This window comes from Microchirus variegatus, assembly GCF_963457635.1.
Source record: "Microchirus variegatus genome assembly, chromosome: 10".
Classification (NCBI taxonomy): domain Eukaryota; kingdom Metazoa; phylum Chordata; class Actinopteri; order Pleuronectiformes; family Soleidae; genus Microchirus; species Microchirus variegatus.
In genome coordinates this window covers 26,478,398-26,550,486 of record NC_139811.1, presented here as the reverse complement: position 1 = coordinate 26,550,486, position 72,089 = coordinate 26,478,398, and the positions used below count along the sequence as shown (strand labels likewise).

At 42.2% G+C, this 72,089-nt stretch overlaps 1 protein-coding gene across 1 annotated transcript; it reads right to left on the bottom strand.

Annotated features, from left to right (window-relative positions):
* Window positions 1-37,210: 37,210 nt before the first annotated feature.
* fbxl16 (F-box and leucine-rich repeat protein 16) lies at window positions 37,211-63,347 on the bottom strand (the record flags this gene model as incomplete). The annotated part of the gene is made up of 6 exons (XM_083895960.1): window positions 37,211-37,359; window positions 37,441-37,504; window positions 40,653-40,737; window positions 49,699-49,964; window positions 55,979-56,221; window positions 62,646-63,347. The coding sequence occupies 6 exons, from the start codon at window positions 63,345-63,347 to the stop codon at window positions 37,211-37,213; spliced, it is 1,509 nt and encodes a 502-aa protein (XP_083752086.1).
* Between the last annotated feature and the right edge of the window lie 8,742 nt (window positions 63,348-72,089).

Below are 72,089 nucleotides of genomic sequence, written 5' to 3'. Positions count from 1 at the left end.
TTTGATGACACTGGGTCTTCTGTGGCCAGGGAAGGAGATGAAGACATCACAAAGTACCTTAATAGCCAGACACACACTGCGTATGGTCCGGCATATTGTGGCCTTGCCCAGTCTCTCTACATCCCCCACTGAATACAGAAAGCCTCCACTGGCAAAAAAGCGCAAGGCCACACAAACCATCTGTGGGACACTCAGTGCATGGCTCCTCGCTGTGTGGCATTTGATCCTGGGACCCAGCAGTTTGCACAGATACCTAATCCCATCTGCTGAAAACCTATACCTTTCATAAAGGTAATCGTCAGGAAAGGCCAGTCCAACCGGTCCCTGAATACCTTCTCTCTCCTCAAGGCTCTTCTAAGTACAAGTGCTTCCTCATCCACCACATCTCGCAAGAAGGGGTACACCATTGTTAGAGCAGCACCCCGTTTTGGGCCTTCATATAGGCTATTGCCTCGCTTGACTTAACGAGGAACAGCTTTGCACCTTCACAAGCTGCAAATGGTTATTTAGTTGTACCTTTTTTTAAATAATCATGACACCTACTACTTTGAAAAACAGATAATTAAACTGTTCCCTCACACTTTATATTGGCATAAGGTGTGTTGATACAGTATCTGGGACAGGATTTAGGGTGAACTATGTGCCTTTCCTCTACCCTTAATAATATAGCCATCTTTCCAAGACTTTCAAGTTCCACCCATGCATAGCACTTGATGCAAATCCCACAGTCTGTGTGCCTATTGTCATCTCTATGGTAGCCCTAACGGTGCACACATTAAACAAACCACCAACATTAAGTTTGAATTTGTATTATTATTTTTTAAGGTGAGTCATATTCTTGCAACTGGGGGGAGGGAAAGAGTATACTGATTGATACAGTATTTGTGTTACAGTCAGCATACAGTGCATTAAACGCAAATCTCACCTCCCGCTCCAGTATTTTTATTTCGAGGTCCAATTTCTTCCTCATCCTCCTTTTGATGTCACACTCCAGTGAAAGGTGTTCCATCTTTTTCCTCCTCAGGTCTTTGTCCACCTCTGCCAACTTTATTTGCCGCTGTAGGTGGGTGGCATAGAGTCGCCTGATAGCTTGTGAGGTCTGTAAACACATGACAATTAGCACAGGGGTAATTATGCATGATGGGAATTTCCTTCCATTAATACTCACCATGTAACCAAACTGGCTGTCTTCAGGCACAGCATCTGGATCCTGTTACAAAAATCAAATGTTGTGTGGGCAACAAATTATGACTTTTCACCATTGTAGACTGCACAGTACCTCCACAAGCTTGACATAATACCTCATGCCTTCTGGAATCCAGAGATATTGTCATCTCATCCTCATCCTCATCATCTGGTGGTGGTGGCGGTGCTGCTGCTGACGCACTGGTGCCTTCACCCTATCACATTTAACAGGATTCATATTGAAGCTAATAGAAATAGAGGCATGCCAGGCCTGCAATATGCCTTTGATGGAGAACTCACTGGATCAGCATCCAACCCTGGTGTTGGTGGCTCCAGAAGACTCATGGTACTACCAGAAACGGCAAGGCAAACCAAAAGCTGACATAACAAATGGATTCACTATAAATGTGGTTAGGTCCAGTGTAGAGATGTAGAGATGGAGATGGAGATGTAGAGAGAGTGTAGACAGAATATACCTTGTATGAAGCGGGTGGCATCTTGGGAGGAACAAACATTTGTGTCTGTCCCCCAGGGATCCCCTCCAACACAGGCCTGCCTTTATTCTGGGCCAAGGTGATGTCCTCTGCTGGGGTGAGGTCAGCTTTAGGTGACCCACCACCTGTGCCCTGCATGTGCATGTTTTTTTTTTACTGCTAAAACAGCACAGATAATGTATTAGTAGGCATCCTGTAGGTCAAATGTATGCATGTGCAAATTAGCACATGTGCTACAACACTCAGATGCATCTGCTTAGTGGACTGTAGTTGTGATGTCCACATCAAGTATACTTAAAATAATAATAATAATAAATAAAATCACCATTCTGCAGGATGTTCTTGTATTTGACTTTCACCTGCTGCCATGTCCGCTTTGGCCCTGTCATGTTTAATCTACAGACACACACAGACACAGACACACACACACACACAGACACACACAGACGAACACACACACACACACACACACACACACACACACACACACACACACACACACACACACACACACACACTCACACAGTGTGTAAGTGTATTTTACAATCTGATGAAGTGACATTTACACATTGTCACTCACATCTACAGTCATTGTCACTCACAATTTCAACTCATTATCAGTGTACAACGCCGTTTTCGGAGATGTTAATTCACTTTTTGGATTGTAAATGTGACGGTTTATACTTACGCATTCAGGCGGTCGGCAATGCTTTGCCACGCTTTTTGCCTTTGGCCGATTATGGTGGCCGTGTTTTTTTTTTATTAGGCGTTTCACCTCCTCGTTAGCCTCCATGAGGATTTCTGCCTCCAAGGGGGAAAAGTAAGCTGCTCTCATTGTCATGGTGAATCGGAGAATCTGCGCTCGACAGCGAGGTCTATTTGAGGAAGCCGTGTGCGCGCACTTATCCAGGATTGCTTTCACCTGGCTTGATGAATCTGTGTCCGATCATCCTGGCTCGGTTTTTGTGGAACCAACTGAGCCTGGACAAGCTTGTTTTGGATTCGTTGAACCAGGCTCAATCATTCATCCTGGATATCTGAATCCTACTTTTGTGGAACGGGCCCCAGGTGTCCCTCGTGTAGCCTACAAAGTATCTCTGCTCTCAGGCTGCATGGAATAACAATTCTACAGTCTCTCAATAACAGTCCATTTGCCACACTGAGCTCTGATCTTATGTGGTAATATTTCTGACATGACCCCTTGGGCCAGCCACTGTGAATGTTTTCCATTACTGTTTGTAACTCCTTGTCTTTGACTGTTTCTTCACTAATCTCTCTATTCTCTAAGATATTTAGTCCATAAACTAATCCAAGACATTCCGTCTCAATTTGAGCATATCTTGTTTCAGTTTTAGTCATTGACCTAGAGGCGTAAGCAACTGGCTTCCAGCTATCCTTCTGCCTGTAACAAGACAGCTCCAAGTCCGTCCTTCGAAGCATCTGTTGAAATCTTCAGTCTCTTTGTGGGATCATAATAGGCAAGCACAGCTGCGTTTGTCAGTGTGTATGGAGTTAGATTTGTGTCTTTATTATTCAATCAAAAAAAAGTTTGCTTCAATCAAAAAAAATGTTTTCAATCAAAAAAACCTTCACTTCCATTAAAAAAAAAACTTTTTAATCAAAGAAAAAAAATGTTTGGATGCAAAAATATATTTGAGAATCAAAAAAATGCATTTGAACACTGTTTTTCTTTGATTGAAAATGTTTACTTTGATCGAAGTGAAGGTTTTTTTGGTTTGAAATAAGTTTTTGATTGAAGTAATGCTGTTTTGCGTTTGGGCCATATTATGGGTAGGACATTTGTGTCTTAATTATTCAATCGCAAAAAAAGTTGCTTCAATCAAAAAAAAAACTTTAAATTTTTTATTGAAAATGTTTTTTTTTTCCGATTTGAAGTGAAAAAAGTTTTGAAGTCGTTTTTTTTGATTGAATCATTTTGACACAAACATTCCGCAGTGGGCGGGTGCTTCCCCATTGGTCAGACATGTTTGAGTGACAAGTGTCTACACCAACGACGTCTTTCTGACAAGCAAGTCATGGTCACCAGCAAGTCAGGGAGCAGTACAGTGGCAAAACAGTATTATAATGATTTGTGTCATGTTATTATCCCACTCTGTTTGATATTTCGATTAAATATAAAGCTTGGTGTTAGATATCTCACGGCGTCATATTGTCAGGCAGGCTAGCACGGTGCACGAACGGCTAGCTGATAACATTAGCCCATGGCTCTGCACACTGAATTAATTGTTTTTTTTACTTAAGTACAGAGGCTTGCTATGTGCTAGTGCTATGTTATGTTATAATAAGTAACGTAATTAGTGGTCAAACAACAGTCCACAGGCCAACTGTTGCCCGCAGCCCTGCCTGTTTAGCAGCAACAGGTAATGCAGAGCCTGTGTTCTCACACAGCCCACAGTACAGATGTTTGATGTTCGCTCTCTCTCTCACACTCAGGGGTAGTGGTCTCCCCAATCATCAAACGCTCACAGACATAGAGGCAGATGCTTTTATTTTGAGAGCGGGACATACATATTCCGTTCCGTACGGGAACGACGAACCTCCCCCCAGTGAGGAGGAGGCGGCCAGCGGGGGCGAGAGAAGGCACAGGGAGTACATGTCCGCGGCCCTGGGAAGCGGCGAGGTCCGGACGGGGGGGCGCTGTAAAGCAGACGGCTGGAGCCGCCTGCCACCTTTGCCCCGAGCCTTTCCAAGCTGACCTAGAGCTGGTCACGGTGCACCACTGGCGAAGGAAATGCGCCCGGCAGGGGGCCAGCCGACAGCCGGGGGGCAAAGAAGACACCCCGCGAGGGAGCCCTCTCCGCACACTGGACCCTACCTTACAGGCAGGGCTGCAGGCAACAGTTGGCCTGTGGACATCGTTGGTGTAGACACTTGTCACTCAAACATGTCTGACCAATGGAGAATCACCCGCCCACTGCGGAACGTTTGTGTCAAAATGATTCAATCAAAAAAAAAAAGACTTCAAACTTTTTTCACTTCAATCAAAAAAAACATTTTCAATCAAAGAAAAAAAGTGTTCAAATTAAATTTTTTGAGTCTCAAATATTTTTTGCATTCAAACACTTTTTTTCTTTGATTGAAAATAATTTTGTGAGCTTTCCCACTCACTGGGGTCACGAATTTTCGGGACAATATCAGACCTCGCTGAAAATTTTGTAAAATAGTGGTTCGGTGAATGTGCGTCAAAAAATGGAAGTGGGCGGGGCTTCAGACTGTCGCAAAAAAGTGCTACTAGGTCAACTCCTGTCGGGAATAACGTACATGAACGAAACTTGGTACACACGTTCATTAGGTTGTGCCATGGGCAAAAGTCAATCACAAGTTTTCTGTGAAACCTACAGGAAGGCCGCCATCTTGGATTGAAGGCGAAAACGGAGGCGTTTTTGGCGAATTTACAGCATAACTTGCCGTAGATACCAAAATCTACAGTTTTTGAGCAATCACCTTCAAACTTGGCGAGGTCGATGTGGACCAGTTGAGGTACGATCTAATCTGAAATTTTTTTTGAAATATCGCATAGCGGACGTATTTGGTGGCGCCAAAGTTGGCGAAAATTCCAAATTTTCCCAACACGCAACGAAACGCTTATAACTTTACGATGGAAGGTCAAGTCGGAGCCAAACTTGCCATGATTGATGGTGGGTAGTTGCTGAAGACACCTATGCAAAAATGATCACGTTTGAAACCATCGCCTCCTGGTGGTGGAAGAGAATATACAAAAAAAAAGTTAATTTACGATTTCGGTAATAACTTTTACAGAGATTGTCGTATCCGACTCAAAATGACACTGAAACATTGAAAACACATGGTAGATGATGCGTGTTGAATATGATAGCACAATCTTTAACGGTGTAGCGAGGTGCGAGGTGCAAAGTCGGATTTTTGCGACAAAAAAACAAACTCTTATAACTTTGCGAGTCCTGGTCCAAATTGAACCAAACTTCCTTGGATTGATGTTCCTCCAGCCCTGACAATGTCTATATGAAAATATTCAATTTCGAAAACAGCGCCCCCTGGTGGAAACAGAAAGAATTTTATTTGCTATAAAATCTATCTTGTCCTAGAGCTTTTGTGCTATCACCTTCAAACTTGGCGAGGTTAATGTGGACGAGTTTAGGATCAAAAGTTGGTGAAAGCTTTCTAAAATGTCGCACGGTGTACGAGATAGGGGGCGCTAAAGTTGGCGATCATTCTGATGTTGACCAAATCTCTTATAACTTTGCATTGGAAGGTCAGATATGAACCAAACTTGCCGTGGTTCATGATCGATAGGTCTTAAAGACGAATATGAAAAAACGGTCACGTTCGGAAACAGCGCCTCTAGTGGTGAGAGTATTATTACCCAAAAAAAGTACATTTATGATGATAACTTTGTGGAACATGTTCCGATTTGAACCAAACTTCCTTGGATCGATGACAGTCCGACCCTGAACAAGTCTACATGAAAATATTCAATTTCGAAAACAGCGCCCCCTGGTGGAAACAGAAAGAATTTTATTTGCTATAAAATCTATCTTGTCCTAGAGCTTTTGTGCTATCACCTTCAAACTTGGCGAGGTCAATGTGGACAGGTAGAGGATCAAAAGTTGGTGAAAGCTTTCTAAAATGTCGCACGGCGTACGAGATAGGGGGCGCTAAAGTTGGCGATCATTCTGATGTTGACCAAATCTCTTATAACTTTGCATTGGAAGGTCAGATATGAACCAAACTTGCCGTGGTTCATGATCGATAGGTCTTAAAGACGAATATGAAAAAACGGTCACGTTCAGAAACAGCGCCTCTAGTGGTGAGAGTATTATTACCCAAAAAAAGTACATTTATGATGATAACTTTGTGGAACATTTTCCGATTTGAACCAAACCTCCTTGGATCGATGACAGTATGGCCCTGAAAAAGTCCGTATGAAAATCTTCAATTTAAAAAACAGCGCCCCCTGGTTGCTGGATATAACATTACATATCAAACTTTTTTATGCTGCTATAACAAGGATTGTTGTATCCTCCTCATACCTGATATGTGGGACCACAAAACCGCTCCGACCATGTCAGCAACAGACGACTTCCTGACAGGAAGTGGATCTGCCGCAACAGGAAGTAGAATGTAACTTTGCCATACATTGCCCGATCGCCACGAAACATGATATGTGAGTCAATAGAACGTCCCTGAACATGTTAATGGACACGCCTTTGACCCAACAGGAAGTCAGCCATTTTAAACAGGAAGTGCCCTGTAACTTTACCGTACATTGATCGATCAGCACGGAACTTGACACGTGAGACCAGGGACCTATACTGAACATGCAAACAGTGTCCTCCCAACAGAAAGTGTAACGCACTTAGCATGAAATAATACATGACTTTACTCCACAGCCCAACATCTGCACAGACGGCGCCAATTAGAACTACGACAGCAAGCAGCGAATGAACGAGAGACGAGATCAGGGCGCAAGCGACGAGGTGGGCGCGGGTCGCGACGTAGCGTCAAGCTCGAACCCGTTACCACCGCTTGCGGTGCTAGTTTATTATTAGTTTTCCCTGCTGCTCCGTGTTTTCACTCCCCCTCTCTCTCTGCAGGAGGCGTGGCTGAACTACTTTCTGTGAAGACGCTGGTGATCAGCTCCACCAGCGCGGCTCCGACTCAGCTGATCCTGATCTGCAATCAGGAGCGTCAGATCGTTGTTCTACACTCGTTGGTAAAGCCACAAGTCTTGACTCTCCTAAAAGAAGAAACTTTTGCTACTGGTATACTTACCCAGTCTATCTCCAGGTCATCACGTCTCCTGCTGCTCGAGAGACACGGATCCTTGCCAGCGACTTCCTCCTTCTCCTGAGTTTCCCGTTGCTTGGTTCTGCCGCCGTCGTCTCATCTCCTGCTTCACGAGAGACACGGATCCTCGCCAGCGACTTTCTCCTTCTCCTGAGTTCCCGTCGCTTGGTACCTGCCAAGCGACCTATATATATATATATATATAGTTTTAGTCATGAGCTGAAAAATCTAAGTTAGAAATGTTTAAGCTTTAAAAGCAAATATCAATATTATATTTTAACAGTTCTTCTATTCTTTCAGTCTAGAATACAGTACTGTAGGATCAACATGGGTGTTCCTGTGCTGGAGAGGTTCTTCGGGCAGGAGGACACAGGGCCAGACTTTCGGCTGAGCAGAGAATCCCTGGATGTGCTTCTGGCCCTTCTGGATCAAGAAAGGAGTTGGGGTGGGGGGCCACAATCGAGACCCTGGTGTTTCTTTTCTGGCTGGCAAGTGGTGCATCGTATAGGGTGGTCTCCAGGGTGTTTGACATGCACACCTTTGTACCACATGTAAGTTATCTCTCTATTTAGATTTTAGAATGCCAAAAAGCAAAGTCAATTATGTTTTAACTTTTATTTTTTCGTCAATTTCAAAGGTTATAACAGCATGTGCCATCCTCCACAACATCTGTCTGGGAACCGGTGACATCATGGCCCCAGAAGATGAAGCCGTGGAGGATGTGGCCGAGGATGAGGGGGAGTGTGACATGGAGGCAGCCAGCGGAGCAGCCTGGCGTGACCAGCTGTCTGCAGAGGTGTCTGCCCTGGAGGAGGGTCCTATTGACCATGATTACTTGTAATCCGTAAATCAATAGCAGTGTTATATGGTTATTCAGATTCCAATTTTTTTATTTCAAATACTGTGGTTATTTTTTTCAGAATCAGAATAATAATGTGATATACTCTGCCTCACTCCTTTCTAATACCACAGTGACATGGCAGCCGTCGATTGAGCCAGCCCTGCAAACTCATCAAATGGACGATGCAGTGGACAGTGGAGACAAGTTGGAGACACGTTGGAGACCACCCCAGATCAGAAACACCAGGTTCTTCATTGTGGCAGCTCAGGTCCAGAAGCACATCCAGGGACATTCCTCCCACCAAAAATTTCAGCCCGTGTGTCTTCCGATAGAAGAACCTTTCCAGCACAGAACACCCATGTTGATCCTACAGTTATCAAATGTCAGTTTTTTTTTTTGTTGTATTTTTATGTAAATAGTGGACATTTTAATTAAGTTAATTGTATGTTTTATGTTATGTTATGTTTATATATATATACACAGATAATATTTTTTTGTAATAACTCCTTGAACTGCCACCTTACCGTGGTGGAGGGGTTTGAGTATCTGTATGATCCTAGGAGCTATGTTGTCCGGGGCTTAATGCCCCTGGTAGGGTCTCCCATGGCAAACAGGTCCTAGGTGACGGATCAGACTAAGAGCAGTTCACGAACCCTTATGAAGCAAAAGAAGAGGAAGACGTTTACGTCGCCCGGATTGGCGTCACCGGGGCCCCACCCTTGAGCCAGGCCAGGGAGTGGGGCTCGCAGGCAAGTGCCTGGTGGCCGGGTCTTTGCCGGGCTCAGCCCGAAAGAGTGTCGTGGGCGCCTCTCCAAGTGGGCTCACCACCTGCATGGAGGGCCATAAGGGGTCGGTGCTGTGTGATTTGGGTGGCAGTAGTGGGCGGGGGCCCCGGCGGCCCAATGGCGGGACAACAACTCTAGCTATGGGGACATGGAATGTCACCTCGCTGGGGGGGAAAGAGCCTGAGCTTGTGCGGGAGGTGGAGTGGTACCGACGAGAAATAGTCGGGCTCACCTCCACGCACAGTCTGGGCTCTGGAACCCAACTCCTTGAGAGAGGCTTGACTCTCTATTACTCTGGAGTTGCCCAAGGTGAGAGGCGGCGAGCTGGTGTGGGCTTGCTCATAGCTACCCAGCTCAGCCGCCATGTGTCGTGTCCCTCCGCCTTTGGGTGGGGGGTAGGTATCTCACTGTTGTTTCGGCTTACGGGCCAAACAGCAGTGCAGAGTACCCGGCCTATTTGGAGTTTCTGGAAGGAGTACTGGAAAGTACTCCAACCGGGGACTCCATAGTTCTGTTGGGAGACTTCAACGCCCACGTGGGCAATGACAGTGTGTCCTGGAGAGGCGTGATTGGGAGGAATGGCCTTCCCGATCTGAACCCGAGTGGTGTTTTGCTATTGGACTTCTGTGCTAGTCACAGTTTGTCCATAACAAACACCATGTTCGAGCATAAGGGTGTCCATCAGTGCACGTGGCACCAGGACACCCTAGGCCGGAGGTCAATGATCAACTTTGTGGTCGTGTCATCTGACCTTTGACCGTATGTCTTGGACACTCGGGTGAAGAGAGGGGCTGAGCTGTCAACCGATCACCACCTGGTGGTGAGTTGGATCCGCTGGCAGGGGAGGAAGCTGGACAGACTTGGCAGACCCAAGCGTGTTGTGAGAGTCTGCTGGGAACGCCTGGCGGAATCACCTGTCAGGGGGGTCTTCAACTCCCACCTCCGGGAGAGCTTTGACCCCGAGGGAAGCTGGAGATATTGAGTCAGAGTGGACCATGTTCTCCACTTCCATTGTGGACGCGGCTGTTCGAAGTTGCGGCCGCAAGGTCTCCGGTGCCTGTCGCGGCGGCAATCCCCGAACCCGGTGGTGGACGCCGGAAGTAAGGGATGCTGTCAAGCTGAAGAAGGAGTCCTATCGAGCCTGGCTGGTTCAAGGGACTCCTGAGGAAGCTGACGGGTACCCACAGGCCAAGCGGACGGCGTGTGCTGTGTGCTGTCGCTGTTCGCTGACAGCACACAGCGAACAGCAAATGCGGCGGTCAGTCTTGTGACTAATAATTACATAAATAGCGGTACACATTTTAAAACAGAAGAAACGTTTTTATCTTGTTTTTATAATACTTACATTTCAATACGAAATCGCTGCTCCCAGCCGCCGCAGTCGCTTCCTCCGCCATCTTGTTTTTTATGAAAATTATTTGCCCCTGGCGCACAAAGAATTGTGGGATATGGTCGGCTGCGAAGGATACCCCAGACATATCCTTCAAAAACAAGCTAACGTCGGCCGCATATCTCGTCTGCATACGGAGCAGTCGAGGTGGACCGGTTCATTCGGGACGGCCGACGGCGCTGTGACGCAATTTGACAACATCCGGTCGACGAATCCACCCTTCCTCGGCCGCGGTCTCGCATTTGGGACATAGCTATTGGACTCTCGCCTTGAAGCAGCTGTCCTCACCGTGCACAGCTGCACAGACACTCACTCACTAGCTCACTATTCTCACATTCGTTCCTGTTTAATTATATTAGGTCAATAAGTACTATCTGTTCATTTTACTCTTGTGTCCTGTCTGCATTCGGGTCCAGTCCTTAAACTCTTAGCGTCTTATAGGGAAAGAGGTAACATAACGATCTGACCAAGTATGGACACGGCAGACATAGCGACGCCCTCCGTCTGGCTTTAGTTGCTATTTCCGTTCGTGATCTCACTACTCATCTCGCATAATCCATGCAACAATCTCCTTCACCTCAACTGGTAGCTAACACAAGACCTAGCTTGGCGGCTACTTCCACTCTCGTACCTACATTTTCTCCACGCCTACCTTTTGTTCCTATCCCCGAGCGTTACTCTGGCGACATCGGGAAATGTTCAAGTTTTTTGTTTCAGTGCTCTCTAGTTTTCAGGTTACAACCAAACACCTACCCAACCTATAATTCAAAGATCGCTTTCTTGTTAATTTACTGTCTGGTAGACCCGCGTTATGGGCAACCGCGGTACTTAGCAGCCAACCCTCTTCTCCTGTCACATTCAAATCTTTTACTTGTGACCTACGAAGAGTATTTGATCATTCCAGCCAAAGTAACGACACAGTCAAACTAAAACAAGCTAGCTCATCTGTGGCCTATTCCTCCATTGAGTTCCTTATACGTGCTTCACGGCGTGAAAAGAAACGCCTCTCACCTTCACCTCCCGTCACCTCACACTTATAGGTCACCAACCACCTAATTCTAGTTCTGAACCCATGCAGCTGGGCCGGGCTCGTCTCACTCCTATGGAGAGGCAACGTCGCCTGAAGTCTGGGTCATGCATCTATTGTGGACAACTCGGCCATCTCCTCATCACCTGCCCGACTCGCCCAAAAGACTAAGCTCATCAGCATACGCAGGAGTGCTGGTGAGCAGAGCCATTTCCTCTTCACCCCCAAGGCGCATCACATTGGCTGGTCAAGTCCTGTGGTCTCAGCAGTCATTATCCCTCACCTTCCTGATCGACTCTGGTGCAGACGAAAACTTCATCGACGTGTGTGTCAGTTTGTTTGCGAGATTCACGTCCACAGCCACAGTTCACCAAGGGCCTCATGTACAAAGACTTGCATGGATTTCCTACTAAATCTTGGCGTACGCCAAAACCCAGAAACCGTTGTACGCACAAATAAATTCAGAAGTATCAAAGTGTGCGTACGCATGGATCCAAGCACGTTTCTTTTGTACATCCCAAATCAACGTGGAATTGAGCGCACCTGCAGAGGTGCTAAACTCCTCTCTGTACGCCCACATTTAAATATGCAAATCAATTTAAATAGGCCCCGAGATTCACCTCTCTGATAAAATAATGCAATGAAAGGAAAGAGGAATTTCACGGAGGCTGAGCTAGAGATTCTTGTAAATTAAGTGGAGACGCGCAGGCAAATTTTGTTTGGCACCCTGTCTTCAGGGATTAATATGGCCAAAAAAAGACATGAGTGGGAGCGTGTGTGTCAGGCTGTAAATGCCGTGGGCTCAGAGGGGACTGTATCTATGTTCCCCGGGTCCTATGTTCCCCGCTTTGTATGTGACCAGGGTTCCCCACTGTTCACCCACGGTCCTGTGTTCCCCGGTTTCATCCAAAAGGACCCGGGGACCAAACGTTGCAATCAGTCCACAATCTTTTACAGTTTTCACCAGATCCCACCAGCTCCAGCACTGCCCCCCCACCTCAGCCCAGACCTAGAAACAGCTTGGACACCACCCTCCCCACCATCCCAGAAGATGACATCAACTTTCCTAATCTGCCATCACCACAGGTCCCCCCAGGGACTTGATGCCTCCCAAAAAAATACCACTGCCCCCCCTCCCCCACCTGGAAAACCACCTTCTACCCCAGTCACTTATCACCCATACCCTCGACAGACCACCCCCACATACGTCCCTCAACAGCAATAGCCGACTTCTTTCCCTCCTCCAGTGCTCCAGTCCAGAGGCCGGCGAGACGTACAGGACCAATCAGATCCACACCGTCATTGGAGCACCGAGTCACCCATCAGCCCCTCCCCAACCTCCGATCACCCCCCATCCCCCAGATTAGCAGCATGGGTGGAATTCACCTTCCAATATCTGTAACCTCTCTACACTCTTCACCCCCACACAGGCACAACTTACCCTGCTGGAGAGGGGGGTCTCCTTCATCGCCCGACCATCCACTCATGACTGGGAGGAACTTCAAAGGGACCTTCACAACTACCACAGACGTAAGGCTGGGCGGTATACCGGTTCATAGCGAATACCGTTTTTTTTTCCCGTCACGGTATGGATTTTTAATATACCGCCATACAGGTATAAAATACCGAGCAGAAAATATTTTAGCCAAGTCGCGATCCCCAACTTGTATGAAAAACACAAAGCTAAACTTGAAACAGACCTGGCGACTGTCCACCACTTCGCAGCAACAACAGATATGTGGTCCAGTCGAACTATGGATTCTTACCTTAGCCTTACAGTTCACTTAATAAATGACAAATGGGTGTTGGAAAGTCATTGTTTGCAAACAAGCTACTTCCCCGATGACCATACTGTAGAGTTACTTGCTGCAGGCCTGCAAGAGGCACTTGATTCCTGGGGGCTTTCAGAGCAGAAGCTAGTGGCCATAACTACAGACAGTGGAGCCAACATCAAGAAGGCTGTCGAACTTAACAATTGGACAAGACTCCAGTGCTATGGTCACAGGCTTCACCTAGCCATAGGTAAGCAATAATTATGATATTATTAATAGCAAACTATAATTGATAAATTATATTAAAAGTTTTCTGTTTCTGTCTCTCATCTTCATCACCATTGTTATTGTTATTATTAACTTGATTTATTTCCACTTGCTTTATGTGGGTTTAATGTAATCAGTTGGTTTGTCGCTAAAGTAAAATCAATGTTTTAATTAACATCAGGATAAGTTAACTAATATAATTATTTGTCGTTTTTACAGAGAGAGGTGTGAAAGATGACCGCATACAACGTGCAGTAGGTGTCTGCAAAAAAATCGTACCATGTGTAATGTACCTGGGAACCAATGGAAGTTGCACATCTTTTTGTATTTGTTATGCAAGTTACCTTTGCATGCTGTTCAGTTCACATTGTTTTGCTATTTATTTGAATGTGAATACCTCAAATTTATTTGAATGCGAATATACCTCATATTAATGCAAAAGTATAATTATTGCAAGTTGCACTATTTTTTTGTATTGTATTTCTTATAAAAGATGTTGATTTGCACATTGCACAGTTAAGTTTTATTTTGACTGAAATTGTCTTTGCATTCTGATTCCTCACTTCATTAGAATCATGAGTAGCTCTTCTTTGTAAACAGCATCATTTTCTGGGGCCATGTGAACCTGTACTAGTCTGTGTGTTATTCTACAGTATTTATGACAGTAAAATAGACCATTCTAAGTTAATCTACTGCAGTAATTATGTTCTCAACCAGTAGAAAATGCTGTGAACACCTGATTTTGCATGAAAAAAAAAATACCGTCAGATACTGTGAAACCATTAGAATTTTGAAAAATACCGTGATATATATTTTTGGTCATACCGCCCAGCCCTACCACAGACACATCAAGTTACTGGACTACTTTCACACACAACCAGACACACACTCCAAACACACACACTTAACACACCCATCACACTGCGAACCGGCTTGGACTGCAGTAAACAAACATACTCACACACTCATACATACAGACAAACTTACATTTCAACGGTTCCGGCCCCCGGCAGACATCACAGACAATCTGTCGGAGGACGAACCTACAGCTCTCAAACAACTCACACATAACCCAAACATCATAATAAAACCTGCCGACAAAGGCTCAAAAATTATAATCATGGACAGACAACAATACAAGACCGAGGCATACAGACACTTACACAACACAACTTACTACCGGAAACTGGACTCAACTATTCAACCACAGACTCAGACCACCCTCCGGAATATAATTCAGACTCTGTATAATAAAAAATTCATCTCATCCAAACAGCGATACTACTTCTTTGGACCCAATAACCCGCGACCACGCTACTTCTACCTACTTCCAAAAATACATAAAAACCAACAGACCTGGACCATTCCCTTTGAAGTTCCTCTGGCAGACCCATAGTTTCAGACTGCAACAGCGCCACCTACAATATAAGCCAGTACATCGACCCTCTCTACCCTACACCCCAGTTATAACATATATAACATCATAACAACATAAGGACACATACAACTTCCTCCATAAAATCAGGCCCATGGTTGTCCCAACCCACACTCACTTCTTTACAATAGACATTGACAGCCTGTACACAAACATTAACACCAATCTCGGCATTCAAGTAATAACCAAAATATTCAATAGATACCCGGACAAGGACAGACCCGACCAAGAAATATTACAACTCCTCAAACTCTGCCTCAATAACAACGACTTCATCTTCAATAATGACTTTTTTCTACAGGTTCACAGGACAGCCATGGGACAGAGGTTTGCTCCTTCATATGCAAACCTCTATATGAGCGAGTGGGAGCGGGAAGCACTGGCCAAGTGTCCACTCAAACCATCAGTCTATCTCCGCTTTCTGGATGATATTTTTGGTATTTGGCCCCACGACATCTCACACTTCCCAGCATTCATAGACATTTTTAATAACCATCATCCATCTATAAAAATAAAACACACCCTAGACCCACACACAGTTAATTTTCTCTCAGTCTGGGTTTAGAACCCACCATAGTACAGAGACTGCACTACTTAGAGTAAAAGATGATATTCTTATGGCCTCTGAAAAAGGACTGGCTTCTATACTGGTCCTGCTGGATCTCAGTGCAGCATTTGACACTATAGATCATGAGATCCTGCTACATAGACTAGAACAAGATTTTGGGATTAAAGGATCGGCACTTGTCTGTTTCAAGTCCTATTTATCGGACAGATTTCTTACAGTTCTGCTGACACCAGTGAACGACATGAGGTCAGGACAGGAAAGAGGACTTCGTCATCTTCAAATCTCTGACCACAACAGTCTTCACTACAGGCTGTGACAAACCCAGTGATCCAGATGGATCCTGGCATTTAAAGACTTTACACTTATTATTCTTTGTCATTGTGTATTGTATGTTTTTGGGTAACATCTACTGCACGTCTGTCCGTCCAGGGAGTGGATCCCTCACCTGTGGTTCTCCCTAAGGTTTCTACCCTTTTCCCTGTTATAAGGGTTTTTTCCCTGGTAGTTTTTCCTTACCCTGGTCGAAGGTCTAAGGACAGAGGATGTTACCAACCCTGTGAAGTCCCGTGAGACAAACTATGTTTTGTAAACTGTGGGATATACAAATAAAGATTGATTGATTGATTGATTGATTGATTGATTTCAGTTCGTTAGTGTAAATGAGGAATCCTCCATATTCACTAAGGTTAACTACGGAGTTCCTCAGGGTTCCGTGCTCGGCCCTATTCTTTTTACCGTGTACATGCTGCCATTAGGAAACATTATCAGGAAACACAACATAGATTTTCATTGTTATGCAGACGACACCCAGCTCTATGTATCTGTACGACCGGACGACCCAAACCCATCTATTAAACTCCAGGATTGTCTCATAGACATACAGACGTGGATGACTCGGAACTTTCTGATGCTTAACACAGAAAAAACAGTGGTCATGGTCCTCGGGCCAAAAGATATAAGAGCACCACTTTCAAGTGGAGCTCTAAACCTAGGCAGTAACACTCCAGTCCCTTGCACTACAGTAAGGAGCCTAGGAGTCCTGTTTGACCAGGATTTATCACTGGATGAACACATTAAGCATATATGTAGAACAGCCTTCTGTCTTGTTCAAGTCTTAATGATGAGACTTTGTATTTCCACAACGAGCTTCTGCTCAAACTTTTAATGTGCTTCCAAACACCATCACAACATCCTAGCTTGTCGCTCTTCTTGTCCCCAAGCAACACACCAGAGAATTCACCTGTCAATACAAAATATCATTAGCAAAACTTCAATAGAGTGCCAAAAGGTGGTTATTAATAGAGGTTGCGTGGCTCACCATGTAACAGGCGCTGATAGATTCCAGAGGTGCAAAAGACTCTGGAGTCATGGACCGAGCCAGGCCACTTTGCCACAACATTTGTTATCACACAGTCAGCATTGCAGACCATCTGCAATTTCAAAATGAAGACTATTTAAACCAATACACATCACAAGCAATGTCCAGTGTTCATCAATTACCCAGAATCAAAAGTAATGTTCACCTGAACATTAATGCTGTGAAAGGATTTTCTATTCACAAAATCTGCCTCATGGGCGCATGAGGGGGATTTTATCCTAATGTGGGTGCAGTCCAATGCGCCAATAACGTTGGGGAAACCTGTAACACAAGGCAGTGAGTCAGTGGTGGAACAAGTGAAGCAAGGGCCCAGGGGCAGTCGCCCTGCTAGCCCCCCATATAGTGCCGCTACTGCAATGAGTATACTACTGTGACTATTGCCGGTTGTCCGGTAAATTGCAGTTTCTCTTACCTGCAATCCTATAAAAAATCTTCTTTGATGACACTGGGTCTTCTGTGGCCAGGGAAGGAGATGAAGACATCACAAAGTACCTTAATAGCCAGACACACACTGCGTATGGTCCGGCATATTGTGGCCTTGCCCAGTCTCTCTACATCCCCCACTGAATACAGAAAGCCTCCACTGGCAAAAAAGCGCAAGGCCACACAAACCATCTGTGGGACACTCAGTGCATGGCTCCTCGCTGTGTGGCATTTGATCCTGGGACCCAGCAGTTTGCACAGATACCTAATCCCATCTGCTGAAAACCTATACCTTTCATAAAGGTAATCGTCAGGAAAGGCCAGTCCAACCGGTCCCTGAATACCTTCTCTCTCCTCAAGGCTCTTCTAAGTACAAGTGCTTCCTCATCCACCACATCTCGCAAGAAGGGGTACACCATTGTTAGAGCAGCACCCCGTTTTGGGCCTTCATATAGGCTATTGCCTCGCTTGACTTAACGAGGAACAGCTTTGCACCTTCACAAGCTGCAAATGGTTATTTAGTTGTACCTTTTTTTAAATAATCATGACACCTACTACTTTGAAAAACAGATAATTAAACTGTTCCCTCACACTTTATATTGGCATAAGGTGTGTTGATACAGTATCTGGGACAGGATTTAGGGTGAACTATGTGCCTTTCCTCTACCCTTAATAATATAGCCATCTTTCCAAGACTTTCAAGTTCCACCCATGCATAGCACTTGATGCAAATCCCACAGTCTGTGTGCCTATTGTCATCTCTATGGTAGCCCTAACGGTGCACACATTAAACAAACCACCAACATTAAGTTTGAATTTGTATTATTATTATTTTTAAGGTGAGTCATATTCTTGCAACTGGGGGGAGGGAAAGAGTATACTGATTGATACAGTATTTGTGTTACAGTCAGCATACAGTGCATTAAACGCAAATCTCACCTCCCGCTCCAGTATTTTTATTTCGAGGTCCAATTTCTTCCTCATCCTCCTTTTGATGTCACACTCCAGTGAAAGGTGTTCCATCTTTTTCCTCCTCAGGTCTTTGTCCACCTCTGCCAACTTTATTTGCCGCTGTAGGTGGGTGGCATAGAGTCGCCTGATAGCTTGTGAGGTCTGTAAACACATGACAATTAGCACAGGGGTAATTATGCATGATGGGAATTTCCTTCCATTAATACTCACCATGTAACCAAACTGGCTGTCTTCAGGCACAGCATCTGGATCCTGTTACAAAAATCAAATGTTGTGTGGGCAACAAATTATGACTTTTCACCATTGTAGACTGCACAGTACCTCCACAAGCTTGACATAATACCTCATGCCTTCTGGAATCCAGAGATATTGTCATCTCATCCTCATCCTCATCATCTGGTGGTGGTGGCGGTGCTGCTGCTGACGCACTGGTGCCTTCACCCTATCACATTTAACAGGATTCATATTGAAGCTAATAGAAATAGAGGCATGCCAGGCCTGCAATATGCCTTTGATGGAGAACTCACTGGATCAGCATCCAACCCTGGTGTTGGTGGCTCCAGAAGACTCATGGTACTACCAGAAACTGCAAGGCAAACCAAAAGCTGACATAACAAATGGATTCACTATAAATGTGGTTAGGTCCAGTGTAGAGATGTAGAGATGGAGATGGAGATGTAGAGAGAGTGTAGACAGAATATACCTTGTATGAAGCGGGTGGCATCTTGGGAGGAACAAACATTTGTGTCTGTCCCCCAGGGATCCCCTCCAACACAGGCCTGCCTTTATTCTGGGCCAAGGTGATGTCCTCTGCTGGGGTGAGGTCAGCTTTAGGTGACCCACCACCTGTGCCCTGCATGTGCATGTTTTTTTTTTACTGCTAAAACAGCACAGATAATGTATTAGTAGGCATCCTGTAGGTCAAATGTATGCATGTGCAAATTAGCACATGTGCTACAACACTCAGATGCATCTGCTTAGTGGACTGTAGTTGTGATGTCCACATCAAGTATACTTAAAATAATAATAATAATAAATAAAATCACCATTCTGCAGGATGTTCTTGTATTTGACTTTCACCTGCTGCCATGTCCGCTTTGGCCCTGTCATGTTTAATCTACAGACACACACAGACACAGACACACACACACACACACACACACACAGACACACACAGACGAACACACACACACACACACACACACACACACACACACACACACACACACACACACACACACACACAGTGTGTAAGTGTATTTTACAATCTGATGAAGTGACATTTACACATTGTCACTCACATCTACAGTCATTGTCACTCACAATTTCAACTCATTATCAGTGTACAACGCCGTTTTCGGAGATGTTAATTCACTTTTTGGATTGTAAATGTGACGGTTTATACTTACGCATTCAGGCGGTCGGCAATGCTTTGCCACGCTTTTTGCCTTTGGCCGATTATGGTGGCCGTGTTTTTTTTTTATTAGGCGTTTCACCTCCTCGTTAGCCTCCATGAGGATTTCTGCCTCCAAGGGGGAAAAGTAAGCCGCTCTCATTGTCATGGTGAATCGGAGAATCTGCGCTCGACAGCGAGGTCTATTTGAGGAAGCCGTGTGCGCGCACTTATCCAGGATTGCTTTCACCTGGCTTGATGAATCTGTGTCCGATCATCCTGGCTCGGTTTTTGTGGAACCAACTGAGCCTGGACAAGCTTGTTTTGGATTCGTTGAACCAGGCTCAATCATTCATCCTGGATATCTGAATCCTACTTTTGTGGAACGGGCCCCAGGTGTCCCTCGTGTAGCCTACAAAGTATCTCTGCTCTCAGGCTGCATGGAATAACAATTCTACAGTCTCTCAATAACAGTCCATTTGCCACACTGAGCTCTGATTCTATGTGGTAATATTTCTGACATGACCCCTTGGGCCAGCCACTGTGAATGTTTTCCATTACTGTTTGTAACTCCTTGTCTTTGACTGTTTCTTCACTAATCTCTCTATTCTCTAAGATATTTAGTCCATAAACTAATCCAAGACATTCCGTCTCAATTTGAGCATATCTTGTTTCAGTTTTAGTCATTGACCTAGAGGCGTAAGCAACTGGCTTCCAGCTATCCTTCTGCCTGTAACAAGACAGCTCCAAGTCCGTCCTTCGAAGCATCTGTTGAAATCTTCAGTCTCTTTGTGGGATCATAATAGGCAAGCACAGCTGCGTTTGTCAGTGTGTATGGAGTTAGATTTGTGTCTTTATTATTCAATCAAAAAAAGTTTGCTTCAATCAAAAAAAATGTTTTCAATCAAAAAAACCTTCACTTCCATTAAAAAAAAAACTTTTTAATCAAAGAAAAAAAATGTTTGGATGCAAAAATATATTTGAGAATCAAAAAAATGCATTTGAACACTGTTTTTCTTTGATTGAAAATGTTTACTTTGATCGAAGTGAAGGTTTTTTTGGTTTGAAATAAGTTTTTGATTGAAGTAATGCTGTTTTGCGTTTGGGCCATATTATGGGTAGGACATTTGTGTCTTAATTATTCAATCGCAAAAAAAGTTGCTTCAATCAAAAAAAAAACTTTAAATTTTTTATTGAAAATGTTTTTTTTTTCCGATTTGAAGTGAAAAAAGTTTTGAAGTCGTTTTTTTTTTGATTGAATCATTTTGACACAAACATTCCGCAGTGGGCGGGTGCTTCCCCATTGGTCAGACATGTTTGAGTGACAAGTGTCTACACCAACGACGTCTTTCTGACAAGCAAGTCATGGTCACCAGCAAGTCAGGGAGCAGTACAGTGGCAAAACAGTATTATAATGATTTGTGTCATGTTATTATCCCACTCTGTTTGATATTTCATTTAAATATAAAGCTTGGTGTTAGATATCTCACGGCGTCATATTGTCAGGCAGGCTAGCACGGTGCACGAACGGCTAGCTGATAACATTAGCCCATGGCTCTGCACACTGAATTAATTGTTTTTTTTACTTAAGTACAGAGGCTTGCTATGTGCTAGTGCTATGTTATGTTATAATAAGTAACGTAATTAGTGGTCAAACAACAGTCCACAGGCCAACTGTTGCCCGCAGCCCTGCCTGTTTAGCAGCAACAGGTAATGCAGAGCCTGTGTTCTCACACAGCCCACAGTACAGATGTTTGATGTTCGCTCTCTCTCTCACACTCAGGGGTAGTGGTCTCCCCAATCATCAAACGCTCACAGACATAGAGGCAGATGCTTTTATTTTGAGAGCGGGACATACATATGCCGTTCCGTACGGGAACGACGAACCTCCCCCCAGTGAGGAGGAGGCGGCCAGCGGGGGCGAGAGAAGGCACAGGGAGTACATGTCCGCGGCCCCGGGAAGCGGCGAGGTCCGGACGGGGGGGGCGCTGTAAAGCAGACGGCTGGAGCCGCCTGCCACCTTTGCCCCAAGCCTTTCCAAGCTGACCTAGAGCTGGTCACGGTGCACCACTGGCGAAGGAAATGCGCCCGGCAGGGGGCCAGCCGACAGCCGGGGGGCAAAGAAGACACCCCGCGAGGGAGCCCTCTCCGCACACTGGACCCTACCTTACAGGCAGGGCTGCAGGCAACAGTTGGCCTGTGGACATCGTTGGTGTAGACACTTGTCACTCAAACATGTCTGACCAATGGAGAATCACCCGCCCACTGCGGAACGTTTGTGTCAAAATGATTCAATCAAAAAAAAAAAGACTTCAAACTTTTTTCACTTCAATCAAAAAAAACATTTTCAATCAAAGAAAAAAAGTGTTCAAATTAAATTTTTTGAGTCTCAAATATTTTTTGCATTCAAACACTTTTTTTCTTTGATTGAAAATAATTTTGTGAGCTTTCCCACTCACTGGGGTTCAGGAAGGACGCAGAGATGGATTTTAGTGAGTACAGTCCGGTTTGCTCTTCACCTCCAGCGAGTTTGCTTCACTTTTTATTTACTTCACGTGTGGTGTTCCTGGGATCCCCTTTTGTTTTGGACCCATCTCCCCCCCACTAAGTCTCAGCCCTGATTGGCTCCCCTTTATTGCCCCCCACGTGAGTGACTTCTTAAATATTGAAGTTTTAAGACTTTTAAAAATGGAGTTTAATATGTTTTTTGTAAACGGATATGCTGTCTCTGCCTCTATTACAAAATGAACCCGAGTGCTTTATTGAATTGTTGAGAAGTTAAAAGATAAAAAGGTCCCAGGGTGAAACCCAGAGGGTGGCGTTGTTTGGCATAATAATACATTTCAAGTGCTGCCCAGAGCACGTCCCTCGTGCCGCCACACAAGTTTAGGTAGAATACGACCAGTGAGCGACATTTGGCAATAGTAATTCCGGGTTCCTTGTTTACATGTTGCTATGGCATACCGGATGCTCAAGTTCAATTCAATTTAATCTCGTGATTAGGTTGAAGTAGCGGTTGTAGGTCTGCTGTCCATTCATTTTATTATCCACCCACGGGGAATAGATGGGAATCCTGGCGAGGTGAGTGAGTCAGTGTTGGTCGGTCTGATGGTTTTTAACTGACTGAATGAATGGAGGATTTTCTTTTCTTTAACAGTTGCCAGGTATCTCCTTTCTGGAGTCTGATCGCAGGATGGACATGCAGCATTAAAAGTGATTTTGGTGTTTCACAGCAATTATTGTTTCACTGATTTGTTTGTCGAACTGTCCAGGGTGTACCCCGCCTATCGCCCTATGTCAGCTGAGATAGGCACAGCACCCCCCACGACCCTCCAGTGGAGGATAAAGCGGTAGATGATGGATGGATGGATGGATAATTTGTTTTTTGTGTAAGTCTCCAATAATTGTTCTCGTTCAACTAGTTTAGTCTCCAAAACATAAACGTTAGCCACACACATCCCGTGCTCGGCACATAAACAAGACAGTGCCAACAAATTGAACTTAACAGTTGAATGCTCTCATCTTAACATTAACTTTGTTGTAGATTTAAGTCTTATCTCCCATCTTTTACAGCTTTTACAGTGTGGGTGCTGTCACTACTCTTGTTATGTTCTTTGCTGCCTCTGCATAAGATATTATTTGAGTTAGTTTGATTCGCCGTACTTCCTGCATTCTCTTGCTCACTTCACACACTGTGTCCTGCTCTACAATTTAGTTTTGCACCTCATGTTCTCTGCTGTCTTTGTTTGCCCTTACATTCTGCAGCAATGTGTCCAAACTTCTGACATGCGCCCCGCGGGACGATATTTTGTGACCCCTGACTTGATATCAAAGTTTAATGTAAGTGCGGCCCGCAGTGACGATAAGGAAGAGCGGTGCAAGAGGGAGAGAAAAAAAAGCTGCAGACTGTAGCAGCTGATTCAAAACAACAGTTACACACACACACACACACACACACACACACACACACACACACACACACATCTATGTCACAGCGTCTCAGCTGTTGTCAAGTTACTATAGCAGGCTATATGTGATTCTGTTTTTGCTTATATGTGCGTCCTCGCTGCAGGAGCTGCAGTCGCTCCACCCGCAGGTGCCAGGGAGAATTCTGTTCTCAACCAGAGATTTCTGGTCATACCGCCCAGCACTAACTCCCGGACTGTACTGTATTGAAAATAATAAGAAATTAGATGTTTAGTTTACTTTTAGGCAGGACGGCCTATAGATGCCCTATTTTCTTTTTTTCTTCCCGTTTTCCCCCCCGGTAACCACCGAAATGATGTTGTGATGACGCACGCAAAAACTGCGGCCATCACCTATAAAATGTTGCAAAGTCTCTTTGCGCAAAAGGCCCAGCCTCACCCAGAGGCTAACTCATGCAGCCCCCAGGAAAATTGAATTTGAGACCCTTGATCTAACTAGTGGTGGAATATATAGCTTAACTTAATTTATGCTTTCTTTCACATCGTTCACTAACTCGCTTAATGGAAATTACTCTCCAAACAAGTTTTTTTTCTCTAAACATTTATTCTGTTACCATTTATTTTATTACCTTGCCATCCAGACTTCTCCTTCCTCTCCTGTCTTCCCTTCCTGACTGCCCGACTTTATGTGTTTCATCTGTTTCTTATTGGTTACACCTGTGATGAATTATCCCTGTCTCCGTAGTGTATTTAGTCTCTGTGCTAGTGTTGTGTCGGTCACGAACGATTCGTTCCTTTCTTAGTTCAGTTGAGCTCAGCAGCGAGCGTGGCGGCTGGGAGTGGAACTGCCGCGTTCTATGAATCACTCGTGAAGTCGTTCGCTGTCTCTCACTCGTGAATCTTCAGGTACATAAAGTAATGAGAGGAGAGGAGACACAGAAGAGAGTTTTGTGATTAAAATGTACTTTTATATCAAAACTTGGGAGGGAGGAGGAGTCTGTCAGGGCAGGTGAGTGTAGTCACTCACTCACTGACCCGTGAACGTACTGACACACAGAGAACTGGAGAACGAATCAGTTCATGAAGTGATCCCATTCAGTTTGTTCACTTGTGACTGACACAACACTAACTGACACAGGAGAACTGTGGCTGAGGAGGTGAATCTTGTTCGTGCTGTCACTCACTCACTGACCCACTAACATACTGCACTCAGGGAGGACGTGAGTCACGTAGCAGGGCACTGGGCTCCTGTTAAGCACTGAACGATTCGGTGAACGAATCTATTGAACAAATCATTTTAATTAACGGACTCAAGGGATTCAGTACACTCAAATGAACTGCTGATCCTATCACAACTCTGCTCAGTGTCTGTTGGTTCGTTTTGTTTGTTTCATACCATGTTTCCATCCTGTGCTCCTGGGGCCCGTTTCAGAAAGCAGGTTCAGCTTAACTCTGAGTTAGTTACCCTGGCTACATACTCCGTGAACCTAACCTGCTTGCTGGAAGGTTTTCTTCAACTAACCTTGAGTTTCTCCTGCTCTTAAGTTGAAGCCTGCAGACTGACATACACACATAACTGTCATTATGTGTGGAACGCCACGTTCTTTCTAACTTCCGCGTACTGAGCTTTAACGCTCGAGTTTGGGCGGTGTTCCACGGGGCAGACTTATCCCGGGTGATAACGTTTCTCTTAAGAGGAGCAACAGTGTTTAGAACTGTTTGCAGGGTTAAGTTTGTGTTGTCCACTATTCCATTAAGTTCCGTGGGAGAGATGTTTCTATAGTCTTCCTCTGTGATGAAACATGGCTGGAGGGCAGACGAGAAATGTTCAGTGAATTCTTCAACTGAACTGTCAGATAAACAGCGACTGTAATAATGCTGCTGTTTAGGATCAGTTACATTAGTAAGTACAACTTCAAATGAGATCAGACAGTGGTCCGATATCAAAGTATTCTCATCAAATACTACCAAGTTATGTATGTCAATACCATATGTTAAGATAAGGTCAAGTTTGTGTTTATGACGATGTGTTGGTTTGTTAACCTGCTGCTTGAAGCCAATTCAATTGGCCCAATTGAGTCAAGCAAAGCTTTAAAAGATGAGCCAAGACTATTATTGGCTACATCTACATGAATATTAAAATCACCTACTATGATGATTTTGTCTGAACAGAGAACTAAATCAGATAAAAAATATGCAAATTCACTTAAAAATTCAGAGTAGGGGTTGGGTGGGTGGTATACAATAATTAACTGGAGTCTGTTATTTTGTTGATTGGGTCTAACAGACTTAGTAAGTTCTGTAGTAAGACAGAGTAAGGTGCTCAAATGATTAATAAGTAAATCCGTGGGTCGAGCGGTGAGCGAAAGTGTACAGTTTAATATTGCTGCGACCCCCCCACCTCTGCCATTCCCTCTAGGGGTATGGACATTGGTGTGGGTAGGGGGCGTTGCTTCATTTATAGATATGTAATCGTTTCCTGGTCCGGACTGCTTGTTGTCACTTTTTGGTTCTAGTACACTTTGTCATATTTCTGGAAAGGAGGGAAGCTCCATCCAGAGTGGGATGAACACCATCCCTTCTAATAAGATCAGGTTTTCCCCAAAAACTTTGCCAATTCTGTATGAAGCCCAGACAGTCACCCACTCTCCCTGATTTCCCGGCTGCTCGGGAACTGCTGAGGGGGCTGTAGCGAACTCTTGAGGTAGCAGTGGCTGCAGTTGCTGCTGCGGTTGCTACTGGGCTTGCACTCCTTTTTTTTTCTTTTTTTTTTAAACCCTGTCCTGTCCAGTACCTTGGGCATGGTTGACTGCATGTCTGTTGGTGTTGAGCAGATTTTGCTGTTTGCAGGGCGAGTAATTACAGGACTGTAATGCCCGTCTTGCCATTTATGCATGTTTATTATTTTTTATTGATGTATATATTTACTTATTAGGTGGTGTAGGAGGACCGGGCCGGACAGGGGGTGAGGGTGAGGGTGTGTAGACAGACAAGGGAGGTGTGAGAGAGATGGGGAGAAAGAGGGAGAGAGAGAGAGAGAGGGAGGGCGGGAGAGACACTGAATAGAAGTTAGTTGCATAACACAATAAGGCAATAATGACAACATTGTAACATTAACATCACTGATATGTGTTTGAATAAGTACCATTAGTATTTGTTAACAACCACATATAGAAAAGGTGATCTAGTTTACCATGGCTGGATCAGTTTATATTGGTTCTATCATGAACCAAAATGTGTATCTGTATGTCTGTGTATTCGCGCATCTATGTATATATGCTGGTTGATTTACCTGGGACTGCTTCACTCTTTCCACGATGTCCCAGGTAAAAGCGGCGATGACCATTTTGGGTGGAACGATATCTTCAGATTGAGGAGGGTTGTTGTCGGACTAGAACTGGTGTGAGCCGGAGGGGTTTATCCTTTTTATCCACAAAGAAAAAACCAGCTCCAGCAGGAGACGAGGATGGGCGTATGATACCAGCTGCCAGGGAATTGCTGATATATTCGTGCATGACCTTCGTTTCAGGTGCAGATAAAGAGAAGAGTCTCCCCCTAGGCGGTGATGAGCCAGGAAGCAGGTCAATGGCACAGTCGTACGGCCTGAGGACCTGGAAAACCCAGAGAAGGACCTGACGTCGCTCTCTCCCGTCTCCTCTCCTGCAGACGCCCATCGATGCGAATAGCTGTGGCGATGAGAGCGCCCCCGCCGCCAGCGTGTCTTTAACCACTTCTTCCCTGACCCTCTTTTTGGAGTCCCTGCTCGAAAATGACATGCCCAAACTAAATAGAGTAAACCTTTGCAGTTACAAGCTCTATGTGAATTATCTTGGTATCAAAATAAAGATAACACTTGTGAGATTCCACCAGAGGTGTAAGTTTCACTGTAGATGCCACTGTCAGAGTAAATGTACATGGAACACAGCATAACTGAAGGATTTTTTTCTCTCGCCTAAAAAAATATTGCATTTTAAAGCAAATATCACCTTTAAAATATTCAGTAGGAGCTTAAAAACACATGGAGGTCATGTAACAACATGTGGACATGAGCTGTGCAAATTCTGATGCTGCTGAAATGAAGCAGCGTGAAATTTCAGAGGTTTTATTAAAGAGATGTCTGGGCGTTCTCACTTTTGGCTCAGCTTGGCACCATCTGTGCCATTTGAGATTTCTTAGGTACCAAATTATTAAAAACCCATTTAATTTTATTTATATGCCACTACAGGTCTAAAAAGAACTTGTTTTGAAAAAAAAAAAAAGTATGATAACTCGCTGTAAATCGATGCTCCCTGTGCGGTGCGTAATAACAACTCTGTGACTCTGGCGTCTTCAGTTACGCAGCGCCATAGCTCTGGCTTACCTTCGTCAAGGTTGATTGACAGCTCGTTTTAAACCTCTAAACCGGTAGAATCCAAATGCATGTGAATCACTTCATTAGCGAGTCAAAAGGACATAAATGCATAAGACGCATTTAACGATCTAATGTCGCTCTGTAATGATCAATCAGACCTGGATTTGTTCCCAAAGCATGCTGGGAAGTGTAGTTCTTCATTAGAAGTGGTTTTGTTCCGGTGGAAATAACTGCAAAGGTAAGACGACATTTCTGCTTGTATTTCTTGAAAGTCAGTTGTTGTTTTGCTCTTATTTTGGGGCTGGATCCGTGAATCTTGGTCGTAAAGTGATAAAAATGGTACGTTGTCGGCTGAAGATTCTCTGCTGTCCAGTCGACACGTGTTTTTTTTGTTTACATACTCACGCTGACGCTCTGGTGCCGCTTTTCAATGAGTGCGGTGTGACATTTTTTTCCGCTCCTGCTGTTCGATCCATTGGTGTTTTAACTGTGTTTGGTGAACATAAGAATGGTTTATATGAGCTTTTAGCTGAGTTTCTGACCTTTCTGTGGGTATGCAGCATGTCTGTGTTTGTTAAAGTTAGACATGGTTTTATAACGCTTTTGTCGCTGCGTCTGACGCTGTCCCCGATCCCGGGTCTGGACGAGTTGCTGAAACTGACCGCTCATGGCCTCCAACTGTCAGTTATGACAGTCAGAAGACTGCTGCAGCAGTGGTGGTGACTTGTCGATCCTGGTGGTGGATGGCGGCAGCCTACGCTGCAACCTCCCGCTGCAACTTCTCTGTGTCGGCTGGGTTCATTGTTGGCCAGATTGTACTGTCAGGCACACACAAAATGGCAGACGATAACCCAAAAGCACAACACACAAGACAGAGTAGCTGAAGTGTAACAGGCAGTGTTTAATACGAAGGCAGAGTTCAATAACCAGGAAGTCAGTCCATGTGGCAAACGAATGCAATAAGGGGCAGGCAAAACAGGAAGGTCCACAGGTCAGAAGCAGGTTCAGGCAATATCAGAATCATCAGTCAATCTGGCAGAGAACAAGGGGAAATGGGCTGGTATATAAAGGAGCAGAGTGATTAGCTGATGAGGAACAGGCGTGTGACAGGGGTGGAGCAGATCAGTTTACTGGGAGTGAATTAGTTTGAATGAGCAAAGTATTTTTTTTTTCCAACCATTGGAATGAGAACAAATACATTAAACGAACAACAGCTTTGTTTCACTATTTTAGTGTAGTTATATTTTCTAGTTTTCACAGCTTGGCTGTAGATTTCTTCTCTGCATTTTTGGGGAGTTTTCTGAGCCCGATTGCACCGTCCCTAAGTTTTGTTTGGACCTCTGGTCGCTTTTTTGTATTGCTTATTCAAGCAAATGAACCTTTTGAAACATGCTTCAGTTCTTGTGCATTTGAGTCCATCTTGATCTTGACTCCGGTCCTGACCAGTGGTGGAATGTAACAAAGTACAAATACTTCGTTACTGTAGTTAAGTACATTTTTCACATAATAAAAATCTGTACTTTACTTAAGTAGAATAAATAGTGCATACTTTTTACTTTTACTTTGTGACATTTTGCAGCAATTATCTTTACTTTCTACTCTGCTACATTTCTACAATACGTTTCGTTACATTTTCTGATAAGTTCCGTTGAGTCCGTCAGCCCTGGGAGCAGCAGGTACGACGGGGACACTGAGCTGCAGACGGCCGGAGAGGGGCCTGGGGAAGCACCAGGCCTCCGGGTGCGGACGTAGTGGCACAGACGAGAGTCAGGTGGGGGAGAGAGCGCCGCCAGGGCGATGGGAAGCGGGAGTGTGGAGGAGACCCACGAGGAGCCTCTTCCACCCACCTCCACATTTGTATGACTCTTCTGTCTGAGACAGTCACATAGCTTTATATTCATGGAGGACAATGTTACCACGTTTGTTACCACGTTACAAAAAGACGATGGTTTTTGCCATAGGACGTGAAAAAAAAGAGGGATCACTTTGTGAAGGGAAAAAGACGAGCCCATGTAAAGAGTGGTGACCCAGGGGGGAAAAGCCATCCCGGTGATTCTGGTGGATTATGGGATGTTTGTCCAAATACTGTTTCTAGGCAGCAGACGTTTATCTGGCAGCACAAGTTGAATATTTTGGTTGTACGCCCCCTGCCGTTGTGGTGAATACTGCTACGAACAACATGGTGAGTATAAAACACCTCTGTGCGTGCGCGTAGGGCGCTCGGCGTCTGCAGAGCCCCGCGCCACATCACACGCTCAAGTATAAACAAGGCTTTCATCAACACGAGCTTATGACCCGCGTCCGTTCCTGTCAAATTAAAACTCATCCACTGAATCAAAAATGTTCAGTCTTAAACATATGGTAATTAACAGTGTTGTTGTTACAATGTTAAAATGGTTAATGTGCAATTGACATTAAAGGTCACATAGAGTGGTCCTGTTGCACATATATGTGAGTTATGGAGGTCTACTTACATATATTAAGTTGTTTTTATGGTCAAAATCCTCCTAGTTGATGTAAACGAGCCGATTGAAATCTGTCCTTTTCGAAGCGCTTGTCAGTCGCGCTATTTCAGCCATAAATCTCGCCCGAGAAGACAGAGTCTGTTGTGATTGGCCAGCCAGCGTAGAGCCTTCCCACCTGTGTTGTGATTGGCCAGGTATCTGGAAGCATGCATTGGTGGATGCATTGCTACTCATTATCAAAACATTGTTTTAACAGTGTTTAAAAATAGCTTCTTCACGACTCCCCGCCGCAGTCCATTTATGACTTTAAACCGGAGTCAGACCCAGAGTCAGAAGACACTGTCGCTCGTGAAACACCTCCACAACGGATGTTATTCTTCTTCTGCGGTTCAATGTACGCAACTGGATGTGCCCGGACTACCGCCCGGAGCAGGACGATCGGTTGTTCAGGAGAACCGCTGCTTACGTAACTATAACGGGATTTTCAGTGATCTCGTTGAGCCCCGAGATTACAATAAAACACAACGTTCTCAGCAATGGCTGAACTGTTTGTTTCGAACCGTCAGGCTTCATAAACAAGGTAATGACGCAGATACACACCAAAAAAAACAGCGATAATAGGAACTTCCGGTCTAGTTCCGCTTTAAATACTTGTGTTGCAGTTAAATCAATCTTTTAAAGATGTATAACCAGACTTCTTTGTTGGTTTTGCTATTGATATTTAACTCTGAAGATTACCCTGACAGATGACCAGAATTGTAAGTCAGAATGAAAACTGGGCCATAGATGGTAAGCACCTTACATTAACCTAAAACTTCATTAAAATGCCTCAGCCTGTTTTTTTGAATATAGACATTAAGAGAATTAATTATTATGCAAGTACTTTTACTTTTAATACTTAAAGTACATTTAAAATCAGGTTCTTCTTACTTTTACTTAAGTGGGTTTGTCATTTTGGTACTTCTACTTTTACTAAAGTAAATATTTATCAGGTTATTTGTACTTTTACTTAAGTACTGAGATTCAGTACTTCCTCCACCTCTGGTCCTGACATATTGTAGTGTTCTCATGAGAAAATGCTTGAGGAGCAGTTCAAACATTCTTCCACTGTGCCATCCTCTGTTATCTCCTGATACCTCCCTACAACTCCCTTCACCTCTCCTTTTATCTTTTATTAAAGCTGCCTCTGTTCTCTGCTCACCAGAGAACCTCACAGACTGTGCTATTTTGCAACTGTTTAACTCCTCTCTTTCTGGAAAGAAATAAAATCACACAAAGACCACTCTTGCTGTTTTCAGACAATTATTTAGCAAAAATGTCCATAACAGACATGCACTAAATTCCTTTTAAGATACCAACTGCATTGTTTCCTTCCAGTTTAATCCACATTTTATGGCTCACTGAGGACTTGAAAAATAAGTCCTACAGACATTTTGTGAACATGGACAAAATTTGGCACAATGATGACAATGATGCTGACATGGTTGCTACATTAAGGGATGACAATCCAGCTTCATCGACTGTTCAATATTGGGCAGGTAAATTCAAGAGGCACAGGGAGAGCCTTAAAAATTACCCAAGGTCTGGGCAATCTGCAACAGCCACCACCCAAGAGAACATTGGTGTTATCAGATAGCCAATATCCTGTGAAGGAGGAAAGGACATTCTGCACAACCAACTTGGCATGTCCAAGGTTTCTACTTGTTGAGTGCCACACCAGGCACAGGAGAACTTAGCATGTTCTGAAGCAGATCCAGCCGGTTAGGTGTTGGGTCTATCACAGTCCATGGAGTGGAAATAATCAGCTGTTGATGACTTTTTTGAGAGCTTCTATATCAAGGGCAGAATAAAATACATTTGACATCATAGAAAAAAAGTATGTAGACAGCAGGAGATACAGTGTTGAAAAATAAATTTGACCATTGCATCATGGTGCAAGCAGCTAAAGTATTCAGCCCACCCTCCCGATTGTTCCATTTTCTCATAAAACACTTCAAAAACTGACTCACTTTAACCTGTACTTGCTCTTGGCTGTGTGAATGGGTAAATGACAAAACTGTAGTGTGAAGTGCTTTGTGTAATCATCAAGACTAAAATAAACATTATATTTAAATACAATGAACCACTTTTGAATAGTTCCATAACGTGGTCAAGTGATGCATTACTGTCAAATGACACGTGTTGCCAGTAGATTTGTAACTGTGTTTTGCAACACAAAATGATATTTTCCCAATAGAAACCTAATAATGCCTATTTTCTTTGCTATATTCAAGCATCCATTATAAACAGGGACATTTGCACTGTTTAGAATATCTCTTCATTTAGGTTCTTACCATGAATTCAAACAACTTCCTTTTACAGAAATATTCTTCCTGTAGCACATCACAGACACCAGCAGGATAAATACACTGAAAATGAAAGAGCACACAGATTCTGACCATTTCAACATTATCAGTAAACTATCAGTATTTATTTTACTGCTCACTTAAAGTTGTGCTGTACAATGGTTGTAACAAAATAGTGACAGATGTAGAACATAGACTGTAGACAGATATAGAAATAACAACAGTTGTGAACCTTAGAACATGTCTCTTAGATAAAGCCTTAGACAGGTTCACTGTTAGTTAGTTTGGAGTTGAGAACTGTGTGACTGAGTATGTCATGGTTGTTTGCACAAACTAGGTTTTCCTCTGAAGCTTTTTCAAAGCTAAAACACTGAAAAGAGCACAAGTGAGCCAGGAGTTGAATGAGATTGTGTTAAATTAGTGACTGATCAACTTGTTATAAACAACTCTGTGATATCGATTTTTAATGGAATCCATTTTTTTGAGCACAGAAAATGTTTGCATGTTGATGTGACACAAGAAATGAAGATAAACAATTGGAGAGTTTGCGAAATGACAACATTTCAGTATTATTTTATAAACAACAACAATAATTTTAGATAAATACAAATCATTTTTCTTTTCTAATTACATAGTTACCAGTTCCAACAAAACAGCATGTTGGTGTAATCAGCTGCAGCCAAATGAATGATGAGTCCATGAGCTGGCTAAGCTAAAAACAGGAAACTCTTGGCTCCAGGTGTAGTAGAATTACTTCCTCCCATCTGTGTGGGTGATTACAGTAATTAGAAAGGGCTGTCAATGAGAACAGTTTGATAACCTAACTAGTTCTTTATTACTCATGAAAAAGTACCAATGCATGTCAGCACACTTGCCAGCCTCAGGTTGTCTTGTATGCATCATTCCACCATACATTTTCAATACATTTGTGGGCTTACCCAAACCAGAGCTGTAAGCCCAACTCCTCTTCCACATCACTGTAAACATTGCTTCAGGCTCCTGAAATGATGCACACACTCTCTGTTGCCCCATTCACATCTAAAGGTTTCCCCTTATTCTGAGTGGTGAACAGGAATTAAGAATTTGACAAACACTTGCACAGATGATGAAAAAAAAAATACTGCACACAACAAGACTTAAAAGCCGTAAAGGGAGAGTTCAAGGGTTTTTGTGTGGTTGACTGAGGTACTGACTGCACTGTGCACACCCAGCACTGCTAATTGAAAACATGGCTGCCAGCATTAGGCCTGTTTAAGTCTACACAATTCCGAGAATAATTATAAATAATAATAAAACATATTATGTTTGACACTTTATGTCACTGTTAGGCAGTCTTTTCTCACTGGAAACTGAAGTTTGTGAACCCTCAGTCAAAGATATATATTTTTTTGTTTGTGGGAACACAGGAGCTGCTGCCTCATTTTGTAAGTTTGTGTCATTTAGATAAATCCACCAAAGTAGATTATCTGATATTTGATTTGGCAAAGTTTTCTTTTTTGAAATGACCCTTAGTGTCACCACCCTCCCATTCATCCAACCTTAGGACCGATACTCGTAGTGCAGTGGATGTGGCCCCTTCCATAGCTGGGGTCAACTTAGATTGTCCAATGAACAATCAGCAAAAGGAATTGGGTACCTCAGCCTGGTGGGGACTCCAATTGGCAAGCCCCCATTCCCTTCTATATAATAATATCCCTATAATAAGCGCCAACACCAAAGTTACACAAAATAACACATTTGAACTTACTGATGGAAGCAGCAGTAGATCACTCCTATGTGCTGTGCTATCATTTAATTTCTCAGCGAACCTTGGTGAGGAGTGTGCTGCGTCAAAAGTGACACAAAATTCAGTTTACCGATGGAAAAGGTTGTCTGACATGACAGTAAGATAAAGCAGCAACATTGTTATAATAGTGTATATTTTTATTAGGTAAGCCATTGTGTGACCCATGTTTTCAGTGATTGTGCCAGTCGGCATGTGTCAGTACCTCATATAGCCATACTTCAAAAAAGGCCTAAATGATAACTTTAAATGATGTTAACGGTCACTGGTGTCTAAAATAGCACAAGTTAAAAGCATAAATGTGTACAATACTTCAGCCAATGCTCTGAAAAATGTTACAGAAATTAGCTAAAATTAAATAAAAATAAAAAACTAAACCAACCAAGAACCAGATTCAAACAGGAAGCAAGTTCCCTAAAATAAAACCCTTTACAAAAACCACTCTCTGATAAACAAATCATGTAAATAAGACACAAATGTGTGAAATAAATACATAGATAAATAAATAAATAAATAAATAAATAAATTAATTAATAAATCTATGTACACTGAAGAACAACTTCTGAATTGCGCCTTCTCAGGAAAAATAACTGAGATGCAGACCAACTAAAACATGCATGGTCTGCCGTGTCCGTGTGTTACAGTCTGTGTTAGTGCAGTCAGCATCGGTTAACAGGACGTACTCGCAGCCACTGCTGTGGACACTTTTGGCACAACCTAATACTGGCTGACACTGATCCAGTCCTTCAGTTGCATGGCAGTTAGGCAGCACAGTGGCTCATACTGCTGGGCTTATCCACTTCCTTTGTTGTATCAATATCAGGGGACGATGAGAAACATGATGACTATTTGTTTTTCCTTTGTAGCTTTGCAAAGTTATTTCTCTCCTGAATGCATTATTTGGTTGTTCTTCCTTCTCACCCAGAATCAGATGCCCTATTCTCTTAGTTTAGTTGACCTTAGATCAGTTGATGGGTGTCCATGTTAAGCTATCATTTAAAATTTGAGTGCAACATTAACCTACAACTTAAACATGGCTTACAATGTTGTGTTGTTTACAGTGTGAATGATCATCTGATGTTTATTCTTGAAACATTGTAGTGGCAGCATTGCCTGTATTTCTCAAAGTTTGTCTGACTCTATGTTTGTAGGAAAAACACAAATTAAATAATATATATATATATATATTCTTTTTTTTAAATGATACATCACAGTGGCCCTTGGCTCCTGTTAATTTCACAATATTAAATAAATGTCACCTTTGAGGTCACCTGAATGTCACCAGGTGTCACATGATGCATCACCAGCAGCTTCAGATGCACACACTGAGCCTCATGTGTTTTTATCTGCATTTAAAAGCCATTTAATGCCACATCAACCAAATGAACCCGAAAAGTACATCACCCCAAATAAATAATGATAAAATAAATTATTGATATAAATTATAAAATCCCTGGTTACATTGTAGTTTAGGTTTCAAAATATGATGTTATCATGTTACATTTTAGTCAAATGTTCACCTTCTTCACTATTTATGGTACATTTCTCACCATCATTTGAGAAAAAAGCATTTGAACCTCAGCAGAAAATCAAACACTGCTTCATGTTTCACTGCCTCAGCAAAAGATTTCCCTTTAAACAACATAACATTTTTAATATACCACATCTGTTCCTTCAGATTTAATAAATTAAATAATATATGTAGAATGAAAGATGACGACAGGAGAGAAAAAATATGCCTGCAATAAAGCATGCAATTCAAAAACAAAAAGAATGTAAACTGATGTCCCCCCTAACATGTGTCCGTGTTATCTCTGTTGGAACATAAAATACATATGGAAAATTTGGTGGCATCCCAAAAAACCGTGAGTCCATGACACAAGCACACAAAGGAAAAGGAGAAGAAGTAATGTCCTCTTTCTGTCGTTCATGTCCTGATCTGCATCTTATGTTCCTCCTGCTTACATGTGGTGTCTCTCTCTACGCAAAGAATACCCAGCCTTTGATACCCTCTGAGAAATAGAAAACCAGAAGTTTATCATACGAAGTGATGGAGATAGAAATATCAGAATTTATGGTCTTGGAGAGACATACATTTGTTCACTTATCATATACACAATATGTATGAGCATGTGTGTGTGAGTTCCACCAAATCAGCTCAAACACAAAGGTCTATTCGCCTTCTCCCAATTTCTATAAGCTGCATATTTATCTGCAAATGTAACTCCCTTTATAATATCCATTTAGCTGAAACAAAATCAGTATTCTCTGCAAACAAAAGCCTTTCATTGATGCCCACAAAAAAGTGCTGCTGGACAAGACGTCACATCAAGCGCTTCATTCCAGCATCTCCTTAAATGAAGCTTTAATGCCATCCTATCATTCTCTGAGTCTGTACCACCCTCTGCCCTCCTGCCTCTCTGTCCGCCTGTGGGTCAGTCTTCTCAATTGGTGTGGAGGAAGACACGGGGTGAGGGACAGGTGATGAGGAAAGGTGTGGTACTGTAGGATCAATTCAGTCTCCTGGTTAGCATTGAGGGGGTGTGAGGAAGAGTAAAGAAGGGAGGAAGGTTGAAGCATGACAGTTGTCAGTCAGCCTGTTGGTCAATGGGGCGGCTCGGTCTTACTCAATGACCATGCAGTGGGGAAGGTGCTGGGAGAAATATTTGAAGAGCTCAGCGGTGGCTCCCGGGCAGTTGGTCAACTCTAGCTCCTCGAGGTCCTGCAGCTGGATGAGGCCGGACAGACCAGTGGTGGTCAGCAGGGGGCAGCCTGCGAGGGACACAGTTAATAAGAGTGACTGACTTTAACAACACCTGTAAAACTTGTGTGAACCAAAAGCCACAATCAAACCTGCAAGTGACAGAAGACGAAGACTCCTCATTCCAAACAAATGCTGCAGTCCAAAGTCTTGCACCTGCAAACGCACACGCACACACACACACACACGGAAAATGAGGGGTTCTGTTGAAACCAAACAAAAGTCAGGTAGACCAACTAAAATTTCAGATTTTAAAAAGAATAAACACAGTCGTTTGACAATAAATGGCTTCAGCCAACCACTAACCATGAGTGAAAGAAAAGCTTTTGTGTTATCATTCATGAAAAATGGTTTCTGCCAGGGTATGTAAACTTACAATATATACCTATGTATAACTCAGTGCAGGACCATAAATGGCTGGTTGAGATACAACCATTTCTATTGCATTTAAATACTCCAGACATTTTCTACTCATTTTTTAATGGAAAAAAATAGAATTTTAGTTCAACATCTACTACATCTATTTACAGTGGTATGCAAAAGTCTGGGCATTTTCCTTTATAAATCATTGTTTGTTTGGATAATACATTTCAGTTAAATATATCATATAGGAGACAAACACAGTGATATTTGAGAAGTGGCTGGCTTGACTATGTAAAAACGAGAGACGGCTGGTTTGACGGCAGTATTGTGTAGCATATTATGACAAGCAAGTAGTTTCCAAATCCAATGGCCTGGGAAGTGTATGAGGAAACTCAGAGAGCAAGATCCAGAAACTACTTGCTCTCTGAGTTTGACTCCAGCTTTTCCAGTTTTCTGCTCATGTGTAATGGAGGCGTGGACCCAGAGCGGATGACGTGATAGATAATAAATAAAAAAAGTAGGGCTGTCAAAATTAACGCGTTAACGCAGGATGATTAATTTGTGGAATTAACGCGCTATTTTTTTTAACACATTAATGCACTTTCTCACTTTCATTGCGCTACGGGTAGACGTGCAGATTATGAACAGGCAAGGCAGGCAACTAGCCGATACGGGGGCACCCGACACTCGGAGCCTGAGGGCTGTTGCCTAAATGCATCAGTGAGCAGCCGCATCCCCGTCCCCCTTAAAAAACAATGACATCTCAGTAGGAAACCTCCCTAAAGGGGCCCCACGTCACCTAACGTTAACCTGTGTGAAGCTGAAGGAAAATGATGAGGAGTTATCAATAAGGCAGTTAGAAGAGGAAGAAAATAAAAGAGGATGAAGAAAAAAGAAAGAAAGAAAGAAGTAAGTGGAGCTACTGGTGCAGATAATGATATAATCATAACATTAACAGTAAATGACTGCTACTGAACAGTTACTTTGTCTAACTAACGGGGACACAGACTTGAGCAGCAGCTAACATTAGCGTCAGAATTAGGGTTGCCACCCGTCCCGTAAAATACGGAATCGTCCTTTATTTGGCAATTAAATGTTGCGTCCCGTATTGAACCAATACGGGACGCGGTTTGTTCCGTATTTCCTTAAATATCCAATCCACATGTTTGTCACACACACATCAACACTAAAGATAAAGATGAAAATAAAACACAGGGAATAATAAGGCCAGCAAACTTGTCGTGGCGGGATCTACGCAGGATCCCGGCCGCCCCGGCTCCGGTCCTCTGTGCGCGTGCTGCTGTCACGGTTGCCTAGCAACAGACGCCACACATCGGTGCTGCTCACAGTTAACTTAAGACATCAGCTCATCTGATTAATCGGTTATTCCCTTAATTACAACTAAACTAAAGCTATTCTACAAAAAGATTGAGACCACGGTGTGAAAACAATGAAAAGTGCGCTGTTAAGAGTTGTCGTCATCGCACGTCATCGCGACTGTACCGATCCTCGTCATTATTATTGGATGTAAAGATAAAACTGCGTGTAGAGAAATAATCCAGTCTGTGCTGATACGGAAAGATCGCTTGGAGGAGAAGCGCAGAGCGCAGCATCGACGCACAACACAGCAGAGAGAGAGAGAAGCCACAGTGCAGGTGCGGTGCGCAGAAAAAAAGGCCCGCTGTACCAGATGAGGGGGCGCACTCTATAATATAATATACTATAATTGCAATGCCTTGACTTTAGTGAGGTGAGCACACACAGTCACTTCCATAACAACATTAGAAAAAAAAAAAACAATGGTACAGAATTAGCACAATAACTTATTTCGGTTTTTCCGTTTCGGCCAACTGTTTCCTGATTTTCGGTGCATCCCTAGTTATATTGCTCTTGCCAATAAAGACATTTCTTGTTCATGTGTTCCCCCAGCTGCTTCTCAAAGTAGATGTTTTCTGTAATACAGAGTTCTGTAATGTTTTGAGTTACTTGCCCTCACTTCATAAGTCACCATAATGGTCCTTCAAAAAGCCTCAGAATCCCCCATTTTTACCTCAAATTTTCAAATGCTCCACACCAACCCGCCTCCGCTCGGTCGCTCCGCTCCCTCGCCATGTACTCACCATAGTGAAATTTTACTAGAAAAACCCCCGACACCCTTACAACACACGTGTCTAGATGTCCTAGATTAGTCGGCTCCGTGGTGGTCATGGCCCAGAGGAGCCGTGGTGGGGCGTCCCTTATTTTCATTTCTGAAAGGTGGCAACCCTAGTCAGAATGCTAGCTGACGCTAACGCTAGTAGAAGCAGTGCTTCAAAGGTGCTGATGAGGAATTTCCTGCTGTGGGTTTAGTAATAAAACTATTTCTGTGATTAATCTGATTAAAAATGTTAATGTTAATTTTTTTTTTTCGATTCCTTGCTTATTCAATTTTACCTTTCAAAAAAAGGTGGAAAAAAAACTACATTTTCTCTCCGTTTTTTAGTTTGCCAGGCTGAAATAAATAATTGAATGAACGGATACACAGACCATATACACATGTATGTATAGTATACTGTATATAAGTGTTGAACAAACTTATTAAACCACCTGTCATAAAAACGAGAAATCGTAAATATTTTTCGAAATCTTTCAAAAACCTGTTTCAAACTAAAATTATTATTATTATTTATTTGGCAAATAACAAACTGAATGAATCTTTATACAACCACATGTTATCCTTGTATTGTAGCAATGTAGCATTAAAAAAGTAAAATACAATTAGGTCTAATCATCATCATCTAATCATGTGTTATATGAAGTGTTTTTGGCTTTTCATTTTCTTATATGCGATCCAGCTATTTCGACCCATCCGGATGGAGGATAGATAGATAGATGGATGGATGGATGGAGGATGGGTACTTAGGTAGGTAGGTTAGGGATATGGAGTGTCCTTGCTTCTTACCTGACAGCACCAGCGCAAATAAAGGCTCCTTAATGATGACATGGTGGACAAGTAGCCTAAGCCAGTGTCTGTAATCCGTACACACCTACAAAGAGACAAAATAACAACAAAAGAAAAGAGTGAATTAAGATATTTCCAAGACTGCTGCACTTCCTTACAATCAGTGTTGGAAAGAAAACAATTTCAAATACACCACCTCACTGAGGGTAACCACAGAGACATGAGGGCCAATGTACTGATGTTATATTTGAACATCCATCCTATATTTGAAGTGCGTGTGATGTGTCTAGTGCAGTAGTAGCATAGAGATGCCGTATGTAGATAGTGCATGCTGTATGCTGCTTTCTGCTTGCTACTCTCTGCTTGCAGCTACTGCCGCCAGCTAGCCCTCTTTGCACTGCAAGAAAAGTGTGATTTGCGGCAGTTATCGTCCCTGAGAATTGCTGTGAAACTCCCAGCCAACTGGATGTTTCAGTCAGTTGCCGATAACTGCCAGGAATTGCCGTAAACTTGCAGTCTAGGTGAGAAAGTCACCCCCCCCAGCTCCTAGAAGCGGGTAAGGTTTTCACATGTAAATGACCATGCTGTGATCTGTTCAAATGCAAATCAGGAGTGTGTGTCTCCATGGAAAAGATACACAAGTCTCGGGAGCCATTGAGTTTTTCTCAATAGATGTAAGTTTTGTACTTAGTTTGTTTCCCTGTAGAAGGAATTTCAGTTTACATTTACATTAAATTATTTCTTTGAACAATTGGAGTATTATTTAATTATAGTATGTGGTTAAAATGGATTATGGATGGATTATACCACCACACTTAGTCATGCCATGTATCAACATTGTGTGTAGATTCCCAGCTGTTCATGGTAACTTTACTATGAATGATGAGAAAACATAAGAAAATAACTTTAAAAAAATCTATAATGATGCCTGACAGTTTAAAACAGTTTACATGTTTTATATTGTATAACAATATCTATATAAACAGCCCCCCAAAAAAGAGAAGGTTCTACACGTGAAAAAAATTTTTTTACACTTCAGCGGTTTCCAGAGAAAGTGCCACAAGACTTGAACTGAATTGTTCTAAATTTCAAGAAACTTTAGCAAGGACATGTTTGAATGCAGTGGAGATGACATTAACAACTAAAAACTGCTTTATAACAGCTGGTCTTGGTTCAGATAGAGGGTCAAATGGTCTGTCATAGGGGCGGTAGTGCACCTAGGGGGCGGTAGTGCACCTATACCACCTAAACTAAAACGAAGAAGAGAAGAGCGTCAGTCTACTCAGGTTATCGATTAAGAAAATGGATCATAATAAATCAGCGAGTGTTTGCGCTGTATTAGGTTGTAATAACCAACACCAGACACTCCACCTTCTTCCTGTCGATGAGGACAGAAAGCGGAGTGGATATATTTTATTTTTGATGGGAATGCCGCTGCTACATTTCCAAAAAACTCTGTGTGTGTGCTAACCGCTTCACAGAGAAGTGTTATTCAAACTTTGGGCAGTACCATGCTGGACTTAGCAGATATCTTCACCTAAAGGAGCAGTGTCCTGCAGCTAGTGATGGTGAGATGAAGCCTCATGAGGCATTGAACCACTTGAACCAATTGGTTCGAGAAAGGGTTCATTTCTCGAAGCTTCATGTGGACACGAAAACACCTACTGGCCAAGTGTATAATCACAGGCAGCTGTATCTGAACCACGTAATGTGTGATGCATTGAATTTTTGTCTGTTATGTCTGTTGGGAATGATTGAATTACAAAAAATGTATGAACAAATTATTTCTGTACATAAATTATCACATATGTGTATAATAAATTTTTTGAATGTATTCTGTGTGTGAGTGAGACATTGTGGCATGAGGGGCAAATGTATGGCTGGCCCAGTCAAAGTTACCACCACACACACCCTTTCTCACCTAGACTGCAAGTTTACGGCAAAAATGTTATGCATCCCAAGCTTATTAATTCTTTGTACAAAATGATTTACGTATTCATAATGCTTTATACAATAATAAGGTATACATATATTTAAAAACAAACAAACAAAAAATAAACCCTGGATTTGATCCTACAACCTTCCTGACAATAATCCACCTACTTAACCACTGGACTACCACTACTGTTTCTAACAGTGATGTACTTCAGCCTGAGAAATCTGAGGTGTGGCATGAGAGCGCGAGACGTCAGTCAAATGCGTGTATCTCACAGCCAATGCTTGAGAGTTGGCAGCTATGATCATAATATGGCAGGTTGTGCAATGTTTTTCTGAAAATGGCAGGGGCGTAATCAGGTAGAGGACAGTGAAAGTGCTTGTGGAACTAGGAAAAGGGCACAGATTATGAATGTGTAACTTGGATGTACAGGACCGGAGAAATCCTCCTCTTCCTCACTGGCTCCATCCTATCACCTATCCTACTCTCCTCACTCTCATAAATCTCTCTTTCTCCCTAAACTCTCCGACTATATAAACGCTATCCAAACTCTCCAAACTCTATCCACACGTTCAACTGATCACAACTCTCCTACATTTTGAATGGAGCCTGAGGCGTCTATATCGCTGTAAAACCTCGGCAAAATCTGAACCACTTCCCGAAGCAATCACGTGGTACAGCCGGGCAGCGAGGCTCATGGATGTATAATATGAACTGGATAGAGCTCCGCCCCCTCTGCCTTGAAGACAATTTTTGCATGGTGGCCACTGTGGGTACTGCAACAAAAAATCCCATGGAGCCCAAAAAGCAATTTTCCCATTGACCGCAATAGTAAAAGAGACCCGTGTAAAAGTGTCCACAGGACACCTCGAGACATGGACACGGGCTTTTATAAATCTTTATATTATGTATTTTTAGTTCATGGAGTTTCATGTTTAAAAAACATTCCTAAAGGCCATATAAAGCCCAGACAAATCTTATTTCTCAGAGTGACATCACAGCTGTGTACGAGCACAGCCAAGCGCGGTCATGTGGCGTCTCGGGAACAGCGCTGCTGTCAGTGAACCGTACGACATGAAACTTCATGAGAAATGTGAATAAATGAAGACAATGAGGCGGTTTCGTTTACATTTTTAAAATATTATGACAAAGCAGGTTTTAGTTGTTTATTCGGCGCTCATTAACATTTATTTTCAAACGTATTATCGATGTATTAACGAGCTGTTGTGTGGATTCATTGAGGAGAGGAGACTGACATGCTGCACTTTATCACTGTGTTCAGTCCTGGACATCGGGACACTGATGACGGTGTGGACTGTGGAGCTGTGACCGTGTGATGCACTGAGACCTGCGGTCACTTCACCACTGATTCCCGGGGAGGATGTTTGTGTTATCGTCACTATCGGTTCATAAAGTTACTGTTAAATGTGATGAACAAGTGAATTATAGTTGAATATAAAAGTGTTGAGTGAAATAATCGGGAGTTATAAACCTACTTTAACACGTTGTTATTGTTCCTAATAATAATTATACAATTATATAAGGGAAATCAGACAAAAACAACATGATTCCTGTAACACATATAAAGTAATAGTCATGGTCCTAACCCAAGTAAACCATTTTTATTGATCGTTTTAATCTTTAACTCCGTCATTGTACATTTCAGCTTACTATATTCACTTCGATATCGTTGGTTTTGCATTTATTTACAAATCCATGGTTTAAAGCCGAAGTTAACGTGACGGCGGTATTCAGGAAATCCGCTAACTGCAGCTCAAGTTGTAAGTATTTCCAACAATGAAACTGTCTTTGTGTATATGTTTTGTCGTGTAGCATTAGCGATAGGCGGCTAAGACCTAAGCTACACGTGTTTGCCCGTGTTTCATTTACCTGTGTGTGTTACGCCAGTAAACATAACTTCTCCAGGCTAATGGCTGATTGCAGGCCATGCAGGAAACGAGTGTTTATTATCCTACATATGTTGAAACACTTGAGATATGCAGCTAAAGCTAAAGACGTGTATTATTTTCGAGTAGAGAACAACTTATTGTAAATATGACGAAGATTCAAATAAAGTAATGCCAGTCTTTTTTGTATGATCCGTAATATTATTATAATCTTTACTATTTTCCATTCCAGGGTCATTTTATCCACACAGCCACTCAAACAGACGTTAAAACTGTGCCACTCAGCTGTCACTTGGGACCTTGAAAGAACACATGAACAGCAAAAGTAAGTAGAATTGTAATTTTGTAGAATCCAAATACTGAAGAGCATAAACTGTTCACACATCTACTTTAAAGGGAAACAGACACCAAAATGGCGTCCATGGAGGTCAGACTGGCGTTTCTGGAGGAAGCAGCTGTGGATCCAGAGCAACAAACTGGCTGGTCTGATTTGAAGAGAAAGTTTTTAATTGCAGTAAATACGTTTCTCTAGTCTTCAAAACTCAGAGGGAAACGACAGGCGTTATGACTCCATACAAGGGTAAGATTTTAAAGAAAAAAAACTTGACAGTTTACGTAGGAGTATAAGTCAATGTATCTGACCTGACTGTATTTTTTATTTGCTGACAGACTCAGCTTGACTCGCCCCACAATTCCTCTGTGACTTTACATTTGTTGGAAACTCTCTCTACAAGCCCGGATATGTGTGGAGTAGACTCTGGAGTCTTTATATGTAAGTAACTTTAATCTAAAAAAATGTCTTGTTTGTGGTGTTTTTGTTTTTTTAAATATTAATGCCACTTGTCTCTCTTTTTGTCAGCGGCATGTAAGACATTCTACGAGACACTCCAGAAGAACTTACATATGAACAGATAAAGTCAGCCAGACCTTGAGGCCCAATCAGGAGCAGTGAGAGGTGCAGCCCGGAGCAGACAGAGAAGAAAGAGGGTATGATTGAAATCAGTGCATGATTTAAAAATGTTTTTTCTTGACCTTAATATGAAGTACTAAGTGTGACATTTTACTAAACTAACTTGTTAATTAGACAAACACATACATACATACTTGTGTGTATATATACACACAAGGAGCAGCACTAATTGTAATACTTGTGTTTCCAGCTGCTGGAAGCGAGGAGGGCTGTTTTAGCCAAGGACGAGATGGACTTTTGCAGGGGCATCACAATTGACCTGATGTCTGATGAGGAGGATGGAGGACAAACTGTGTTTTGTAATTGTGGGCTTTATAAATAAAATCTGATTTGATTTGATGGCTCAGCTGATGGAGAAGCTGGGTGGATAGTTCAGCCTCCATCCTCCAGGAGCTGTCAGAACTGTGTTCTGTACAACAAGAGAGGCTGGAGAGGGACCCAGAGTACTATTAACCCACCACAGAAGGCTGCATAATGGACCATTCTCTGCAAGACCTGCTCCAACTTATGACCCTGAAGCAGCCAGGAGAGATTTTTAATAAAGCATGTTTGTTATTTGTGGTTTCTTTTGTAAATAAAGCTTCAATTTCTGTATGTACTTTACTGTCTCTTATTCTCTATTGTGAGATGGAGTTATCACTAAATAATATTAGCAATAAGAATAATAATAATGTTATTATTAATATCTGTATTATTATAATCATTATCAAAAATGTGTGGGGCAAATGGCCATGTGTTCCAAAGGTGACCAATGAGTGAGGGGTTTGCTGTCCAATCACAGAGGATTTTACTTTGGAACTGTCTGTGGTTTCATCCAATGGTTGTTTGGGTCAAGGCCACATTATACTTCTCCCACTGCGTAATGCGTTATCCGTCTGCGTCACCACGGAGACGCCTCGAGCCTTTATACTTCTGCGTCGTGGTGACAGACACGCGCTGCAATTTCCCGCCCGATCAGTAGGGGTCGCTGTGCAAGGTTGTTCTGCTTCAGGCTACAGTGAGCAATGGCGTCCGAGAGAGAAAGAGAGAGAAAGACTGTTGTTGTTGAAACAGTGGCCGTTTCTCACTTTTCTGTGTCGCGGAACGCAGTTTTAAGATAATTTGGCAGCGGCGTTATCGGCGGGGATCAGCTCCGCGTCTGTGGACGCTCGGGTGCGCACTGTGAGCCGGCACAAAGCAGCTTCGCTCAGCCTGTCCCTTGACGGAGTGGCGGACACTTAAAAAATATTTTGTGCAGTCGGAGACGACGCAGAGCCTCTTCGACAGGCTCTACATCGACGCAGAGGACTCTGCGTAACCTACGCAGAGCACTTTACGCAGAAGTATAAATTGGGCTTTAGTCAGCGCAGGTCTGACGATCGCGACATTGATATGCTAATTTGAGCCGTTCGCACCTAGCAGGGGTTCGCGAACGGGCTGATTAACAACATGACTTAAACAATACTGCCTGAATCGTAGTGTGGTTTCAGGAAGAGCAGGAGTGCGGTGAACATGATTTTTACTGTTAGACAGCTGCAGGAAAAGTGCAGGGAACAACATAAGGACCTGTTCATGGCCTTTGTCGACCTCTCTAAAGCCTTTGACATGGTTCAGAGAGAACTATAGGAAGTCCTTGCCAGATTTGGCTGTACCAAGAAGTTTGTCTTCATCAGTTTCATGATGGTATGACTACTCAGGTGACCATCGGAGGACAAGAGTCTGCCCCCTTCCCTGTACATACATGGGTAAGGCAGGGGTGTGTACTAGCACCAGTGCCTTTAAACATCTTCCTCCTATGTGTCACCCAGCTTATCCACAAGGAAATTGAGGACAGCAGCAGAGTGAAAGTGGACTTCCGTCTAGATGGCAATCTCTTCAATATCAGGAGGCTTCAGGCTACCACCAAACTGCAGAGTGAGAGAGTAACTGAGCTACAGTATGCAGACGACTGTGCTCTTGTATCTCACAGTCCACAAGACCTCCAAGTCTGTTCTTGCTGTTGCGGTAAGAGCTTACAGCAGGATGGGACTGACCGTCAACACCAGCAAGACGGAAGTAGTTTGCCAGTGGAGTTCCAATAAGCCATCTACACCACCTACCTTCAACGTTTCTGGGGAACAACTAGCAGCTGTTCCATCCTTCAGATACTTGGGGAGCATTCTCTCTGAAGACAACTCCATCGATGATGAGGTCCAGAACAGGATAAAGCAGGCAGCGGCTGCTTTTGGGAGACTCAGGCGTCGGACCTCCATCTCTGCACAAAGGTTTCCATCTATCAAGCCATCTGCATCACTACACTGCTCTACAGCTGTGAAGCCGTGGTAACTGACAGGCACCACACCAAGGTCCTAGAACAGTTCCCCATACGCTGCCTTCAGCGTATCCTAGGAATTACATGCGTGATCGTGTGCCTCATTCCGAAATACAAAACAAACTGCAGGAGTATTGAGGCTACGATCACCCAGCACCAGCTACGATGGCTGGGCCATGTAGTAAGGATGCCCTCAGACCGCCTGCCTCGCAGAGTGCCAAAGCAGACATGGCAGTAAGTCAAAATTAAATACAAGGACATCCTGCAGAATGGTGATTTTTTTCTTCTTCTTTTTTAATTGTACTTGATGTCGACATCACAACTACACTGGACAAAGCAGATGCATCGTTGGAGTGTTGCAGCACATGTGCAGCAGGGGTTGTAGCCAATTCACAAGTGCCCTGACTAATACTTAACAAAGCACAAGCATACATGATTGTACCTACAGGATGCCTACAAACACATTATCTGTGCTGTCCTTCAGTGTGTCCTGAAGAAGGAGAGGGCTTCAGAGTGCCATCACACATGGACTGGGACAATCCTGCCATCTATTTCTATTTAATATGCAATACGCATTAATATTTGGCCTCTTATGATGTTTGTATTGTATACTGTATGCATTCAAGCTTGCTGGGAGGCATCCATTCATTTGTCATTTCATTTGTGTATGGATTTGTGCTGCATTCATTTCGATGTGCAGACATGTGGGGTGTATTATATACAGACCTTTGAATGTGCATTTATTCTTATGTTCTATAATACGGTTTGAATTTGTGCTTTCGGTCTTTGTAGAGACAGAGTTCAGTTTTGAAAGGAGCTGATTTACTTGCTTTGATTTATCCTTATTCAATAAAGCAATAGAGCATCATGTTACTCTTTGATGTGTTTTTATATTTCTATTGTGTGTATAAATATAAAATTATTATTAATACATTTTAATTAATTAATGTAATCAATGATCACAAATGTTTAGATAATGGCTGTGGGTATAGTTGAATGTGAAAACATAGTGTAGTGGGCAGTGGAATAACTATTAGTTTCAATTTGTGGTGACTGCTGGCTGAGATGAGGGAATATATTTAATAAATCCTGGAACTTAGCCTGCTCCAGACCAGGCTAACGCCACAGGATAAATCTCCATGGTAACTTATGTCATAACATATCCTGCTTTTGAGAAACCGGATCACGGATGAATTAAGCCAGGATTAGCAACATAGCCCGGCTAAATCTGAACTGTTGAGCCACCAAAACAAAGCACCCTACGTGGATGGTTGCTCCTGCTTGCACCCAAACCTCCGCTTGGGCATATGGTGGTTCGGCCCATGTCCGTGGTTCTGTCGCCCTTTTGCCCTAACCCTGACCCTGTGTGTTTGAGTGAGTGAGTGTGGCCCTCTGCAGGTGGATGTGTGGCTATCCCTGGGATCCGTGGCTGCAGGTCTCTCCTGCCCTGTGCCACTGATGGACGCTCTGCACATGTGGATTTTTACCAGCCTACTGCTGAGAGCTGACCAGACAGTCATTTGTCCCCCACTTAGATTTCCAACCACTAATCTAATGACTAATGACCCCTGCACACATATACAGATATGCACATTCACTCTCTCTCACACACACGCACGCACGCACGCACACACACACACGTTCTGTTACATAATGAAATTAACTCAAAGTGATACAGTTGCTGTAGGCTCAGTTACCCTTTCTTCATGTTAACAATTACTGTAGTTGTTGCACATGTAATTCAAATGAATGTTAGTACCATTACTGTTATTGTTATATGTTGTCAAACTGTACCTATACTCTCTACTCCCTTTGTCTGTCCACCCCCCCATTCCCCTGGCCGCTCCGGTTACCCCACATCAAATAAATAAATAAGAATAAAAATAATAATAATTACAGGGCGAGTATCACAGACTCTGAAGATGAAACCATGAGACACTGACCTGTCTAACACCAGTTCCTCCAGTTTATGCAGGTCACATGCAATGTACTCCAGGGCCATGTCAGTGATCCGAGGACACCAGGATAAATCCAGACTGCGCAGCTTACGCAGGTTCTCAGCAACCAGCTCCACACCATCGTCTGTGATCTTGGAGCATCCAGAGAGGCTGAGGGCAGTAAGGTTGGGGAGGCTGTGCACCATGTTGACCACACCGTGGTTGGTGATCTCCCAGCAGGAGTGTAACCGCAGAGTGTGGGTGGTGTAGCCCTGCGAGTGGGAAGTCACTGAAGTTAGTTTCATGATGAGTGAATATGCTTTCAAACAAATCTGCTGGCTTTCACTATCTTCACATGTATGACCCTGTCATAGCTACACATGTGCTAAAAAGTTTTTGAGAGCCTGCATGAAAAAATTAAAGCATCTTTTCATCACATATTTTACATTAAGCAGATGAAGAATCAAGTCCATATGTTGAGGACAAAGTTGATGATTCAATTTCAAGACAAATCAAGACAAAGACATTCACATGTATAGATAGAGACAGGAAGTGACATAATAGTCATGACAAACATGAGTTAAAAAATGACATAATCAAACGACAACATAATGGCAATGATACAAATAAAAGTTTTTTGTAAATGATTTGTTGAAAAAAGGTGAAAAATAAAATCAATTTGTTGGACTTAAGGGGCTAATTCCACTCCCAAAAACAAAACAAAACACAGAGGAACATTGTGCTTAAGATTTGTTCACTCAGTATCAAACAGCAGTGTTCCTTTTTATTTTCAAGAACAAAATAACAAATAAACAAAAGCCTCATTTGATGCAGAGTAAGGTAAACAAAAAGCCACAGTGTCATTTTTATCCATATTATTTATCATCTGAGATGGAGAAACAAAGCTCTACCATAAAGTCCAATCAGCGAGTCTCTTCTGCTTCGACTGACCTCCGGTAGCTGATGTCACACAGCTAAGGTAAAGCCATTGTGGAGGGCAACAACGCAATATGTCCCTTCACCTGCTGTTTTCTTAAAAAGCAGTGTGTGTGTGGGACTGAGTGATGTTATTGATTAGGGCAGTGAAGTAAAGTGTACCATTGAGGATGACACCTGGACTCTTTACCTGAGAGGACGTAGGGACAGTGCAGTTAGCGATGGTCAAAGAAATGTTGTCAGTGTGAGAATGGGGATTTTGTACCAATGAGTAGGACCTCAGTTTTATTGTTGTTAAGTTTAAAGAACAGGAGAGCCAAGATTGGACTTCCTCAGCAGTGGGAGAGGGTGGGAGGATGAAAGCGGGCCTGGTGGAGACATAGAGCTGGGTATCATCCGCATAGCAGTGGAATGAAATGTTACATTTTCTGAAAATATGGCTCAGGGGAAAATTAATAAGGACAGAGCCCTGGGGAACACCACATGTGACTCTTGGGCCTGATTTACTAAAGCTTTGCGCGTGCAAAAACGTGTGCAAACTGGATTGCACACGCAGATTTGCTTTGATGCTGATCTACTAACAGGGCGCAACGGGGAGTGCGTCTGTCAGACGGGCAAAATAGCACTCGCAACCCATCAATCGTTCTTACCTTAATGCATATGCAATATGGGGCGTTTACACGCTATTTTGCGTGTGATGGGAGGAGAAAATGTAAATATGTTATTTTAGCACACGCAAAGTGATTTATCAAACCTGAAACTGATTGCTGTGTTTATTTCTGCGTCTATATTTAGCACGTTTGAAAGGCAGGTCTTAACTGGCACAGCGGTGCGCGGCGCACATGGCTGCGGTTATTTATAGTTATATTATATTTGTAAATCAGGAAATTACGCTTTTCCAGAGCATTAAATAGTGATAAATATAGATATCCAGAGGAGAAATGTGTGTTTGTACTGGTATGGGCTTACCTTGGTCTGCAATTTGAGGTTCAAGGAGGGTTCGTATCTATGTTACCCGGTTAAGACCGGAGGAACAGGGAACCCCCCTTTACCTTAACGGGTCCAGTTCTAACCTGGTCTACTCTCGGTGCACGGTGAAGCGCAGGTGGCACAGTGCGCACACGTCACCAAAACCTCACAGGCAGGTTACCCTAACCCTTCCAGTTCCAGGCACATTTAAATGCAATAAATAATCACAACAATAACTATTTAATGTAACTATCTGAATCAGCTATAGATATATTATCTATATTGATTGTTCCGTCGCCTCTGACGTCAGATCAAAGGCTGTTGGCACGCGTATTTTTTACGGCAACATCCATAGTCCATAGTTTTTTTTGTTTGATACGTCAGGTAATAATGGAGCTGTCCAAAATACTGACGCAGGATTAAAATAATAATAATATAAAAAGGTCCTATGGACCCGGGGAACAAGGACTTCATATCATCGCAGAACGTCAGCTGTACTTTCTGTGTGGCTTCAAATTTCATTCTGTGCTTCCGTTGAGTCTGCTCTTTCTCCATGTGGACAACTCTTGACTCGCGCAAAATCCTCATTTAAATAGGGCGGTCTTAACCACTTCTGCGCCTTTAGTCAATTGCGGCCGCAATCTTAGTAGTTCACCCGCAAAACGTGATCCAGTAACAGGCGCAGTCTTTCTGCTCGCGCAAGCAATTTAGCGCTCTCTATTTGGAATCTTAGTAAATCAGGCCCTTGGAGATTTGGGATCTGTCGTGCTTGATATAAACACTGTAGAAGTGTTCCAAAAGAAAGGAGGTGAACCAGGTGAGACAGGTGCCATAGAAACCGAGTGAAGTGAGTCTGTCCAGGAAGATGAGGATTGTGAGGAGTCCAAAGTCAGCTGCCAGAAGGAGGTTGTTGGTGATTTTAACAAGAGCTGTTTCTGTGCTGTGGGAGGATCTGAAACCAGATTGGAACTGTTCGTAGAGATATTATTGGTAAGATTGAGGTGGACCTGGGTTGCAACTGTTTTTTCTAGGATTCTAGATATGAAAGGTAGGTTGAAGATGGGGCAGAAGTTGTTTAGGTTGGTGGGGTCAGAACCCGGTTTCTTCAATACTGGAGTTATTGCAGCAGTTTTGAAGGAAGATGGGACAAGTGAATAATGCTAGTGATAAGAGGAGACAGGGAAGGTATACAATATTTAATAGACCAATAGTGGAGGATGTGGTCGTAGTGCATGTCCTTGTGAATTGTGAGTCCCGTTCTGGTGTGTTGGTGTTCCAGGTGGCGACCTTTGGTTTTGAATTGTCGTAATTCGGGAGTGAACCAGGGGGCAGAGTGGGTGAATGAGACAGTCCAGGTTTTTAGGGGAGCATGAGTGTTCAGAAGGGAATGGAGTTCATAGTTGTAATGGGAGACCAGTTCATTGGTGGAGCAGATATTGTCGGTGGTGGGGAGTGTAAGTGAAAAATATTATTCGGCCTTCTCTAAAGTTATCAGCTCCCATTCCTAAGCACAAGCCTAAAGATGATATTCTTATGGCCTCTGAAAAAGGACTGGCTTCTATACTGGTTCTGTTGGATCTCAGTGCAGCATTTGATACTATAGATCATGAGATCCTGCTACATAGACTAGAACAAGACGTTGGGATTAGAGGATCGGCACTTGTCTGGTTCAAGTCCTATTTATCGGATAGATTTCAGTTTGTTAGTGTAAACGAGGAATCCTCCATATTCACTAAGGTTAACTACGGAGTTCCTCAGGGTTCTGTGCTTGGACCTATTCTTTTTACCCTGTACATGCTGCCATTAGGCAACATTATCAGGAAACACAACATAGATTTTCATTGTTATGCAGATGACACTCAGCTATATGTATCTGCACGACCGGACGACCCAAACCCATCTATTAAACTCCAGGATTGTCTCATAGACATACAGACGTGGATGACTCGTAATTTTCTGATGCTTAACACAGAAAAAACTGAGGTCATGGTCCTTGGGCCAAAAGATATAAGAGCAGCACTTGGAGCTCTAAACCTAGGCAGTAACACTCCAGTCCCTTGCACTACAGTAAGGAACCTAAGAGTCCTGTTTGACCAGGATTTATCGCTGGATGAACATATTAAGCATATATGTAGAACAGCCTTCTTCCACCTTCGCAACATCAAGACAATTAGAAATATTATATCAAGACAAGACTCTGAGAAACTTATCCACACCTTTATAACCTCTAGGCTGGATTACTGTAACTCCTTACTGTCTGGATGTCCTAGTAAGTCCCTGAGAAGCCTTCAACTGGTCCAGAACGCAGCAGCACGGATACTGACTCGAACCAGACGACGTGACCATATAACTCCTGTCCTGGCTTCTCTTCACTGGCTCCCAGTGAAAAGTAGAATCGATTTTAAAATACTTCTACTTACATACAAGGCCCTGAACAATCAGGCACCTTCTTACATTTGTGACTTAATCACTTTATATCAGCCGAATAGACCGCTGCGCTCCTTGAACTCAGGTCTACTGGTTATTCCTAAAATAACTAGAAGTAGAATCGGTGGTAGAACATTTATCTACCAGGCTCCTCTCCTGTGGAACCAACTTCCGCTTTCAGTCAGACAGTCTGACTCGGTCTCCGCCTTTAAGGTGAGACTGAAAACCTACCTTTTTAACATAGCCTATAGTCGAAGCTAGATCAGGTAGTCCTGATTAGAATAGTCTATCTTATGCTGCCATAGGCTTAGACTGCTGGGGGAATTTCCCATCATGCACTTAGAATGAGCACACAGACTTTGCACGAGCCGCACTTTCTCTACCCCGTCCTCGATTTTTCATCCCTCACCACTTACCTGATGTACCCCCATGAGATGTAGCACATAAATCCACATGTAGCACATTTCTAACTGATTTTAATCTCTTACAGTTCTGCTGACACCAGTGAACGACATGAGGTCAGGACAGGAAAGAAGACTCCGTCATCCTCAAGTCTCTGACCACAACAGTCTTCACTACAGGCTGTGATAAACCCAGTGATCCAGATGATCCTGGCATTTAAAGACTTTTTTCTTTTTTTTCACTTTTTATTCTTGTCATTGTGTATTGTATGTTTTGGGTAACATCTACTGCACGTCTGTCCGTCCAGGGAGTGGATCCCTCACCTGTGGTTCTCCCTAAGGTTTCTACCCTTTTTCCCTTTTACAAGGGTTTTTATTTTTCCCTGGTAGTTTTTCCTTACCCTGGTCGAAGGTCTAAGGACAGAGGATGTTACCAACCCTGTGAAGTCCCGTGAGACAAACTATGTTTTGTAAACTGTGGGCTATATAAATAAAGATTGATTGATTGATTGATTGATAAACAATTCAGGACAGCGCCTGCTGAAACTGTTGTTGTCACATTGACCTCGGTACAGCACTGTTGTCTACAGAATTCGTCTCTTCATGTTTTTCGCTGAGCCTGACCGGATTGGGGCAGTGGACTGACGCTACTGCGCAGTCCTCCCCAAGGTCAGCTCCATGTATCAGCAGAAGAAGCACCTTTAAGTATCCTAACTCTGGGACTCACAGGCAGACTGACAGAGGATGCCCAACTGTTAACATACTTGTTTTATGTTCGGCATTGTCTCAGTTCTCCTCAGATCTGAGCTGCTTCCAATAAAGCTTTTCAACTTAACTCATCTCTGACTCCAGGAAACTCCATCTTTGGTCGACTTACTTAATAATCAAATCTCCGCAACAGGGAGGTTGTTAATTCCAGAAATAAGAGCAGATGTATTGACGTTCTTATTATGGAAAGAAATGGAGCATGACAGAACTGGTTTGGATATTGACAGGCTTATGTTGAAGGAAAACAAAAAAGAAAAAGTCACAGCAGAGAAACAAGTCTCAGAGGTTGTCGAAAAGACGAGCTATTGTTCTTCTGGCTGAAAGAACAATGTTTGTTTGATTGAGCAGTAGCGGCAGAGACAGAACGAGAAAATAAATTCAGGAGGAGAGCAGCGGCAGCCAGTTGCGCCAGCGTTCACTCAACTGACTTCTCTAGTTTTGATGACCACTGCTTTACACTACAGTTTTGACATTCACCCATTCACTCACACTTTCATACAGCACATCCATGTCTATAAAGATGACTATCAACATGGACTATATGACAGCAAAATTACAACTGAATGCAAGATGGACTCCAGTTACGGTGAAATATGATGCCCTATGTCAAGTAATGTTCAGCTCTGTTCACTGCTACATATTTTAAACAAAGGAAAAGTTCAAAAAATGGAAATATGACATTTTCTGAAAACATTCTCCTCTTAACAGCATTATCAGATTTGACCAGAGGAGTTGTTGCTACACAGTTGTTGTTGTTGTAGTTTGTCAGTGTAAAACTGTTTTACCTGTTTGGCTGTGAAGTAGGCCATGGCTGTGTCAGTGACATGGTAAGCCTGCAGGCTCAGCTCTGATAGGTTGGGTAGGAGCTGTGAGATAGCAGCAATGGCGTCGTCCGCCACGTTGATACAGTCACTGACGCTGAGGGATGTTAGCCGTGCGTTCAGACTGGACCACAGACCGGCCTCTGTGAAATCGTTGCAGCCCGACAATTCCAGGTGCATCAAGCCCTGCATCTGCTCCAACATGACCTGAAATAAAAGGTTCACCTGTTAAAAAAATCAAACCAAAACAAAACAAAAACAAACCTCTGTAGCTGATGTAAAATGAATGATGTAAAAATTGTGATATGTTAAATGAGATACAGTTTCAGTGTGCCCTAGCTAAAATGTATTTAGGCATTGTCAAATGACGTAGGCGTAGTGGCTAGCACTATTGCCTTGCAGCAAAAACACCAAAGGCCTTTCTGCATGTTTTGCGTGTTCTAAATTGACCGTAGATGTGAATGTGAGAATGAATGGTTGTTTATCTCTGTATGTTGGCCCTAGGTGTATGTTGCACTGGGTGTCAGCTGAGATTGGCTCCATCAGCCCCTGTGACCCTCTTATGGAGGATAAAGCCATAGATTGACAGTAGAATTATTTCTCAATCCTTTTTTTGGAACACATACAAAAAATATGGGAAACATGTATGCAGTATATGCAAAATAACACATTCAGAAAAAAATGCTTCTACAGATTAAATCATGTATTTAGTGTGTCCTACTTCTTAGTGAGTAGTAAAGTCACTAGAGTAGACCACACTACACTATATTTTTGCTCCAAATTAAGAAAGTTTGTTCTTGATTTCAATAATTCAATCCAAGTCCAATCCACTTTATTTATATAGCTTAAAGTTAGCTAAGTTTAAACAAACACAAGGTTTCCAAAGTGCCACACTAGAGGGTAAAACAGAGATAAAAAATAAAATATAGAGATAAAAAATAAAATATAGAGATAAAAATAAAATATAGAGATAAAAATAAAATATGGAGATAAAAAATAAAATATAGAGATAAAATATAAAATATATACGGAGCCCCCAAAGTGACATGCGAAAAAAAAAAAGATGAAAAAAATAACTATTGAAATCTCGAGTTTCAAAGTCGAGATCTCGAGTCTCCAAAGAAATATGAAGAAAAAAAAAATTGAAAAAAAACCCACTTGTTTTCATAATTTTTTGGTAACTCGAGATCTCCTGCCTGAGATGTGAATCGCTGTCAGAGCAGACGTCTGACGATCCCACGGACAACTGCTGAAGCTGCATCTCCGTCAGACTCATTCGTGCTCTGAAGTAGAGCTAATGCCTCTTGGACAGTCATGTTCTTCTTAAATTCATCATTAGTTGTTTTATTTATGCTAGTTTACAACCAAGCTAGCAGTAGTCGTGGTGACGTTTACAGTTTAACAGGATACAACATTCCTTTTCAGTTCACAAAATTATTTTGTGTTTAAACATAAACAGATGCATTTCTTTGCAGAAGCAAAATGCTTCTTGCTTATGAAGAGCAGCTCTCTCTCTCTCTCTCACTCCACTGTCCACGGTACTGAACCAAAGAAGCCCTGATCATGGTGCAATTGAAAATGTTGAGCGGCTGGCAGTCAAAAGAAACTGTGTGAAAATGTGTACACATTAAATAAAAACAATCACATAAAAACACATAAAATCAACACTCTATATGGTGCTAAAAGCCAAAGAAAAAGGTGGGTTTTAAGTAGAGTTTTACAATGAGTCAGAGAAGAATCCTCTCTAATGTGCAGCAGCAGCCCATTCCAAAGCCTTTGAGCTGCAATGGCAAATGCTTGGTCCCTTCTGAGCTTGAGCCTAGCTTTAGGCACTGACAGGAGCAGCTGGTCAGCTGACCTGAGGGATCGGCTGGGCATGTAGGGCTGCAGTAGCTCAGACAGGTAAGGTGGGGCAAGTCCATTCAAGGCTTTAAAAGCGATAAAAAAAATGTTTTTATTAAATGAATCCTAAAATGACAGGCAGCCAGTGAAGTGAAGCTAAAATTGGTGAGATGTGCTCGTACTTGCTTGTGCCAGTTAAAAGACGTGCAGCAGCATTTTGCACCAGTTGAAGACGCGCAATGGAGGACTCACTAACCCCCATATAAAGTGTGTTACAGTAATCCAGCCTAGTGGTCACAAAGGTGTGGATTACTGTCTCAAATTGCCGTCTCTGAAGAAATTGTTTAATTTTTCCAGCTGCCTTAACTGGAAAAAGCTGGACTTCACCACAGCTTTAATCTGGCTGTCTGTCTGTCTGAGTCCATTTTTACACCCAGATAGTTCACAATTGGCTTGTGATACTGTGCCAGAGAAAGCAAATCAACTTGGGGGAGGGTCGTAGATGTGCCACCAAACACCATGACTTCTGTCTTTTCTTCATTAAAATTAAGACAATTTAAAGACAACCAGGCAAGTATCCCTTTGCATGTCGGGAGAAAGATTGATTGATTGATTGATGTCATTTAGCAGACGCTTTTATCCAAAGTGACTTACAATTGAGTACAACCAGCCAGGGTGGAGTTGAACTTGAGACCACAATGTCTCTGCACACAGGAGTACTGTTCTTAACCAGTGAGCTTAGTCTGGAGCCAATCCAAATGAATTTGACAGACATAAAAACACTCAATCTGGTTGTGCCCTGAGACTTTTGCACTGTATTGTATGTGTTGCATGGACATAGTGTAATGCTGGCGTCTTGTTTCTGTACTTTTGGAAAATCTGGAAACTGAGCCCCTGCAATGATTTCAACGGGGATTGCAGTAACTGTTTTAAATGCTAAAGATATTTTACGCACTGTATATCACATTAAGGTGAACAGTTACATTTTTTTTTTTTTTTCAACAGTGGCTGTTTCAGGTGCTAACAAACAATCAATTTAAATATAGTTTATTCAAACAATACAGCACAACAGAGGCAACTGTTGTGCCTTGGAAGTTTTTGCACTCAACACACAAATATCAGAAAGCAAAAGTCCTGAATCCAAAATTATTCTTTGTTGTATTTTTAATTGTGAAATATAAATAATACAAAAATATGGAACTTAAAATCTTGACTTTTCTATAAAAAGCTAACTGAATATTGTATAGGTAAAAAGACTGTGTTGCTCCAAAGTCCAGTGCATTCTGATCTATTTTGTTATATTATTTATTAGTTATTTTAAATGTCATCAGTCACTGGTCAATATTGCATTTTCTACATCACATTTGCAACACAGTAGTATGAGCTTAGAAAATATCTCTCACATAACAATTATGTTCATAATAGTTATATTATAGTAGCAACAGTAAAGTATGGTGGAGGGAACACCATGATTTGAGCCTGCTTTGTTGTGTCAGGGCCTGGACAGCTTGCCATCATTGAGGGGAAAATGAATTCCCAAGTTTATCAGTAAATTCTCCAGGACAATGTGAGGGTGTCTGTCCGTCAACTGGAGCTCAGAAGAGGCAGAGTGCTGACACAACAGGACAATAACCCCTAACATCACAGTAAATCCACAACACATAAGTTTCAGAAGAACAAAATTTGCCTTTTGAAGTGGTCCAGTCACGGCCCAGATCTCAATCCTAATGAGATTTGGGCATGTCATTTTCGAGCAGGGACCTCAAAAAAAAGGGTCAGGGAAGAAGAGGTTAAATCCAAAGGTTCACTTACTTTTTTCACTACCACTGTGAATGTTGTATGCGTTTGTATAATAAAGATGTGAAAGAGTTTGTATGTTATTGAAAGAAGCTGCTTGTGTGTATCAGTACCTGTGACTTAGATAGTGATCAGATCACTTTTTATAACTAATTCATACAGAAAACCAGATAATTTCAAAGGGTTTTTAATACCTTTTACATTGACTGTATATAACACTCAAAATATTTAAATGATATTAGACCAACTGTGCACATGTGATGTCCGTGGGGATCCAGGTGATCAATCACAATAATCAATCAATTGTCATGAATGCTACTTACAAGGGTCATGTCCACACAATGTTATTGCAATACATAGTCTCACTTTGCTTTGTAATTGTAATATTAAAATATTTTATATATTTATATCCTACTTGTATTTCAGAGATATATTACAGAGTAATGCATTACTACCAAACACTGCATTAAGTATGTTATATATTTGCATGAGAGAATGACTCAAAGCAAATGTCTTTGTATGTTTAGATCATTATTATGATTACTTTTCTTCTCCAGTGCACTGGTGATGCACAAATCAGCAACAGCATTTCAGTCCACATATAGCTCCTGTAGCCACCAACTGCAGCGGTCTCTATGGCAACTGAGTCCACTCATTCCAGAATAGAGGAGCATCACTGAAAAACTTTGGATTAAGATTATTATAAGATCTTATTATTAAGATTTTAAGACTAAGATTATTGTGGTAAAGTTTAAGGTAACGGTTAGGCGTGAAGCTGGTTGTGTTAAGGTTAGGGATAATGCTTTGCTTAGGCTGTCTAAATGAATACAAGTCAATGCAGAGTCCTGAGAATAGCTGAGTGTGTGTGTGTGTGTCTGTTTGTGCGTGCATGCATGCGTGTGTGTGTGTGTATGTGTGTGTGCATGCGCAAGGTCTCATTTTTCCAAACTGTTTTACAGTGAATTGAGTGGATGTGATGACACTGTGATGTCTCTAATTCAAACAGTCTCTCTCTAACTGATGAAATGTGGACTGCAAACTGATTACTGCAATGTGTTTCCAACAGTAAACCACATTAGATAAACTAATGATGGCCATTTTCAGGCATTGCTACAATTGTTCAGCACATTGAGGCCAGACATTCTACAGTTTGACCTTTACATGCCCTTTACATGTAAATAATAGATTATCTTATCTAATCATATGTTATATGAAGCATCCAGCAGGAGATTGCCTGAACTAGTACTAGACATGTTCACAACAGCAGGAGAAGGTCCTAACCATCCAGATGAGGGGGTGGAGCCTGTCACAGAGATTTTTCTGCTGCTTTCTCACGTGAGTTCACGCTGACAAATAAGCCTTTGGGCTAAAGATGTTCCCAGAAAACTTGGGGTATATTTGCTTTCTCACATACAGACCTTCCAGACACACACTCAATCATTGTCTATTGTTTTATCCTCCACATGAACCACTCTCACATTCACACCTATGATCAATTTACAGTAGTGTCCAGTTAACCTCTGCATGTTTTGGACTGTGGGAGATAACCGAGAATCCAGAAGAAAGGCCTTCGGTCAAACCTGGATTCGAACCAGTGTTGGAGCCATTATTCTGCCATGTGGCCACCCATCCCTACAATTTCACTCAAACTGTCTGAACTTCAGTGCATATGAAAAAGACAGAGCACAGATGATGAAGATGCTTGAATGTGGCTCACAGGTCACCACTGGACCACTTCTGTGAGGAATAACAGTTATGTCAAGGCACAGTCACTGTTCAAGACTGGGAACTGTATCGTTTAAAATAACGATGAGTAAAACAACACAAACATGCATGCTGATCATGTTGATGCAATCACTGAGGACTGGAATATTGATTGAAGCATTGAGGAAAAGTTGTCCTGACAGTGTTCGTAATACTACAAGTCATTGAAAATGGTGAGCTTCAGTATTAAAGACATGATTTAGGATTTTTTGAAGTGTGGTTGTATGAGATACTGAACAACCAGGAAAACAGGTGTGAACACATAGATTTTCCTTACCAACTGGGTCTGGCTGGCCAGTGGAAATTGATATGATGTCATGTGACATCAGTTGTAGAATCTCACCGCTGATTGGTTTTCACCAACATTTCATTTTTTCAACTCAAGTAAAAATGTAAAAACTTTCAACGCTATTCTCTCCATTCCTGCCAACTGGCCCAGTCAATGCAAAATGCAGGAGTTTGTATGTAAACTTGCTGTTTTCACCTTGCCGTGTGACCACATTATGAGACACAGATGCTCACCCTCTCTGAAAGCCAGAGCACAGGGAAAACATTTCAGCCACGTAGCAAAAGGGCTCACCGTATAAAACCTATACCCACTTAAAGCTATACATTTTTACACTTTTCCTTTGTAATCTTAAATTGCTCCTAATAAGCGTATGGCACTCTAAAACGTAAGATGAACCCACCAGGTTTTGAAACTCATCATCATACTTAATTCTCATATAATGATAAAAGTATGACCAATTAAAAAATTCGGACCAAATAAAATAATTCGCCGGGCTTTCTATCATCTATCGCACGCCTTGCAGATCGCAGTCACAGCTTACGAGTTGTGCACATTTCTTTTAGCGACTTTGTCGCTAAATCTGCCATCTACCTTTTGTTCAGATTGACCATTGTGTTAAATTCTTACCAAATGAGGCAGCAGTACACCAGCAGCTCCCATGTCCCTTCAATGAGTGGGAGCATCCATAACTCAGGCTGGTTAGCGTGGCAGAGTTAAACAACTGTGTCGTGTCATTCACTGTGGTAAAGGTAAATCTTATCTTATTTTACAAATCTCCAGCTTCAACACTGCATTATTTCAACTATATGACTTTTTCTGTTGTAGTTGACTTGAATGTGAACATCATATCTGATCTGTAATGTATCAGACAATGGAGCTGGCAATCTGAATGTAGCCAAAGAGCAATCATCTCTGTATATTTCAAACATCCTGACTCACCTCCAAACCAGCGTCCGTGATGGTGGACCTCTTGAGGCTGACTGCGCGGACACCCTTCTTGGACAATGGGTAGTTGTCGATGAACTCACAAATGTCCAGGTCTGAAACACCCACTAAGCAGAAAGACTGAAAGCCACGCAGGGCGAAAGCCTGCAGACTGACAAACTCCTTCTCACCATTAGGAAGCAGGGTGTACAGCTCCTTGGCATGTAAGATGGGTGTCACGCCCTCCCAGAACTTGGGCTGGTACAGCACTTTGCGCCACGTCTTGCACACCTGTGCGAGCACACATTTTTCACTGGTGTTAAAGTACCAAAGCAATCGATTTAGCAGCTTCTCATCCAGGACCAGCTGGCGCTCCAGTAGCATGGGTTTGGGCAGATTGAGAGGGGGGAGCTGGCGAAGGGATGGCTTCAGACCCATCAGAGTCTTTCCAGACTCCAGGTCAGAGCTGAGGAGAGAGGCTGCTGAGCGGGGCATGCCGGATCCGTCCAGGTGGTGGTGGTAGGAAAGGGAGGATGTTGGAGGAGGCAGGATGGAGGGCACCGAGGACGACTGGCACAGGCGGTTCTTGGCAGCAGGTGTCCCCTTAGTGATACTCGCACTGCCCAGACCATTGGGCTGGCTGGGGGGCAACTTCACCATACCGTTGCGAGTCACGCAGGCAGACTTCAGGTCGTTGGAGGTGGACATGTTCAACATCGGGAACCTTAAGGAAACAGCAAAAATAAACCGTCAGAGCCAATAACAGATGAAGACGTCCATCTAGCAAAGTAAACAGATTTTTAAGAGTTGAGCGTGAAAGTGAAACTGAACTGTATAAGAACAAATTAGGGAGTTGAATCTTTCAACCGAATGTTTGAAATGTAACACTTTGAAACCAATACAATAAATTCCAAATAATATTGTTCACATTAAAATTTTAAAAGCAATTATTTCAGTTGATCAATTCAGGTTCAAACTGAGTGATTCACATTTGGATTTATTTATTTTCGTATTCTTTTTCTCTCAGGGGCACCACAGCGGATGATCCAGAGACTTTTATGCCAAAAGTCCTTCCTAATGCAACCCTCCCAATTGTTAAAGATGTTAAAGGCTCAGTTATAGCCAGTCAACATGCTGTTGTGTCCTTGAGCAAGAAACTTGATCCCCCCCATTGCTTCTGATGGATGTGCTGGCAGCGTTTGAATGGTATGGAAAACGTGTGTTAAAAAACTGTGCTAAAGAATGTGCTGTATGAATGTGTGAGTGAATGGGTGTGAATGGGTGAATGGCAAAACTAGTGTAAAGTAGCTTAGTGGTCATCAAGAATAGAAAAGTGCTATACAAATACACACCATTTACCATTTTAAGAAGGCTCCAACAATATGGAATGTATTTATAAGCTCTAAAGTATCCAGGAGACTGAAATAAGATTTTCATCACTGAGTTTGTAGAAAAGAAATATTGTGGCACAACTTTCACAGATCCATGATGTCAAAAGATATCATGGTTTCATCACAGGTATCAGTGTACATCTCAAGTGCTACTCCTACTTATGAAGGGAACAGAAAACACCTAATCCCATTAGCGTATTACATTTTGAACAATTCTTATTCAAAATCTTCAGTAATAATACTGTATTCTAACAGAACTCTAATCACCCCATATTCTGGTATACTGTACTTACATCATATCTGCAATAACCACAAGGTTTTCTGCTGTAATTATACTGTATTCAGATGAATATTCTGCTGTATTAATACTGTATTCTGATATAATCATATTTAATCTGGATTTGTACTACAGTATATTCTGCTGAAATTATACTGTATTCTGATGGATATTCCGCTATAATTATACTGTACTCTGGTGTATTTGTGTTGCCCAGGATTTAGAAAATGATTTGTAAGTGAAAAACAGTTTGCAGTGTATATATACTGTACATATACATATATATATACATATGTATATATATATATATCAGTATCAGTTTGTCCGTGTGTTGAGATAAGGCTGTGATCCATGGCCTCATCCACATCCTCATCCTCATCCAGCCCTGCTGTGTGCAGTGTGATCTGACTTCATCATAATCGTCATCATCATCATCAGCAGCAGCAGCAGCAGCAGCAGGACAGACTCAGAGCACTCACATTTGTAACATGCTGACTTAAGCACTTCACACACACAACAGCAACATCTCTTTGTCCCACGATACTGACTCACTCACACACATACACACTCAACGCTTGCATCTACTTCTATGTATGCACAATAGATGGCGGAGGAAAGGCTTGTGGCCCGAGTGTTAATAAAAAAAATCCCAGGACGGGTCAAGGACTGGGGTGTCCCTGAGCAAAGCACCCAATCCCCATTGCTCACTATGACAAATTGGTGTGTGTGCAGATGTTTCAGTATGGCAGCATGTACATCTCATCAACACTGTGATGTAATATGTTAGTCGCTCTCAGCAAATGGAGACATCGTTGCAGTGTCTCCTTTCTGTGACATCATCCATTACACAATAACCACTGTGTTGAACAGCAAACACTCTGTTTTAACATCTGACACAAGTCACACAACACAGCAATTACACATCAAACATGTGTCACAGGCAAATATGTCATTATCATAAGGCAATGAATGCACAGCTACTGTGCAGTGACATCTTTTTTTACTATTCCTCCGACCCCAATGTTTTAATTGGTAAACAGATCATTTCCAAGAGGTGTTTGGTAAATGCATTCAAAATTGATTGTATGTATGTTATTTAAAACATATACACATAAATCTGAAAATCATGTCAAATGTGTTGCATTCTCCCATAAGACTGAAGAGGGAGCCATCTGTGTGAATCACAGTTCTTAGGTGATGTAAAAATGTGAGTGAAATGAAATCACAGTGATTATCAGCAGACAGCACTTGTATCAGAGGAAAGCATTTGGCCTTTCAACTGGCGAGTTGCTGGTTAAAATCCCAGGATGGATCAATGGCAAGCCATCTGCTCCACATTGCTCCCTGGGCACAATTAAGGATCGTTTCTTCCTCTTTTTTTTTATTTTTACTTAATATTTATTGTTTTCTCAGATGAACTAAGGTTGTTCTAGGGCCACACATCAGTGCAAAACATTATTCTTTCAACTGCTTACAAACACACACAGTCTGGTTTCCATGACTTCAGAGGACATTACTGTCCTAACCCTAACCCCGATGCTGGGGTTATTCAAGGTGGCTTGAATAGCACGTCATTTGGTCCAAAAATTACAACTTTGGCCAAACTTTGCCTCATCCAATGACACAAAAACAAATCAGCTTTGAGATTCTCGACTGTTAGCCAGTGACCACAGCTCATCATCACTATACATCAATGTCTTCACCTTAAAATGTCATTCTTTACATGATGGGGACTTCCCTTTTCTCCCCATTTTAGGTCCCCACAACATGAGATAACCTGAACACACCTCTCCCCCATACTATGGGCCACAACTACACTGAGAATTCTCTTCTCACCACTGATCACATGACCTCTCACTAGCCTTCTCTCTGGTTAGCCGTGTGTGGTTATGTTAAGAGGGAGAAAACATGGAGAGACCAGCCCAGCTGTAACTATGGCTTTGAAATAGTTTTATTTGCTCTTGCTTGTTTGCTGCTCAGTTGAACTTAGAACCCAGCATGTGAATATTTACCCAGCGTTCAGTGTTTCTATACTGTCTTTGACTGATGAAATCCAGTCTTTGTGTTACAAGTTAAAGAAAATATTGTATCCATTAATATAATATGTAAGCAACAATTAATGACTTAAACAATTAAAATCAATTTATAGGATATTGATAATTATCATTCTTCTCAAAATCCAACATCCCTTCAAAACAAAAAAGGCAACACATGCTGTGAAACAGAGCAAGATGGATAAGTCCATTGATTTCCATTTGATCTCAGTTTAGTGACTTCTTTCCTACAAAATGTAGTGTTTTTTTCTTTTTTTAATTCAGCTAAATAAAGCGACTAAATAAGGTGATTAACACCATTCCCGCCCTGTAGTGGGGATGGTGTTAATCACATCCATGCATGATTGACATCATAGATGTGTATCATAGATCTTTAAATCAATCCTATTGCAGTAAGTAAGGGTCACTCCAATAATTAATCCTAATGACCAGAAGATGTATGTGTGCCATAATGTTGCGCCAGAAATTGTTAATCTCTGGAAAAAAATAGAGAAGATACAGAAGTAATAGGCATGTTCACCTGAGTTGTAAGTTCCCACCAATGCCAATTGGAGCCAGACCCAATAATTGCCTGTATGTATTACAGAGTTATTTGACCAGGGATTGAATTATTAAATACATTCCCAGTGGTGAAATAACAGCTTATATCTGGGATTCAATAGGTTTTTGATCAGTGGGAATGGGGCATTACACAACTGCTGCTACAACACATCAACACAACTGTCAATGTTTGAGTCCTACCTTAACCTATTTATCAGGGGCAGTCAATTAAATCCTGACAGAGGTCTACATATAGAGGATTATTCAAGCCGAGTTTCCAGAATAGCATAATGTCTATCAACTGTAGTTGGTAAACTGGTACGCCAATCTAATGTACTGCTAATTAGTGTGCTTGCTCAAAAGGCAGCACACTATTGTCCTTAAGTTTTATTATTCCTGTCAGCCAGGTTTTTGGTCAGCTCCTGCTCCTAGACCTTTTGAGATATCCCCACCGGTCCAACTGTGGAACGTCCGGCCGGAAACGGTGTAGGGTGGAAATTGAAGATAGTGTTACTGACCCCTGTCGTTCTTCCGCCATATTGGATTGACTAGAAAGCGAAACTAAACTTTCACAGGTCACAGATTTTGTCCGATCTTCACGAAACTTGACGTACATGATCCTTGGACCAAGCCTCACAAAAATTACCAGAAGGACTTTTGATTTTCGGAAGCATTTGCCCTTCACAGCCAGACGAAAATTGGCAGCCAAACAGGAAGTTAGCTCATATATCAGGAAAGCTTTCATGTATCGAAACCAAACTTTGTACATGAACTCTGGACTCCAATATGAGGAAGCACAAAATCTGAAAAAAAAAATCATTAAAATGTAATATTTTACAGACTTATTTACATGACCACACCAAGGCAACTGTACACCTTCGTTTACTGACACAAGTGCAACTTTGCTTTGCCACAAATCTTCAGGATCATGCCATGGGGTTGTATGGGCTTACAGATACAGATACCCAGCAAATTCAATACATTCCACAGTCACGGTGTTCAAATCTCACTTGTTTCATTGTGATGATAGTACAAAAGTTGATAGGAGAGCAATATTCCAATGTTTACATCTATAAAAGCATACAAATTAATATAGTTACAGAATATCATGTATTATTGTGTTGCTTTGCAGTGTTTAAAGACTAGAAGTGCATTCTGGGTAGGCAGCGGCCATTTCACTGAAGCTGTAACTTCTTATTACCTGTACAAACATTATTAAGTTGCTTTGCATCCACTGGGTAAAACAGGCAAATTTATATATCCATAGACATCCTTTCCTGTTGGGCAACATTTGAGATTACATGTTGAACCTGTCAGTAGCGAAAAAAGAGGTTCATCTCACACTTTTAATGTTAATGCATTTATACACTAGGTGGCACTGTTGTGTTACATTTCACATCTAAATACGGTTAAATCATTGCATTACTGTAGATATTATGGTATACAAATATGTTCTGTGTGTCTGTAAATCGAGAGCAGCTGTTATATTATGATAAGCTGCTCATATAAGTGAAATGCACCCGAGCAAGCACATTCTGCAGTTCCCCCAGAAATGCATTCTAGATTAAATATGTGCACCAGCATTTGTGTGTAGTAATAAATACAAACCAATTAAGTATAATTAAATAGTATTGAGGGTTTTTTTGTGTGCCATTTTTAAGTGGATGGAATATAATAATGTGCTTTTCTAATGACAGGTGGAAAGTAAAGTAGACCCACAAAAAATAAAAAAATAAAGCACTTCATGTGCACTTATAAACTGATCAGTTGTTAGCTGACCCGCATGTCCGGTGCAAATGGGGCAGTGATGAAGGTCTGGTAGTGATGACGGCTGGTTCACATAGCCAAGAGGCATTATGGGAGTAACACTACTGCACATGCTCTGTGGGCTGCACAACACATGAATACACCCGGAAGCCAGCAGCTTTATAGGAATGAACAGCGCCAAAGGGGCAGTGCTCTGTCCAGTTCTTCTCATCCATCCATGCGCTCTGTGCATATACCGAAGTCACTGATATGATTGGCTGAGTGTTGTCACATGGTCATTTACAGCACAACCAAATGTCTGTATTTCCTGTATCTCAAGGGTCATAAACTAGAGCTGGGACGACTAGTTGAATATTTTGCGTTGACGCGTTGCATTGATTTTTGGTATGTTTCTCCTGGGTGACTTACTTATTTTAGCTTATTTGTTAGATGCTACATCTGCCATCAGAATGCATTATTTTTATTAGTTTGCACAATTTAAGTGTCGTGTTTGCGCAATGTAATTGCACTAAAACAAATGTTTTGATATCCATATTGTGTTAAAAGTATCAATGATGAAGTAATGTGGAATCGGTAAGTGAAAAAAATAATCATTAATCTTAATATGAGTCATTAGATTAGTCGACTAATCGAAAAAATAAACGCTAGATTAATCGTTTGAAAAAATAATCGTTTGGGATAGCTCTATTGCAAACCATGGATCATCAACTGGCAGCCTAGAAGCTTTAGCTAAATCATTATACACCATGGGTTGATGATCCATGGTGTATAATGACACTGAGTCAGTGCTGATTGTTCAATGGATGCCCACAATGTGTTGGCAACCAGCGCGAGGCTCACTCTTCATGAAAATGGCTGCCTGAGGGGACACAATAAAAACAGATTTTTGCAATGTTTAGCCAAAACTGCTTAAATATATAATGGTCTAATGGTCAGACTTCATGGACCCCTGTGCTCACCTCTCCCTTTCTAAAGTGCATTACAGTAACCTTTGCACACCAAAAAGGATGTTTTCCTTCTTCCGATTCAAAATCCAAAATGTGAAACCCATATCATTATGGTTTCATAGCCCAGCCATGGTTGGGGTGGGAAGCAGTATTAAGGGCCAATTCCAATTCCTATCTTAACCCTCAAGCTCAACCCTTAATCTTAACTGACCCTCAAAACCAAGTGTTGAGGGTTATTTTGTCACTTAGAAATGGGACACCCCTTAAATGCCGATACTTCTTCAGACTGTGGGGGGCAGAATAACGCGAAAGCTGCGTCCATTCTGTCAACTCCAAAAAAGAAGAAGAAGAACACATTTAGGTCACAATTATTTATTTATTATTTTATTTCAGTCAAGTTATTAGGTTGTCAGTTGGTAATAAGATGATACTCATACAAATACCACGGACATATTCAGCTGACAGTTACCACACACCACGACTTATTGAAAAGTAAACGATAGCAAACGATCGCTTGTCCGCACCGGCCGGCTATTGACAAAAGATCGTAAAATAAAAATAAATGTTACGCAACAATGACGTCAGTAATCCATAATATGGGCCTAAACTAAGATAATACAATGGTTTTCATCATTTTTATATCTCTATTAACAAAGAAAATACTTAATTTGTATCGCACTCACTTCGCTGTTTTCGACGCCATCTTTCTTATGTGAAAACACGCAATGCATTCTGGGTAGCCCTTGCTCCCAAGGGTGGTCTTGGAAAATCTCAATATTGAGGGCGATACAGCCCTTAAACTTGCCCCTCAACTTAATTTTTCTGAGAATCGGGACAGCACTTGCACTAGAGGGAGCGCATTTTTGAGATTGAGAGTTAAGATTGAGGATTAAGCAAGGAATTGGAATTCACCCAAATTAAATCTCCTGGCATTTGCATGCAAAGTTAATTAAATCTGGAGTTGTAGCTCAACTTATTTTTGCATGGACTAGACTGATGTCATGTGGTGCATTACCACCGGCTATCTATCTATAGCTATATATAGATAGATATATATATCTATCTATATATCTATCTACTCGCCTCTGCACGGTTAAGATGTGTTTCACTAGCATAGTACCTGGTACTAGGTACTTTTTTTATTACCAGCTCTGGTGAGGATCCCAGAGTGACTAGGTACTATGCGTCACGCGTTTGTGTGAAACTGAGTGAAGACACATTTACATTTACACCCCGCTCTGTAAGCTAGGGCGGTAATGGCAGTGGAGGCTACTATGAGAATGACCGGATGTGAGTGTTTTGGGAGGGGGAGGGGATCCCGGCAGCACCTGCTGCTTGTTGAGCACAGTAACTGCAGAGTGATACGTGCTTTCACGTGACAGTCTCCAAACACTTTTGACAACAAAAGTCGCGAGTAGGAGTTAATGAAACATCTTAAGTTGAGCCAGACTCAAGTAGATTTTTTTTTTTTTTAATGATAATACAAGGAAAACAACAATCCTCTCTACATAAATAAATAAAACAGATATTGAGTGTTGTTGTTACTCGACAGCAAGAACACAACTTAACCTCTTCTTCGCAGTTGCCCCCGGTACCGGACAAAGCGTCATAAAACCATACCTAACTTAAACCAACACAGACATGCTGCATACCCACAGAAAGCTCAGAAACTCAACTAAAAGCTCATATAAACAATTCTTATGTTCACGAAACACAGTTAAAACACCGACAGATCAAACCAGCAGGAGCGTTAAACGTTACAGCGCACACATTGAAAAGCAGCACCGGAGCGTCAGTGTGATTATGTAAACAAAAAAAACATGTGTCAGCTGGACAGCGGAGAATCCATAGATTCCAGCGGTACCATTTTTTATCACTCTACGACCAAGATTCACAGATCCAGCCCCAAAATAAGAGCAAAACACGATTGACTTTCAAGAAATACAAGCAGAAATGTTGTCTTACCTTTGCTGTTTATCAAAACAAGTTATTTCCACCAGAACAAAACCACTTCTAATGAAGAACACTTTCCAGTATGCTTTTGGAACAAATCCTGGTCTGATTGATCATTACAGAGCGACATTAGATCGTTCTGATTACATGTCCGCACAAATACATCATATGCATTCATGTCCTTTTTATCTTGCTAATGAAGTGATTCAAGCGCATTTGGATTCTACCGGTTTAGAGGTTCAAAACGAGCTGTCAAGCACCCAAATTGACCAAGGTAAGCCAGAGCTATGGCGCTGCAACTGAAGACACTGAGTTGTTATTACGCACCGCACAGGAAGCATCGATTTACAGCTAGTTATACTTACTTTTCTTTTCAAAACAAGTTCTTTTTAGACCTGTAGTGACATATAAATAATATTAAATGGGTTTTTAATAGTTTTTAAGTTTTGCCTCTATATGTGGCCCTGCGATGGACTGGCGAAATGTCCAGGGTGTACCCCACCTATCGCCCAATGTCAGCTGAGATGGGC